Below are 72,089 nucleotides of genomic sequence, written 5' to 3' on the forward strand. Positions count from 1 at the left end.
AATAGTGAAGCAATTTGAGTTGTCGTAGAATGATAAAGCGCTATATAAAAGCCATAATTGTTATTGATATCGAGCTAATTCATCATGAATGAATCTCTTATGATCAAGTATATCCTCAATCATAAAAATTACTTTCTAATGTTTCTCTTACACTTTGCGAGGAATGTAGGCCTATACTCTAATAGAAATATTACATAATTTTTAGGATTGTCATTTGATATTTTTTTAATGAATTACATTCTAAACCAAAACCAATTCCACAATACGTAAGAACCTTGGTTGGAAGTTAGAATTATATTGCTTTCGTGGCACAGTAAATGTAGCACGTGCTCTCAAATGAGATTGCGCTGGACAAAACGTATTTATTTATGTACAACAACTCTACAGCGACAACGGCTGATTTCTGGCTACTACTGGGTGTTAATCGGCAACAATGTTGAGTGATTTTCTATTTTCGAGTGCTTTCATGGATTTCTTTTGCTGGGTAATTTTGTCTGAAGCAGTAATGCACATCTCTATTTTGATCGATGACCAGACTTGTCCTACAATGTCGTTGGAGTAAATTAAACTAAATTTACAAATGAAAATTTTCAGGTCAGAATATCATCAATATCAGCTTGCTCTTCGCTCTGGCTGTATTTGTTTGGCGTGATATGTTTCCTCCAGACTTTGACAGGTCCCAATTCATGTCTGATACAAATTTAGGCTCTCTGGCTAGTTGCTCAGTTCTCTCTCTCCATTATTTATGTACATGTACTCTGATATTTCTTTTTCTTTTCTGGCTCGTATGAAAAAGTTAAGATGTGACAATATAACACGCGTGCACGTACTTCATAGGCCTACTTTCTTCACCCAGCGATATCCAAGGATATCCCCTTACTCTGCAAAGGAGAGAGAGAGAGAAAGAAAAAAAAAGGTTTATAAAAAAATAAAATTATCAAGTAACCATTTTGCGTAATAATCTATAATACACAGGGACTCGTCGGGGCGAATTCGCCCTCGAAAACAACAGTCCTGGACTTTTTTTAAAGGGGGCCCTGAAAAGCTTTTAATGTTAATTTCAGATAGGGTGTGAAAATTAAAGCTCTTGAACTGAAGGAAAAAAATCATTACTAATACTTTTTTGTGTGATTGATTGTTCCATTCATTCATTTATTTTTTTATTTATTTATTTATTCATTTATTTATTTAATGACAAAAACAAGCTGCTGAAAACTGCTTATCTAAAAAAAAGAGAGCCAATGGTGTAAATTAGAGAGTCAAAAGGGGCCTAAGCTTTCGATCCTAGCAGAATCTTCGTCGGAGGCAAAATGACAAACATATAAAGTGGAACAACCATAATATAGACCACAGACATTCAACAGCAATACTAACAAGGAGACAACAGGGGCTTTAGTGAGTAGAGAAGACCAATCAGGTTAATGAAGGGGATGAAAGAAGAGGAGTAGGCAGACACAAAGGGAAGTTAGTGTGGCAAATGAAAGACCTCAAGCCAATTATGAGGCATGCAACATCAAACAGGATCTGGAACAAGACAGTGAAAGACCTCAAGCCAAGAGGGATTAAGATATGAGGCATGCAACATCAAACAGGATCTGGAACAAGACAGTGCAGGGGAAGAGAATAACAATAAAATTAGTGAGAGGTGGGTCAAACAGGTAACAAAGAAAGGTATAATAAACTGGTGCATTAGAGCGGGGAAAAGGGAAAGAATGGGGAACAACTGATAATGTGCATAAGATAATAGGCCTATAAGCATAAGTATATGCATGATAAAGCTAAGAGAAGAAAGTAAGTGTAAATATATTATTTATTTGGGGTGGGGCTGCCCCCAACATAAGGTATGTTAAGACCATGGAAATAAATATTTCATACAGACCACTGATCAAGAAAGAAAAACTACAGAAGTTGATAAAAATATGATTTTATTTCGCGATGCCCCTGCACTAGCTGCATTGATACCGACCTGTATGTGAACGATAGAGGGCGTATTCCCCGAGTTCTTCCTTTTCGTCAACGTTGAAAAGTGGTTTGTGCAACTCTTCGGTAGTTTCCAAAATCGGATTCATCCGACACTGCCACTTCGAATTTTCAACTTAATTTCCACCTCAAATCGAAGAATCATGCCTGCTAAATTCGATCCCAATGAGATTAAAATCGGTAATTGCCATTAAAACAGTTTTCTAGACTCCTGAAAAATTCTTGTAATGGCCCACTGTTGGGATTGTATCTTCGGTCCCATTCATAGAGAATGATGTGATTGTTGTATTCCAACGTATCCACATGACACATGCGGTTCTGAAGTATGGGGGGGGGGTGTTGTAGGCGATCGATGGTGACGAAATTGAGCACACGTTACCCATCATCCATGCCATGGCATAATCTGAAAAATTGTTAGGTGAAATTCTGCCAATAACCGCATCACCAATTAGACTGCTAATTCATGTGTAAAATTAAAATAAAAGTTTGCGGAGAAAAGGGTGAAATTTTTTGTCAGTGACTGCAGTCTGCACACAGACGGAGCAAAAAACTTCGCCCTTTTCACCACATTTTCATAGCCATAAAGGCATAATTTGGGGGCAAACGGGTACGGGTTCCTGATTTAAAAGAGGAGGGTATTTGTGTCGGCCCCCTCCTATTAAATAAAAAGGCAGTGTATACAGCCACACGTATGTGTCTTTACCATCCAGCCACACGCGTATGGTTATATCCAGAACACCTATCTGTGGATACCGCCACACGCCACCAGTAATAACAGTAAAACACGTACTGGTATGTAGGTCTGACCGTCTATATCACGATCAAAATAACCTCATTTCTTCATTAAATTCTTACATTCTAAACCCCTTTGATATCCTTAGATCGTTTCAATTTCATTCTCACCGTCTTCTCTCCTTGTCTTGTTACAAACGGTCGTCTGTTTAACAGCAAATTCTCTTTTTCTACTTGTGTCGATTCTGGCTTCCTTCGCGGCGGCGGCAGACCCATACAGCGTTAGCGCAGCGCAGTAGTAGACATACGGTACACAGTTTGGGTTTACGTAAATGAAATTGAAACGATCTAAGGACATCAAATGGGTTTAGAATAGAATTTAATGAAGAAATGAGGTTATTTTGATCGTGATATAGACGGTCAGACCTATATACCAGTACGTGTTTTATTACTGGCGGCGTGTGGCGGTATCCACAGATAGGTGTTCTGGATATAACCACACGCGTGTGGCTGGATGGTAAAGACACACGCGTGTGGCTGTATACACTGCCAAATAAAAACGTACAAATTTACTATCAACATGATCAAATTCTATTTTTGTTATTTCCCTGCACATCTGTGCCCTCATTCAGTCTGAAATTTTGAATGACACTGGGCCTAAACTAAGGTTAAGTCCACCTCAGAAAAATGTTGAATAGAGGAAAATCACACCAGGGATGTGTTAGGAAGGATATAGGAAAGTTGAGCACAATACATTCAAAAATATATAGGAATTGAGCATCCCAGTCACTGACAAAGCATTCCACGAGGGTTTGATATTCCATGTGGCATGCCGATGTTACCCTTCGATCCGAATGGATTCTGCCAAAGCGAAATATCAGTATTAACGCCTTTTGTCTCTTAAAAGCATTGTTTTTCAGCAATCTCTTGGAAATGTCAAATTAGTTATGCCTTATGGACAGCAAAAGAGAAGCTCTTGCGATGTTTTCATGCCAACATGATACAAAAGAATCGTGAAAAAAGACATATAATTTTATAACTACTTCCAAAATTGACAAATTTCAGCATTTGCCGATAATTTGTGCTAATTAAGAGCTCACCTATTTTGAAAAATATATTATAACCATTCATGGTCATGCGTGATTCTGAGATAATTAGCTTTTGATAATACTCGAATTATGGTGATTTCTGTTCGCTGATACCAATTATACGTACTAATGCATTATCAAAATCTGCACCAGCCAAATTAAAATCCGATTTTGTTGCTTAGGGAATCTGTCGACAAATGAAAATGCCTTTATTGTTGAAACACCCGAAAAGACATTGTTAAAACCCATGTTTAAAGACGATATCGTATCGTCGGCTCGCAGATGGGGTTAAAGCAGGCTGGTACTAAAGCGAAGAGATTCCTATCCTTCGTAACACATCCCTGATCAGACAATCACGATGCTGAAAATTTCATCAAAATCGGATGTAAAATAAGAAAGTTATGACATTTCAAAGTTTCGCTTATTTTTAACTAAATACATGCAGTTTATATGAATGAGCCAGTTACATCCAAATGAGAGAGTCGTTGACGTCACTATTTCTTATGTTTTTTATTGTTTGAATTATACAATATTTCAATTTTTACGAATTTAACGATTAGGAAAATGTTAAAATAATGGAATTCCATGTGTTCAGGGAGGAATGAAACTTCATTTCACATGATGAGAGAAAATAAAAATATTTCATGTAATAAAATACAAAAGAAATAGTGAGTGATGTCATCAGTGTCTCATTTGCATACCGACCGAGATGTGCATATAACTGTTTTGAGAAATGAAGAGAAACTTTTAAATGCCATAACTTTCACATTTTACATCCGATTTTGATGAAATGCAGTGTTATGCTTGTTGCATTTTTCTCTTTATTCAAATCAAGTTTTTGTTGGGGTGGACTTGTCCTTTAAGTCTTCATAGGCCTAATTCAAAATGAAACGGTTCAGGATAAGTCAAAGAAATTAGGCATCCTTATTTTTATTGAATTTCAATAAGTCACATAAGTTTCATCTTTGATTTTGCACACTATTTTCCTTGTAATGAAGTTCAATAATCTTAGAAAATCAATTGAAGTAGAGCCCCGGGGGGCCACTTCCATTCACGAGTGGATACCATGCGCGACCATGGGGTCTCGAAAAGCACCCTAAACACGTAATTTCCATATTCTGAAAATGCACCCCTTATCAAGTATTGGCGTGTGAAACCCTACCCTTAACAAGTATTGGAAACAAAACGATACTCTTGGCAAATATTCCCTGAAATGAACCCCTAAACAAGTACAGGAATGTTTTATTGTTACGGGTCCTTCGGTCGTCGGCTTTACCTCATTTGGTTTAGTACGACCCCATATTCTACATCTCGCGCAAATCGGACTCTAAACACGAAGTGTTGGGGCAAAAAGGACATCCTTTATAAAACATTTTGATTTTGTTTTATCATCCCCGCAAATTCGATCCTAAACACGTAATTTTCCAAGGGAAATAGATACCCTTTTTTCATTATTTTTGTGTTTTTGACACCCTTATCACGTTACGTACGTAACGTGCCCTATCGTGAAAAAGACATCCTTTTTACGTGTTTTTTTGGTCGCGCATGGTATCCACTCGTCAATGTAAGTGGCCCCCCCGGGAGTAGAGCCTATTGGGTGTACGAGATTTGCATTTGATGAAACATCCGCCCTTTGAAATTTCAGAGTTTCATTGCTCTGCGCGGGGAGGAATATCTCCCGGTATATACACTTCTCCGTTTTGCGAGTTGAAGATATGTGCACTGTCGCTAAATTGTTTGAAATCAAATCTGATCTTTCCAAGGAAAGTATTCGATATATCTTTGAAAATACCCTTGGAACCCTTTTCATGGAAGAAAAATTTGATAAAACGCTTTAGCGCCATTGTATTCCTTTTTTGTGCGTTAACAATCACTTGAAAACAAGAGTCATGAAGGTTCAAAATCACAGAGAGACGGCTCCTTTTCATTATAATTTATGAAACACCAAAAGCTTCGCATGGGAGGGGGAAACTCCTCTTCCCTGCACCCACCCCCTAGGGAGCACGCTCTGTAAGTGTTGGCACACTTGGCAATTATTTACCGCCCCTTCCAAAATGAAGTCCTGGTTTTATACCAAGGTTGTTGTTTTTTTACCACTGCTAAGAAAGCACGAATGCCTGTGAGCAAGCAACCAGGGGACCTATGGCTTAAGGTAATGAGTATAAATTGTCCTTACCAAAGGACACTAGTGCACTGCACCACTTGGGAATCGAACTCCGGTCACCGGAATCCGAAACCCCCGCTCTACCAACTGAGCTATCGCACCTCCAACAATGTTTCACTTTATTTTTTTCTTTCACACATTTATTTTATGTACCAAGGATGGGTTCTTCTCAATATTGAAAACCAGACTTCATGACAGTCACTTATTTCCCTTTTCCTCCTTTTTTTCAGTGTGTCTGAGGGCTGTGGGTGGTGAAGTCGGAGCAACCTCAACTCTTGCCCCTAAGATCGGTCCCCTAGGTCTGGTGAGTTGTTTTCTTTGCAATATACCGTATTTTATGTGAAATTCAATGATTCTGTGAACATGATAGCAGTGGGGGGGGGGGGTGTTCAGATTTTTATCTGATTTCAGATCGATTTTTTTTGTTTTGATTTTCAGCTGAATTTCAGCTTCTTTTTTTTGGTTTTCCCTCTGTACAAAAAGTATGGGAGCTCTTTACGGTATATTACAGACTTTTTCAACATTCTTCAGCTTTTTTCAGATCTTTTTATTTGTGACCACTCACACCCGTTTCATAAAATTGTTTTATGCTTTCCACACTGCACTTTTTTTTCCTTAACCCCGGGAAATTGGTGGGGCTTAGGGGGGGTCTTAGCCCCACTAATATCCCGGGGTTAGGCTTAGCCCACTTCGTTTTCACACTATTTTAGCAAAAATGGGCTAGCACGGTCGGTACTATCTGGCCCTGCCAACAAGCATGGATAGCTGGCTTATTGTGGTACTAGCACCACAATTGTGGTGCTAAGAGGTGCAGTGTGAAACGAAACAGTGCTAAGCATTAGCCAATCACAGAAGTCGAAATTGCACATTAATTGCGCTCTGGTAAAATCAACATTCATGAGCAGTGTGATAGTCCGGGGTTAAGGCGTGAAACCGGGCTAAGCAAATAGTAAAGGGGTAGGATAGTCGCGGGTTAAGGATATACAGTGTGAAAAGCAGTGAGTTCCGCAGAATGTAGCGCATGAGTGAAGGCTCTTGTGCAAATATTATACCCATAACCCAAAGTTCAGTGACATCCATAGGAGTACAATCACCATAATCGTCTTCCTATGAGGCGAAGAATTACAAGTCTTCATGAAGATTGTTTTCTCTGTAGCCTAATAAACATTGTTTTTGGTTTCAAAGCATACCCCGAAGATGCGTAGTCGACTTTTAAAATATGACTGCAGTCTGCAGTAATTTCGAGAGTGCATCTATCAGTTTAATAAAATGACATTGGATCACCAAACCAAACTTATTTTGTCTGAATAATGCCATGAAGATGGAGGAGGCAGGGAGAAGTCATCATGTGACACTGGCACTGGTCCGATGGTCCCAGACCAGTAAAAATTGCTGTCGGGCCAGTAACTTTTCAGAAATGGCCAGATTTACTGGTCCGACATGACCAGTGAAAAGTACATCTAACTGATAAAAGTGATATTTTCTCGTATTTTGTTAATTATTAAAATGGCTCTGGTATCTTAAACAATGGCTCTCGTGAATTATGTTGTGTTTACTATTTTTTTTAGGGGGGGGGGACGGGCAATATAAGCAGTAAAGACAGCAAAATAAAATCAACATTTTTTATGTTGTCTTTATTTTTTTATTGGGGGGGGGCAATAAATTTTAGGTTAGGACTGTACAAAATACAAAAACTGGGTATCTACTGGTCAAACATAAACAGGTTGGACCAGTAGAAAAAAGGGTTAGTGTGGAGCCCTGGAGAAGTATTATCATGTCAATCTGGTTGTTCAATTGACTATGATGAACCTTCCATTATCTCAGCTTGGCAGCTGGCCCTTTAAAAAAATGTATATTTTGTGATTTGTGGGATCTATCTCTACCTAAACTGCATCATGGTTTTCCCTTTTTATTTGTCTCTTTTCTGCAGTCCCCCAAGAAGGTTGGTGATGACATCGCCAAGGCAACCCAGGAATGGAAGGGTCTGAAGATCACCGTCATGTTGACCATTCAGAACCGTCAGGCCAAGGTCAGTGTGGTCCCAAGTGCTTCATCCCTCATCATCAGAGCTCTGAAGGAACCTCCTCGTGATAGAAAGAAGGTCAAGAACAGTAAGTTAAAATAAGAGAGGGGAAAGGTGGGGGGTCATTCTTTACTTGAGGTCAAGGCCAGTGTGGTCCCAAGTGCTTCGTCCCTTATCATAAGAGCTCTGAAGGAACCTCCTCGTGATAGAAAGAAGGTCAAGAACAGTAAGTTAAAATAAGAGAGGGGGAAGGTGGGGGGTCATTCTTTACTTGAGGTCAAGGCCAGTGTGGTACCAAGCACTTCGTCCCTCATAGTCAGGGGCCTTAGCAAAATTTTGGGGACAGGATTTACAAAAGTGCAATTTTTTGCATGTGGGTCCCTGGTATCAAAAGCATTAATTCTAGATAGGGTGCCCCGAAATCGGCGAAGGGCACCCTATTTTAAAATGCTAATTTATGCAAATTTTATGCAAAAAAAATGATAATTCACCATATCTCACTAAAAATAGTTTCAAAATGCCCAATTTTTGTGAATTTGGGTCTTTTGCTAAATATTCAACTGCAGGTCGATTTTTATAAAATTGGTGAGCATGAATCAATTCTTAAGGTCAATTTATGCAAATTTTATGTAAATTAGATGTAAAAACATATATTTTATCATATATCGACATAAAGAATTGTCAAAATTTCAATTTTTTTTCCACATGTGTCACTGGCACGAAAAGCATTAATTATTGATAGGATGCCTCGATATTAATGACTGGAATCCTATTTCATAGTGATAATTTATGCAAAATTATGCAAAATCACACTATTCATCGTAAATTACTGTATATGTATATGTATAGTACAGACCTAAACTTTTCTATATTAGGAGCCTATTTCTTTTTTTGGGGGGGGGGGTATTTGGGATTTATTTTGATGGGGCATCAAATCTAGATTGATTTCTGTACAGTTCCTGAATAAGAATCAATTTTCAATGTTAATCGATGCAAATTTATGCAAAATTTCTGCAAATATGTATAAAACTCATCAACTATCATATTTTGAGGTTTTAAACTGAGGGAAGAGCACAACGCTATGCATATGAGACACTGTTCCACAATTCATCTATTATGGTGACTTTCCATGCGACCAAAGGAGGGTATCATGTTTAAAATGCAAATTTATGCAAATTATAAATCCTGTGCATATCCCTTTCACAATTAAAAAAACCCCAAATCATATGGAAAAGATAAACCAGTATTTCATCTTTCTTTTCAAAGCAAATCAAGAGGTCAGATTTCTTCCCCAAGTAGAGTTTTCCCCTGTCAGAAAGAGGAGGGTATATGGATGGTTCTCATGTCAGAAAAAGCTGTCCATGTCTGCCCCTCTAACAACTATGTACATTTTTTAGAACAGGGACACATCAGAATTGAGCGAAGAGACCTGATCCTTCTTCTTTTTCTGTCGTCCCTTCATTGACGGTGACCTGAATAATTTCAGTGATTTTTCTTTATTGGCTTATGAATTGATCTCTATCTCTAAAACTAAGGTAACACCAAAACCAAATTCTCCCAATCAATTTTAGACTGAATCAGAGTCGAATCGGTCTGGAATAGGTCCCGAATCAGAGCTATTGACTTCCCAAAATAATTGTCCAAATGCCTCCCCAAAATTAATTCAACCGAATTCCATCCGAATACATCCCGAATGTGGCTTGAATAAAATGTGTCTTGGCCACATTCGGGAACATTTTGGAGGATATTCGGCTGGCTTTAAACATTTCAAGACAAGCAGAATCCCTCCATGAATGTTCCCGATGGGGAGGGAGAACAGAATAGTCCCGAATCCTTCCGAATCGATTCCGGGAGCTCCCCGAATCGGAGATAAATAAGTACCGAATCCAGGCCGTTTTGGGCAGAATTGGTCCGAATTTGTTCGGGAGAATTTGGTTTTGGTGTAACCCTTCCTTAAAGCTAGGGTAAGAACGGAACCGAATCAGCTGCGAATCCATTCATATACACGTATTCCGGTGGTTTCAGGAATATTATGTTTTGCCTTCGTAAATGCGAGAAAATTCGGGAACATTCACTGAGAAATTCAGCTCATTTTGAAATGTTCAAAACCAGCCGAATGCCCTCCAGAATATTCCCGAAAGTGACCACAACGAATTTCTTTCGGGCCACATAAGTATTCGGGTGAAATTCAGTTGGATTAGGGGAGGCATTTGAAGTTTTCTGGGCGTATTCGGACATATTTGTATCATTCTGGGCATAACTGTCCCGAACCGTCCGAGCTCGGCACATTTGTTCTGATTCTGGTCCACATTCAGGCCATCGTTCGGCTGTAAATCAGAGATATCGGGTCACATTCAGCTTGTTCTGGACTTGCTTGTGTTGATTCTTCCACTATTCGAGTTGGCATTCTGCTTTTTGGGGGATGGCCAAAATTGATTTGGTCAATTCTTGGCGATTCTGCACTGAATCGCAACATATTCCACACCCATTCTTCTCTCTTTGGGGAACTTCCCTATCCATCTGAATCAGGTCATAATCGGGCAGATTATGTCCGAATTTGGTGTAAACCTAGCTTAAACCAGGACTGACGTGATGTATTCTTGCGACTGTACTTTGGTTTATCATCTGAATGTTTTGCAGAGACTGTTTACCACAGTTGCATCCTATTCTTGTTTGTCATCTAGAAACGGATTGCTTACTTAAAACAGGGTAACACCGGAACCGAATCAGCTGCAAATATATCCGAATACACATAAAGATGGACTTTGGAGCACTCTGTTCTCCCTTCCCGAATGCAGGAAAATTCAGAAGGGATTAGAAAACATTTTTGGAGAAATTCGGCTCGTTTTGAAAATGTTCAAAACCAGCCGAATACCTGCAAAATACTCCCGAATGTGGCTACAACAAATTTCATTTGGGCCACATTCGGGATGTATTCCGATGATAATCGGTTGTATTTTGGGAGTCATTTGGTGGTATTCTGGGAAGATTACGACCTCTTCGTATCAGTCGTAGAGTAAAGGTCTGACTCTTGCCTCTCCATATCGTACGAATCATTACTTGAATACAAAGAATATATACAAGCGAGACGACTTGGCCAGAAAATAGAAAAATGGCATCCGAATAGCTGCCGAATCGGTAAATTATAGCCCATTTCAAAAGAATCTGGCACACTTTCTGGAAATTTGGTGGCGTACTTGGCGAATTCGGCCATAATCGTTCGATTCGGGTCGTTATTCAGGTCGTCATTTGCGATGATCGGAGGATTCGGGCTAAATTCGGCTCGATTCTGGCCGCTCTGGCTCGATTTTTGCCACTGTTTGGGTTGGCGTACGGATTATGTAGTATTTGCTTAGTCATTGGAATACAGCTTCATACATAAATTATTGTTAATTTACATAATATAACACACTTTTGCATGGAAACAGGATTTTCAATAGCTTGTTTTGCTGGTAAAATTGAAACTTTTGAGCTGATATGGGTACTTTATAAGTTTGGCCCCTTTTCTACTGTTAATATCCATTGAAATGGACTAATTTATTCATATAAAATAATTGCTAATTTACATAAATTAGCATATTTTGCATGAAGACAGGATTTTCAATAGCACGTTTGATAGGGAAAATTAAAGCTATCTATCTGATTGAGATTTTCTTTAAGTTTGGTTTCTTTTTATTCCTTTTTACTAATTTTCACTATTCATGCATAAATTAACTGCTAATTTACATAAATTAACATTTTTTGCATGAAGACACAATTTTCAATATCATGTTTGATAAGGAAATTTAAAGCTATTGACCTAAAAGAGACTTTCTTAAAGTTTGGTATCTCTTTATTTACTTTTATTAATTAATTCCTATTGGCATATGGCTTCATGCATAAATTACTGCTAATTTACATAAATTAGCATATTTTTGCATGAAGATGCAATATTCAACACCATGTTCTGTGGGAAAAATTAAAGCTATTGACCTGATAGAGACTTTCCTAAAGTTTGGTATCTTTTTGATTAACTTTTATTAATTAATTCCTATTGGCATATGGTTTCATGCATAAATTACTGCTAATTTACATAAATTAGCATATTTTTGCATGAAGATGCAATTTTCAACACCTTGTTCTGTGGGAAAAAATGAAGCTATTGACCTAATAGTGACATAGGGAAAGTTTGGTGCTTTTGTAAACTCTGTCCCAAAACTTCAAATTTTGGGCCTAAGGCCCCTGACTATCATCATTAGAGCTCTGAAGGAGCCTCCTCGTGATAGAAAGAAGGTCAAGAACAGTAAGTGCAACTAAGCGATGGGGGGGTGGTGGTTATTCTTTAACTGACCATTCAGAACCTATCAGACTAAAGTCAGTGGTACATAGGTCAGATACAGAAAGTGAAACTACTGTAGGTGGTGGAGGCACTATGCAGTAGGGGGTTGAAGGTCCCTTCCCACTGACTGTCCAGAATGCACATTATAACCAGTTTGTTCATTTTCAGCATCTTGAAGCACCCCCCCCCCCCCCGGAGAAGTACGTTTGCTCTCTTCTTCACCTTGTCGAATAATGCCAAAGCAGACCTGAATATGGAAAATGTGTTATTCACATTTTCAACCTTGAATTTCATGCAATTCAGATAAATATGAGATTTGAATGAAAGATTTAGTCTTTGTTCTGATTTCGTACAGTCTCACACAGTGGGAACATCCCCATCGACGCCATCATTGACATCGCCAGGACGATGAGGGAGCGTTCCATGGCTCGTGAACTCAAGGGAACAGTCAAGGAAGTCTTGGGAACGGCTCAGTCTGTAGGATGCACCGTGGAAGGACAGAACCCTCATGATATCATTGAACAGATCAACGATGGAGACATTGAGATCCCAGCGGTGAGTTGATACAATGGCGTTTGGGTCATTCTGAACTGTCAAAATCCTTTATCTTCATAACCTATTACCCCTAAATATACTGGGCTATTTCAATACCTAATAAGAGGTGGAGGTCTTAATCAGCCCCCCTCCCCCCATGATTCCAGATGACAATCTCACGTAAAATGGCGCTCGCGATACCCATGGCATAATCTCCAAAACTATTAGCTCAATTTCTGCACAAAATCTTATTTCTAATTAATTATGCTAATTCATGAGTAAAATAAAAAAAAATGCTCTAATTAACTAAATAATGCCCCTAAATTGCTAAATCTTTGGTTTGCAGACTCTTTAAAGAAATCTGATCAAATGTCCTTTTAAAAAATGTCAAAGTCCCATTTATTTTCTTACGTATTTTATTGTTTTCTAAATTTCTTATGCATTTCCATGTTTTTTTTTAACATCTTTTTCTTCTTTTTTTTTTTAAAGGAAATTGTCAGGGACTTTTTTTAGATTTGACTAAGATAAAATTAATTGATTTTAATCAGTAAAAGGAAATAAATGATACATTTCTGAATTTTGGCTAAAGCAACAATTGAATTTGTACACAAATTCATGTTTTGAGCAATTTTGGGTCTGCATGCACTTACGAAATGTTGCTTTATTTCAGAACTTCGTACCCGGGGGTTACAATTTTGGTCTCAGAAGTTGCATGAGACTTGAAAGTACAAATTTCATCTTGTTTTAATGGCCAAGAATGAAGTATCCAGAAATTTCCATTGGAAAACACAATAAATGAAACATAATGTTGAAAAACAGAAATTCATGTAAATTTGAAAACAATAAAAATGCATAAGGAAATAAATGTGATATTGAATTTTTTTAAGGTACATTTGACCAGAATGCTATAAAGAGACTGAACCCAAAATCTGCGGTAAAGGGGCATTTTTATTAATGCATAGATTAGTATAATTAATTAGCAATGAGATTTGCTAAATTTAATCTTGCCGTTTTGTAGATATTCTCATGGGTAACGTGCCTGCCAATTTTTCTTCGTGATCACATGATCAACAGCCCCCCAGTCTTTTTCAGGGTCAAAATACCAATTTTACCAAAACAGTATGGTTCATTTTAAAACAAGAGAAAAAAGTTCACTGAATAATTGGTTGTGTGAAATGTTTGTATTTTCTCTAAATAGTTGTTTGTACATTAATGAAAGAGCTGATAAGGTCTCATGATTCTCATCACCTAATTTTTTTAATATTGATATTGAATCATTGACATTTCTTAATGTTGGCTCCGCTGACGATGCCACACAGTTTTGTTTTGATATTGAATCAAAGTAGTAGTAGGTTATTCTTTATTTAAAAAATCCCAACCGTCAGCAGACGGCCGGCCCAAAAAGGCCTATTATGAGTGATGACATCAAAGAGTTACATATCAAAATCACATACAATTACAACAAATGCTCAAAATGTTCGCTCCCCTAATTATCTTTTCATATTCTCCCTTTAATCTTTTCTGCAGGAATGATCGTTGGGTCAAAGGTCATGAGGAGGAGACAGACAAGGAGACATGATTCTTTCATTTCTATCCAACATTTGACATCTATTGTTGTGAAGGTGTGATTAAAAATCAGTCACAAAAACTAATACTTTTGTCTATTGAATTTTGTGATATGAGATGGTTGTTGATTAGTTTCTATTGCTTGTTCCATGTTGTCTTATGGGGCCTGTAATTGATCGAGTCATGCTGAAATACCTAAGATAAGAAGAAAATTTAGATGGCTGAATGAGAGTTAAAATTAGTGCAAGAGCAGGGTCCTGTGTCATAAAACTTGTCATATTAAAGGCAGAGTCCACCTTAGAAAAATATTGATTTGAATTAATAGAGAAAAAACAAAAAAGCGTGATGCTGATAATTTCAAAATTGAAAGTAAAATAAGAAAGGACATTAAAGTTTCGCTTATTTTTCATATGCACAACTCAATGACATGCAAATGACACAGTCAATGATGTCCCTCACTATTTCTTTTGTTTTTTATTGTTTGAATTATACAATATTTCATTTTTTCACGGATTTGACAACAAGGGCCAACTTGACTAAACCATACAGCATTAAAATAATGCTAATTCTACTGTTAAGGAAGGAATTCATCTTTGTTTCACTTGAGGAGAAAATTAGAATATTTCATATAATAGATTACAAAAGAAATAGTGGATGACGTTATCAGTCCTCTCATTTGCATACCGACCAGGGACCCTTTGCATAAAACTTTTGCAATAAAAAAGTCTTGCATTTTTCTTTTGCCAGACTTTTTTAATGTGTAATTTGCAACGGCATCATTTTTTTTGCCAGAGTTTTTTATGGCAAGTTTTATGCAATGGGTCCCAGGATGTACTTACAACTGTTTTTAAGCGAAACTTCAAGATGTCAACTTCCTTATTTTACATCCGATTTTGATGACATTTTCGGTGTAATGCTCACTGGATTTTTCTTTTTAAATTCATATCAACTTTTCCTTTGGATGAACTTTTCTTTTAACCTATTTCCGATAACGGTTTAGATCACAGATTTTTTAAAGGGATGGTCCGGGCTGAAAGTATTCAAAGCTTAATAAATGGAGTAGAATTCACTGAGCAAAATGCTGAAAATTTCATCAAAATTGGAAAACAAAGTTATTGAATTTTAAAGTTAAGCAATACTTTGTGAAAACTGAGAAGAGTCATGATTATTCACTAGGAGGGCTGATGATGTTACATCCATTGGCGGCGGAAGCCAAAAATTTTACGGGGTACACAGGCAAAAAATATTGAGACAAGCAAAAAAAAAGGTCATCAGCAAAAATATTGCTAAACTTTAAACTTCACTAACTTTATTATTTGTTTTTGGCATTTTGCTCAATGAATTCTACTCTATAAAGATATAAATATTTTCAGCCCTGACCATCCCTTTAATTTGATTGGCTGCTATTAACATTTTGATAGGAATTGTGCATTTGTTATTAGGATGAGATTTTATGAAGCAGGAGTAAGGATGTCAGAGAGAATAGAAGAGAAAAGGACCACCCCCCCCCCCTCATTTAAAAATACTTGAAAGCAGAGGCGGATCCAGGATTCTCAATTCAATTCTTTTATTTCATTTCCATTCAAAACATAATACGAAGTAATATAAAACAATACAAATCAAGTACAATTTTACATAAGGGCATTCTTACTTCGTAAAACAGACAAAAAAAAACCAGTATGATATAGAGCATAAATGGAAATGAGGGGGATCCACTAAAAAGCAAAGCTTGTAAATTGTGGATTCCCCCAAAAGAGGAGGGCAATTTTTTGGAGGAAAATTTTGACTAAGCCCCCCCCCCCAAAAAAAAGAAAGTTTTTCAACCCCACAAATGAAGGATATTTCATACCCCGAAAAAAATTGAATGCAACATTTCCAATGGGGGGGGTACACCTTGCTTTTCTTCTCAAGGGGTCTGCGCCTGCTTGAAAGTGCGCCTGATTTTCTATAGGGTCCACTGTGAAAGTAATACTTTATAGCCCATTTTGGCTTGTGAGCTTTCAACAAGGAGCCCCCAGAAAGGCCCTTGTATATATACATATTTTTTTTGCCCTGGATGAAAAGAAGAATGACGTATTGAGAGAGTGATGAGAGGGAGACCCGGCTAAGAACATTTATATGGTGTTAATTGGTGATTTTTTTAAAACCTGGTTGCTATATAAGAAAGCATGGATGCTTATAAGCAAGCAAGCAACCAGGGGACTGAGAGCTTAAGTCCCTATCCAAGGGACCTTGTAATGAGGATTGGTGCCTTTCCAAGGGCTCTAGCTTACCAGCTCGGTCACCGGAATCTGAAACCCCTGTTGTACGGACTGAGTTATCGTGCCTCCTCGCATCTAAATAAATAGCTTAAAATTCACCAAGCACAATGATGAAAAATTTGTCAAAATCTAATAAATTACGAAGATAATGCATGTTTAAATAGAGCAAAATGCCGCTGTGATTTGTTTAACTAATAAGCTATGATATTTATTCAGATAGAGGGCGCAATCATGTTTTCTCCAGAGTTATCAATAGACAGAGCACTGATCTCGGGAGAGATCAGTGAGACAACTCGAATAAGTACTCTTCCTATTTCAGTATCATAATTTAAGAAAAAAAAGAGAAGGTATTAAATGCATTTTTCAATATAGTGACGTCATCCCACTTTAATCTGTGATGGCGAATCATTCGTTCTGTTTTTTTACTTAATGTATTTATTAGATTTATTTCTTTTCATCATTTTTCAATTCATTAATTTTTTCTATCAACGATTCGTTCATTATCCAAAATGGTCTAATTGCCATTTCGTCTAATAACCAGTTCGTCCGATAACAATTTAATCCTTAAAGCACTTGGTCAAAATAGTATTTAGCAAATTGGAAAATAGAGATTTGTTTGTTTTGGTACTAAGTTCGTTTGCCTTCTTTTACATTCCTTGATGTGTTGATTTCATTTGCTTGTTTTTCTAGGCCAGGCTAGCGCTTAGAATGTGGAAATGAAAGAATGCAAACTAGCTGGATTGCTAGGCAATGTATATAAAGACTGTCTGTGATATAGAATTAGTATTGTCTCGGGTAAATTGAATGCCGAATTAAAATTTATGGGTATAGTCCAGCTGAACTTAAATATTTTTCTATTCTGCTTCCGATTCTGATTCCGGTTTTTCTGTTCGCTTGCATTCTTTAGAGATTTGGGGATTTTGAGTTTTTGTCAGACGTGTATCAATCAGATATGATTATTTACGTTTGGGACCGACCTTTAACGTCACCATCCAAAACGTGACCAGAGTTCCAACCTCTGCATCCATTTGTAACTTCCCCCACAGCTTGGATTACAGACGCACGCCAATCCCTTTCCTACACAACTTCAGTCCTTTTTTTTCGGGGGGGGGGGGATAGTGATAGAAATTTCAAACTCTTTTTGTTTCCCATGTTCATGTTCACAAACTAGATATATCGCAACAATATTATCGAAATAAAACATAAAAAGGACGCTTTAGCACAATATAAATGCAATATCAATTGTGATGGATCAAACACTTGAGCATTTCACCCCCCCCCCCCCCAGACCCCACCGAGTGGCAACGTAGCAATAAAGATATGGAAGAAGTAAACACCATGGAGGTGCCGTGGCCGAAAGGTCTCGACGTCTCGACAACGACGTTATTGAATTTTAAAGCTTTGCATTATTCTGGTGAAACAGTTCTAGTCATGTTTTTTATGAATAGGGCCTATTCATAAGGTGAGCTAATGATGTCATTTCCTCCACTTGTTCTTTTGTATTTCATTATATAAATTTAGGTTTAGTCAAAAAATTTCTACCAGAACTAAAACAATTGGATTGACAACTGATTAAGTACATTAGTTATTCGGTTACACTTCGTAATTCCGAAGGTTCTTTATTCCGAAGGCTCCTAATTCCGAAACACGTAAATTGCCTATTCCTCGATGTTCGTTAATCCGAAAACGTAAGAGGGTTCGTTAATCAGAACATTTGTGGCGATATTCCGAAGGTTCGTTATTCCGAAGGTCCGATAATCCGAAAACGAAATAAGGATCGATGTTCCGAAGGTTCGTTAGTCCGAAAACGAAATAAGGTTCGTTGTTCCGAAGGTTCGTTAATCCGAAAACAAAATGAGGTTCGTAGCGGTAATTCCGAAGGTTCGTTTGTCCGAAAACGAAATAACTTTCGTTAATCATTACAATTTTGGACTAACGAACCTCATTTCGTTTTCGGATTAACAAACCTTCGGAATTACGAACCTCATTTTGCTTTCGGACTAACGAACCTTTGGAATTACGAACCTCATTTCGTTTTCGGACTTACGAACCTTCGGAATTACGAACCTTCGAAATAACGAACCTTCGGAATAACGAAGCTCCGGAATTACGAATGTATGCGAGTTATTCATTGTCGCTACTTATTTTTATCACAATGGAGACACATCATGCGCACATGTATGAAAAATGAAACAATTATGATTTCATGTAATAACATAAAAAAAGGGAAGTGGGGATGTGACATCATCAGCCCACCTGATAAATATTCATGACGATGTGTATAACTGTTTTCACAACATATTGATAAACTTTGGAATTTAATAACTTTATTTGTTGTCCGATTTTGATGGAAATTTTCAGCATTTTGCTCCGTGAATTTTACTTTATTTATTTAGATATAAATATTTCCAGCCCGGATCTTATGCTCAGCAGTCACAGTTCCCCTCCCCCACTTCCTTACCGAGAGATTTCTTATCACTGAAATCATAATATTGAGGAATCCAACATCGACGATCATGTTGGACCCCCGCATCAAAAACTAGGTTATTTTATAAGAATTTCAATGCTCACGCAAGAGAATCACCGCTATTATATTCTTATCTAACCCTTGCCGAATACTGGTTAGTAAATATATTGTATTGATCTTGTAATTTTCGATATGATATTATACTAATGATGTCATTTATTGATCATTTTTATCAAAAAAAAGTTTGTGAGTGATAGTCTTGTATATAAGCGCAGTAGGCTACATAGGATTCGGGATCCATCAATATGAATTCAGGCAATGAAAATATTGTAGGGCTTGATTTGTAATCGATTACAAAATATAAAGTGTGGAGGTGCCGTGGTCGAGTGGTCTAAGGCGCCTGGCTATACATGGAAAGTCCGGGGTTCGATCCCCGGCCGCGGCACTTTTTAATTTACAATGCTCTTTTATCTTGCTTTCAAATAAATGGAAATGCGATATGCACTATTGGTGATTGGTAACTAGATTTTAAGAATCGATTATTTACCGATCACACGAGATCGATTACGCATGACTATAAATTTTGCAGCTCAATTGTTTAGTTAGAAATTTTGTTAATATTTTCACTTCAATATTCGTATGTATAATATTAAAAAAATCACAATACCTTATTGTTGGTAAGAACTTGTAAATCACTCTAGTTAGATATAATGCAGTGTATCTTATTGAAATATTAACTCATTTAATTGATTGAATGTATGATATTTAAGTCGGCAATCGACCTTCTAGAACTGCACCCTTTGGCCGCTACCTACTTTAGCCCAATGAACGCTGAAGAAGTGTTCATTGATTAATAACTCTTTTTGTGACGCACCTTCGGTAATTTAGTACTGCTCGGTGCCAATGCTAGCGTTTTCACGACAAAGGAAGTTTCCCGAAATTCGGATTTTTTCCAATTCCTTAAACCGTTCAGGCATTAAACGTCAGGATTCTCATCATGAAATCATCATTATTTGCAAAAGCTGTTGTTATTATCAGAGTACTATCAGACACGGTTTATCGTTTCTATAATAAAGATAAACCGGCCATCATACATTGTTATAGCAGTAGTAAAACAGATAACTGAAATCACTCTATTTTCCCCGGGCTATTTTCACTAAGATAATACCAAGTATATTTAGTCAAAAAAAAAAAAAATCTGGTCTTTGTTTCAAATAAATTGAATACCATATGGTGCTTTATCAGGAAAGCTTATCAACTAAACCCACACCACCCAACCAGCTCAAATTCAATGAAATACATTTCTCAAAAAGAAAATCTGCAGTATATTATTCATTGTTTATTTCTTCTCATTATACAGCACATCAATATAATAATTTCCCCAAATTATCACACAATCAGATACTTTACATCATACATTCAAGTATAACCATTCACATCACTGTGGTCGTACGCAGTGGGGGGGGGGGCAGTTACCCCCAGAAATTTTCACAAATTTACATTTTTAATGAAAATTTGCACAAAAGTCATCACAAGTGTGAACAATACAATTCAATTCCACTGTAGAACATGCATTAAGTGCCCTCAAATGACAAGAGTGGTCGTTTCACTCCATCATCAAATTTCTTCTAAATTTTCATGCCTCGCCCCCCGGAAAAAAAATTGTGCTTATGGTCAAGCATATCATTGGTGAAAAATGGACAAAATGCAACATTCACAATTAAAATTCTTTTCAGAAAGAACCATGTGTACCACATTTAAGAAAAATCAGTAACCAGTAAAATTAAAGAATCAACAAAAGCTTGAATAAAACTGAACAACAAATAAGTTATAAGCATATGAATGTCGCGAACGCTAACATGCGTTATGCAGATCCTCCATTTGGCAATGCGAACAAGATCTGTTATTAAAATATACAGTAATCACATCTTACAATGAAACGAAATGCAATACATTATATTGGCCCTCAGTTATAATAATAATAATTATATTGCTTATGAAAACATTTGTTGAAATGAATAAATATAGCAAGGCAAAATTTGAATAACTAGAAATATTTCTTATTTTCTTTTAAGAATATTATGCTTAAATCTTAATTCAGCTCAAGTCTCTTAAACATAGTAGGATTTCCCTACCAAAATGGTAATTTAATCAGAAAATAAATGAGAATTAATTTCCATTTCTTGCAAATATAAATAAGTGCTGAACAGCATGAATACATGTACCCTATAAATGATAAAATAGAGAATTGCATACAAATATCCTACAAAATAAATGCTTCTTACAAACAATTACCAATTCAGGAAAAAGTAAAAATTGTCATTTGGCAAAAATAAAAAAAAATATTCAGATCCTCAAAGTTACAAGAAAATATATATACTGCACCCAGTTTTATTGCATTACAGAAAGCCTAAATCTTCCATGTCAAAAACAATGAACATGGGAAAAATCCCTAAAAATTGTCGAATTGGCAATTCAATGCAGAATTAATATAATTATTTTTTTCAAATTGAAAATAATTAAAAACATGATAGCAAAACACAACCTTTTCTTTTCTGTAATCATACCCACAAGTAATATTAATAGCAAGAATATGAGGAACTTAAAAAAAAAATAAAATGAAAAAGGAAATGTTAAAAAGGGTTATGCTCTGTACAAATCTCTTTTAAATAGCCTTAATATTACACACTTGGAATAAATTGAAGCCAGCTAACATGGGAGTGTTAGAAGTACGACATGGAGAAACATTTTGAATGTACAAGGTCCCGTTTCATGACTCAACAAACGCACAATATCTAGAACATATTTACTACAAAGCAAAAACTGTGGTGTTAACTGGTGTACATTAAGGACCACACTAGTTATTTTACACCAGTGTTAAATTGGTGGTGTTAGTTTTACACCTATAGGTGTTATTACAACACCTTTTGTTACATTTACACTCTTTGGTGTTATGTTCAATCTCTAGGGTGTAATTTTAACACCTCAGGGTGTGGTCCTCTATTAACACCAATTGGTGTCAGTTTTAACACCGCAGTTTTTAGTGTATCAGCCAATGAGATTTAAGGATTTCAGTAGCTTTTCACTGTTATTGTAAATTTGTTATAATGAAAAGTCTTCAGGAAATTAGCCCAAGATCCCAGCTAGGGGCAGATCTAGGATTTTCCAGGGGGGGGGGGGGCATTTTTCCGATGAAAAGTTTGACAAGTCAAATAAAAAGGTAATCACCCTTTTTAAAGTGGATGAAAAATTTGACAAGCCAAACAAATAAAGGGGGGGTCACACTTCACACTTTTTACATTACAAATGTGAATTTTGCTTCTTTCAGTGCTAGATTCCCTTAATTGCATCATGAAAAATACTCAAATTGCCAAAATGTTGATGGACAGGGGTGATGTCACCACTGTTTCCCTATTCAAATTGGCATCAGGCGCTTATTCAATTTTTTGTGGTTGAAAACCTCCTTTTTTTGCTTGTCAATTTTTTTCGGGTATGAAAACCTTTTTTTTTTTGCTTGTCAAAATTTTCCTCCAAAAAATTTGCCCCCTCTTTTGGAAAATAATCCTGGATCCGCCCCTGGTTGGCATATTATGAACTTTGAACCAATTCTTATTATTATTTCAGGAAAATAAACATATGCAGTAATAAAATTTTAAAAAGTACAGCCAGTGTTCATTGAAAGCGCAATAAGTGGTCAGATGATCCTTCAAACCAAATATATCATGTGAATACGACCGCCTCGAGTGTGTTAATGACACAAACGATAATCCACAATACTAATTTCAAGCAATTACTTGGTGGGTGATTCATTAAGGTGTTAGTTACAATCAACTTTACGAACGACCGGTGACCTTTTTCTTAAGAGCTTAATCAATGGGTGATTTCAAGTTCGGTGTTGACCTTTTGGTGTTGGTGTTAGGTCAATATTTACACCAGTATAACACCAAATATAAAATGAAGATGGTCCTGAAAAGTCACTCACTAGTTGTTGAGATGTCAATAATGTGATATAGATCAGTTTTACAAACTCAAAATACGTTTTGGATGTAGGGAAAGCTATCCAAACTCCAATGCCAACACCAGACTTGAAATCACCTAATATCCAGTAAAATGTTGGTATACATCAATAGTGGCAAGATATGTTCACCAGTGGTTTGTAACATCACTCTTAACCTACAGACAGCTCTGTATCTTCTGTGCCCTAGTGAACACATTAAAACCAATTCAATCTTGTTTTCAATATAATGCTTGATTTTGCAGTTACTCCTTCTTATCATTTGTTTTTGTTATTATTACTATTATTTAAAATTTCTTGGCAAGAGGAAAAAGAGGTTTAGTAAAAAATCTCAAAACCCTAAAGTCAAAAAGCCCACAACATACAATAACACTGAGAAAAAAAAAAGAATTTACAAAATATATTATTTGCAATGGGTATGAATATGTGATATCGAACACAATGGAATAAGCTTCAGCAATGTGTTTTCCAAGATCCATATCTTCAAGTAATAAAGTTTTCTCCCAACAAAGCTTGCCACTACTAAGAGGATTCACAGAGCAGCTGCCGGGAAATTTTCTTTTCTTAGACACCATAGCAAGGTCTTCATGGGTTTTCACTGTGTTGGGGATTCATAAAGCCGGGGGGGGGGGGGGGGGTTCACAAAAAGTGAAGTACAATTTAGAGTCGCACTTAAATACCAAGTTGTGTTCAGTATAAAAGGCATGACCGCATTGGTCAGGTAATGCTAAGAGGCACAATTTTCTTTCTTTGATTTTCTCTGCTCCTTCTCTTACCACAGCAAACACAATCATATAATAATTTTTATATACACAAGTAGCAATAAAATGGCACTGATTTCATGAAGGTTGTCAGCATTGACAATTTCACTGGAATGCTCCAGGTACGTTTATGTACGTATCTTGTAAAAAAAAATTGATGTTGAATTTCCTTTCATCCAGTCACATGAGAGAAATTCAGCAGCTTATTAAGAACAAAAACAAACCTAGTAATATAGGATTTGTACAGTGCACATATCAAGGCGCTCCTATATTATCCCCCTAAGCTAGTCTACTGATTCTGGTGCGCACATCTTTTTGAGGAATTACTTCCTGCCGGTACCCATTACCTCACCTGGGTAAAGTGCAGCACAGTGTGGATAAATTTCTTGCTAAAGGAAAACACACCGTGGCAAGGATTCGAACCCACGACCCTCTGTTTGAAAGCCGAGAGTCAGAACCACTAGACCAGGACACGCCCACTTGTGTACATTGCTTCATATAATGGTCCCTTCGGTGGTGGTTCAATGCTTAATGCTTCTGGCAAGATACAAGGTAGTAGACTTACGCACAGAATTTTGAACATTACACCATGGCCCGTCTTAAAAAAAGTTAAGATTGATCCAAACGGATCATTCTCTGACAATGTCCTTTGTAAACAAAAAGAAGCACTTTTAATTTTCAAGAAAACAATAATTGTATGAATGAATATACATCATATTTGGAAAATATATTACATATGTCTATTTTGATGTTGATGATACTGGCTTTCCATAGTTGAAGTTGATCGCATCAATCATAACTCTTTGTAAGACAGGGCCATATCTATCCCCCACATCCCCTATTTTTTTGAAAAACAAGTTAAACAATAGACACCACTCGCATACATCCATGACATCATACTATTCAAATGGGGGGAGGACGCATATTACTGCATACTGATCAATAAGATTACACGTTGCATATCATGTACTCAACTGCATTTTTTTTGGGGGGGGGGCTTTGTGCCAACATTTACATATTAGCAATGTGCCATAATGATGATTGGATAGCTTGCCCTGAAATGGACTTAGCACTTTATTGCACCAAAGTACCACCCTGTAATAACATCACTTATTGAGAAGATTGACCAATTGCCAAAAGGTTACAATGCCAGATCACCAGATTTGGTACATTCAACCTCTGCATTTACATGATTGAAGACTTCCAAGGTATGTACACTTAATGTAATTTCTACACGATCTCATCTTTGGAACAAGGAAAGGAATATATACACCAAAGAGCACAATTTCATCCACCCCATGATTTGGAAAATATGTTGAAGAAACCGAAACTCGGTCCTTTTGAATTCTTACATACCTACCAGGGATGCAATCAATGCCGGCCCCAAGGCCACATTTTGCCAGCCTTGACCTTATCAAGGCCACATCTTGCCAGCCTTGACCTTAGCATCAAAGCCACATTTAGCCAGCATGGCCCTAGTGTTGATTCGTGTGTACAAAGTCTATGGGGGAAGGTTATCTCCAGCAGCCTTGACTGGGCAGTACCGACCTTGACTACGATTCCTGTCCCTTCTGAGGTAATAATTTGGACTTGATACAATACAAAATGTCACTGCAATGGTTAGATATAAAGCGAATTTGGCTGAAACATGGCGATTGAAATACTAATGCTTGCCCTTCAAAGAGGGATTGGTGGTGTTATTACAGCGCATACTGCCAAAAACAAAAGCATTTGAATTACCGAAGAAAGAATGTGGTCTCTGGTTGTCCCAGCTCCTCCAGCAAGACCTCAACACAGCAAGGCAATTTGATTTTTTTTAATCGCCACAACCACTGTCAGTAATTGGGGAGTTTGAAGCCAGCAAGGCCACTAAAGGCAATCAAATTCATTGCCTTTGGGTAACACACGTCTTTGGTGGTGATGTCAGATGAAACTGCCATTTACGAGTGTGTTGATATTACTGACTGTCGATACTGGTAGAGAGTCTTTGGTGGTGGTGGTGGTGGTGGTCACGTCACAGCCGTAGTCGCCTCCATCCCGTTAATGAATCGCTGCCATACCATTGTGCAGTACACCATTGCCGTTGACGAACTCAGACGTTGCCACTTTTGCTTTCTTGTTGATCGGTTCGGGTTCTATGATATGGCTGCCATTCTGCAGGGCGTGGCCGTTTGTAAGGCCATTGGTGTACAGTTCTGAGGAAAGGTCATTGGTGCACAGTTCTGGGATGGCCTTTGGATTGCTAAGTTTGTGTTCCAGTAGCATGTTATTTTGTGGAGGAAGTCCAATACAAGCCCTGTATGAATGAGGCGAAGATAAATACAATATAAGTAAATGGAGACAAGGTCTTTAAACAAACAGATAATGGCCATAATCAAATAAGTCATACATAAAAAAAAAATTATTTCCAGAAATTTTTTTCTTACCGGCTTCTAGTTAATGTGGTTAAGAATGTGCATGCCAAATTTCGGCGAGATCGCGCAAAAGGTAGCCAAGATCAGAAGGGGGGCCCTCCTGGCCTCTCCCCCTCAGTCCTCAACACATCTCACATAGCCCAGTCCTTTTACTGCTTTGCTTACCTAAATATGTTTCCAATGCAAGCACGCTGTTTGAAGAAAGCATTGATGAGCGGTGTACCCTTAGGAACCAAGGGTGCTTTGCTTACCTAAATATGTTTTAAATGCAAGCTATCTGTTTGTATACAAAGCATTGACGAGCGGTGTACTCTTAGGAACCAAGGGTGCTTTGCTTACCTAAATATGTTTTCAATGCCAGCCCGCTGTTTGAATAAAGCATTGACGGGCGGGGTACCATTAGGAACCAAGGGTGATTTGCTTACCTAAATATGTTTTCAATGCAAGCCCTCTGTTTGAATAAAGCATTGACGAGCGGTGTACCATTAGGAACCAAGGGTGCTTTACATAGATAGCTCAAGATTGAAAGTACACTGTGGAATTGTTGGTATTCACTTTGGCAAGCTGTGAGGGGAAAGAGAAGAAAGTTTACCATAAATCAATGCATTGAAAATATAATTGAAAATTATACATAGACACACTCACTTGAAAAAATTGAAGAGGAAAAGAACAAAACAAGACTAAAAACACCAGCAAGCCAAATAAAACTGTGGACCGTTTCATAAAGGACTTGTTGGACGTTTTGTTTGGCATGTCCTGTTTTATCTGACAGTTACCATAGTAACAGTGCTTCTCAGCCAATCAAAATCAAGGAAAACTGTCAGATCTGACAACTTGTCAGATGAGCATGTTGATGAAACGCCCCAAGGTGTTAATTTTTCTAATGAAGCAACCATTGGTGAAATGTAGAGACCACAAAGAAATATGAATTTTTACTTTGCAATTTTCATAAAATTTTCCCTCAACAAGATTCAAAACTGACTTCCTACATACTGAATTGACAACCCTGAAGACGGAAAGTCAACCTACGTGAAACATCGAGTCTACTATCTTGCTCTTCCTACCACTCTATTCGCCGACTAAAACCAGCCTTCTCTCACCTACTCAAGCCTCTACTCACGCCTGCCTACTACTCAGCTTTCCATTCCTTCTGGTTTTGAGGACTATATTCATTTTGAAAAAAATACTACTTTCAAACCTCCAATTATTGAAGGTTTTTACTGTAACACCATGTAATGTAGTCCTGAAAAGGACTGTTTGTTATTCTTTCTTGATTGTATGTTAGCTCTGAAGAGAAGTGTTATCGACGTTTCGACCAGTACGTTCTGGTCGTCATTCCTTCAATATTCCCTCCACCATGGAACCCTTCAAAGATCATCAAACCTCCACTTTCTCGCCTTTCCAATTCACCCCCATTTCTATCCATTTTTCTTATTTCAGCCCCTCCAGGGTCCCGTAACACAAAGCTTAGCAATGATTGTAAAACATTTTTTCTATGATTGATTGCATTGACTAAAATGTACAATCAATCATGAAAATCTAGCTTACGATTAATCGCTAACCTTTGTGTTACGGGACCCTGGACTTCACACATGGTGTACTGTAAACCTCTTCCTCAATCGAACTTACCTGATTTGAACTCTATTCTCTGGCACAGCTCAGTGAGAATGACAAGGTCCAAAATGATGGGGGTGGCAAGGAGCGAATCTTCACAGGTATTATGGAGTGATATAGTGTTCCTACCGCCCATCATGATCTCGGAGGTGTATTCGTCTAGCGCCCTCTTGCTGTCTGCGACGTAAGGGACGTACTTGATGACGACACAGTGGTCGGGTTTCTTGCCGTCCGGGTAGAGGATAGGGTTGGATGCCACCATGTCATCAACGACATTGGATTTAGAAATCTGAAAGAGAAAAAAATGAAATGTTCTGATTCATGCAATCAAGGACTCTAGCCATCTGTTGCTATTCCAAGACTGAACAAAAAGTAGAGTTTCCATGTTGATTTCTCAGGGGACATTATGGTCTAGTAGTTCTGTATTTTGTCTTTCAATGGGAGGGTTATCGCCTATGGGTTTACTGTACTAGACCCATGTGAGGTAAATCGGTACCAGGCTGGATTAATTCCTTTATTTTGCACTGAGCGCTGGAAAGTAGCTCAAGTTTAAGGCATGGAAATAATAAAAGATAATTTCTAGATAGATGGTGCTGTACAAATGCCTGCTATTCTTATTATACAACTCCCACGAATGTTCTGTAATCTAATTGGTCCAAATCGGATCAAATGATATTCAGCAAATTGCACTATTGCATTCAAAATGCACTATCCTGCACTCTGACGTCAGAGTGCAGGATAGTGAGAGGTCTGGAATTATCTAGAATTTTAATAAAATATAGCATTTGGGGCAACTCAGTAACAAGGGGGATTGTATAAAACAAACAATGCACACATTCTTGTGCATAGAGGACCTAAATAATGAACTCTGTGCTCAACTCACCAAATGGATATGCTGCACTCGGTCCTGCGGACCTCGGTGCAGTATATCCATTGGCTCTTCTTGCACATCATTTGGCCCTGCATGCACGCCCCTACGTAAATTATTTGGATAATATTTACTTGCCTCTTTTGACCTGAACTGTTTAGGAGCTGATAGGTTCTTGCCATCATTGTTCCCAAGATGGTTGTAACTGACGATCGACACCGGCTTGATTCCAGCACCAACAAGAAAGTCCACTAGGACAGATTTGATCTTGGTCTGTCCCGACTTGAAGTCGTCTCCAGCAATCATCACCCCTCGTCTCTCTGCCATCTCAATGACACCAGGTACGAAAGTGTTCTGTGGAGAGCCGTTGATGTATGCAACCTGCAGCGTGAAGGATACAAAAGCGATTTCAACAAGAATCCAAATTTTATGATTCATCCCTTTTAATAAGCATGATAAATGGCATCAGTTTTTTTTTTCAAAAAACAAAAATGAAAATGAAACTAATGCCAAGGACAACATGTGAGCAATTATCGGCACGAATATAAGTTTGACAGCCAAGATCATAAGGCTGGTCTGGGAGACCCCTCCCATGTTTTATTAACTACCAAATGAGCCTGGCTTAGTTAAGGTTAAATCAGGGTCATTGAAGGCCTTTGTCATTGATATCCCATTGATCGACTTGATGCCTCTCTTATTGGCCTCCAGGTGGGCGTTTCATAAAGCTGTTCGTAAGTTAAGAGCAACTTTAAGAACAACTGGTGATCCTTTCTAGTGGTAAATGGTATTATCGTTGGTGTATTAAGGTTCACCAGCCTTGATTAAAATTGCTCTTAACTTACGAACAGCTTTATGAAACGGCCCCCTGGATTTGTCGTGCCCTTTTATTTCTAATCCATTTGTGCTGTACAAGTATAGAAATGAGGCAAAGCAGTGTCGCCTTAAAAATATAAAAAATTGAAGGCCTGTTTACCCCTTCTAATATTGAAGCCACTGCAAAGAGTGTCGATGGCGACACCTCCCCAGCATTGGTCTCTATTGACCTCATGAGGGCGTGCTCTGTGTCGTTCAGTCCTTCACCAACATCACAGAACCTCTCTGTGTTCGCGGTCCATAGCACTATCACTTTGTCAACCTTTTGTTTAAAGTCACGGATGTCAGAACGGATCTTCTCAACGAGCTCCGACTTCGTTCCGGAGAGGACATTGTCGGCGCGGTCTTCTTGGTTGGCTGCGATGAAGTCGGGGATATAGACGGATGGGCGGGGCTTGAGGGTTGCCATGTGCGGGCGGAGTTGTTCCTGCAGACTCCAGTCCAGGACCTGGGCCCGTTCCATGGCTTCGGCAAGATTGAGGCGAGAAATGTCCCAACCTAAACAGGGAGAGAAAGAGAAAGTGAAACTAAAGAGAATGATTTCTATTAAAGCAAAATACATGGAGGAAGATTAACAGCTTTCAGAGTGAATACTCCGTTACAATGAGGCTGATTCTTCTCATTCTCCTTATTTACAGAGTCGCTAAAATTTTGTTGATCTGACAGAGAAGTTGGTGAGTAAGACATCTCAAAGATGTCAGCTGATGTCTGTTCTGTTACAATTGAATAACATTTTCACGACTCAAATCTCTCTTGGAAACAGGCAAAAAGTAATGTTTATTTTTCTTTTTAGGGGGCTACTTTTCCCAACTTACTAAATATAAGACTTACAACCTTGATTTTGATTGGCTGCTGAGCCCTGTTACCATGGTAGTTGCCATAATGACAAAGTTATAACAGTTGTAACTCTTTATGAACTGGGCCCCAGGGCTCTTTTCAGCAGTTTGGGGGCAAAATCGCCACGAGCACCCAGCTTGGAAATGAATTGAATTGAATCTATTGTGACTACCCAAGGTAAATACAAAATGTGGCCTTCATCTGCTATAGGCAGGTTCCTGTACACACAATCTGCCTCCATGGAAACAATTTTATTGTTCACTATAAGCAGGTGGCTGCTATAGAAAGGCGGCCGCTAATTTGGGTTTGACTGTACTATACAAACAACAATCCATTCGTCACAGCGCCATGAAGATCACCTTCACACCAGAAGACAACAAAGCAAGATATCATACTTGCCTTTATCATGCCTCATTATATTTACTTTACACTTGTCGTGTTTACACACCAAACTATCTACACATCACAATTCATTAAATCGTGTAGATTTGTTGATGGCAGATGTGTAAACACAGCCAGATCCTATTTCTTTTGTGAATAATGTTTTTCTAATATGAGTGACCAGAGTCTAAGTATACTTTCAAAAAGTTTTTTTTTTACTGCATTGTTTACAATTTAAATATTATCTTTAATTATCTTTAATTAGGGGGTAGTTTGGTTATAAGTTTTCTCAAGATCACATTCAAAGATGACACAGTATCAAGCTGACTTTGTTTTGGTTTCCATTTTGTTCGGTCAAAAGTAAATTTAGAAAAAAGCCATCGTCATTCTTCCAACGAGTCCTAAAGCATTACAATCTGTTAACACAAGATTTACTAAGCATCCCTTGTGAATGAACATTTTATTTCTTACACTGTAACATAGATCTAGTGCATTTTATTTGAGAAAATTTGCAAAAGCAAGCAACAGGTGGGAAATAATTATCATTTTTAGGGGCTATCTTTTATCTGCTTGGGTGGGGGGGGGGGGTGGAGCTATTTCGTTAATTACAAGGGTGACTTTTAGGGGCAATAAGCAATTATAAAGTAGACTGTAAATGCAAATATCATTATTCTGCCAATGTGCCAGAATTTGACCTTCTAAAAAATCTATACCGTTTTTGAGAGAATGCAAGTTTTGGGGCGAACATTCTGTCTAGACTCGCCCAACAACATGCATTTTTTTTTAATCTTAGGGGCAATTAGGGCAAAATGGCTGGTCGCCCTCGTCAGACCAGCCAACCTTCTACAACCAAAATAAGAATTCTTATAAGGAGAAAATAATCGTTTAAAAAAAAAAACTATTTAAAAAAATTTCTCAATGTAACAATCGCCAGCCTGATGCAGTGAGATCGATTAAAAAACATGTGAAATGACTCTACTTGAAAACTTGATAATTCACCATTTTTAATAAACAAGTGCTCGTAGGCAAGAATTTACTTGTTCTTTTCATGCAACAAGTCACTGGCCCGACAGTGATTTTTACCGGTCAGGGACTGTAGGACCGGCACTAGTGTCACGTGCTGTGTATAGGTAAATTGCCAATTCGTCTACTGCCATCCCGTCCACTCACCACATGGTCTACATTCATTTCGTCCATCAACATTTCGTCTACCACCCATTTCGTCCAATCACCATTTCGTCTAATAGCCATTTAGTATAATAGCCAGTTAGTCTATAGCCAATTCGTCTACAACCATTTCGTCTACCAACCATTTCGTCTAAATCCATTTGGTCTAATGCCAAATCGTCCATTAACCAGTTCGTCCACCGTTCATTTGGTCCAATAGCCATGTCGGCTAATTTCAGTTGGTCCAATATCCACATCGTCTACTTATCAACTCGTCCAATTGCCATTTCGTCTAATAGTCATTTCGTCCATCAACCATTAGGTCCAATAATCAGTTCGTCTACCAACCAAATCGTCTACTAACCATTTCGTCCAATTCCCAAATCGTCCAATAGCCATTTAGTCTAATAGCCATTCGGTCCAATAGCCATTTCGTCTAATACAAATAATTTGCGTTATCCGAGGAGGGGAGCGAAATGACTTTAATACCTTGAAATTATTGATGATATTAGTTTTAAAAAAACCCTAAAAACTATGATGATAACTACTATCGCAAGGGTCGATTCAGTGGGTACAGCAATTCAGGCACCCCCACCCCCCCTAAAACGCACACACACACATATAAAAGGGGGAACTAAGATGGGGAAAATGGAAAAGGGTCCTTTTATTTTAATTTGTCGCTCAATTTTTATTTAAAAAAAAGAAAGGAGAATATTGTATTCCGATATCAAAATACGATAAACAGATGAAAGACAATATAGCCTTTTAAAGAAATATTATTGATCAATATACCCCCCACCCCCCAAAAAAAGAGCTCTTCCCGATCTGTCCTATCTTCTTTCCCTGTACTATCCTCTCCCTTTTTGTTCGTTTCCCGTCGCTAGAAGCCCGCCTGCGCCTAAAATAAATGTAGGCCTAGTAGTATTGACAATAACGATGAGTATAATGTTTGTGATATACTCATGCTGTAGCAATTAATGGATATAATAATAAGAATGATAATCATCATAATGATACTAATAAATAATAATAATAATAATAAAATTCACAATAATACTACTAATAATAATAATTATGATGATCATATTACTAATATTAACAAAAATGATAATAATAAGGATAATCATAATAGAAATAATATACAAAATTAAAATAATTACTACTACGTAGGCGCGGATCCAGGAGTTTACAGGAAGGGGGGGGTATTGAAATCACTAGAGTAGATTTTTGGTTGTGAGTATATAGGCCTGCCGGGTATAATTATTATAACACGTCCCTTTTGCGGATCTAGCTTTTGCTAATGGGGGCAGGGGGGGGGGGGGCTGTTGCTCGAAAAATGTTCATTCATTTATATATTCCTGTCTGCGGATTGAAGAGAGTTTTTTCCGTTTTTTTTTTTTTTTTTGCTTGCGCGAGCTGATCTTTTTTTTTATAAACATTTTATTTCATGTAGGCCCACTATTATTTTACACATAAAATCGTAAGCCTTGACACTGTTTGAAATCCTGAACATTTCTCAAGATTAATAACTAATGCGAGGATTGCAAGCGCGCAGCTATATATAACCTCGATAAGACACACATTGCTTCCCCCTTTGGGTGGAAAACACTTCCATAATGCAAAGTAATCAATGACGAACAACACTAGTCAACAGTGATAAAATAAATCAAGAAGTTGAAGAGAATTGGTAATTAATTAGGCCCACAATCGCGAATAGAGTCGACTCGGGTCGTAGAGGGCGCTAGTGCAGCATAGTAGACCAGTATGCGTATTAGACGAAATGGTGATTAGCCAAAATGGCAATTGGACATATTGGTTATTAGACCAAATGGCAATTAGACCAAATGATTGTTAGCCGAAATGAGTTTAGACCAAGTGATAGTAGACCAAATGCAGTTAGACCAAATGGAACATGGACGAAATGAAAGTAGACCAAGTGGTTATTAGACCATTTGCCTTTAGACCATTTGGCTATTAGACCAAATGGGAATAGACGTAATGATAGTGGACAAAGTGGCTATTGGACCAATTGGCAAAAAAATACCATTAGACCAAATGGCTATTAGACCAAATGATAATAGACGAAATGGCTATTAGACGAAATGGTGATTGGACGAAATGGTAATTGGACCATGTGGATAGTGGACCAACTGATGGTAGACGAAATGATATTAGACCATGTGGGTAGTGGACAAAATGGCAGTGGAAGAAATGGCAATAAACCCTGTGTATAATACATACTCCATGATCAGAAATTACAAAAAAAGTAATAAATCATACAAAAAAATTATTGGTGTATTTATAGCAAACAGGAGGATCAAATACTCTAAAAAAGGTTGGAATGTCTGCCTTGTGATTCCTACATTGCTCCAAAGTAATGATTACCATTAAGACTTACCATCAAAGACAATATCATTGGGGTCCACCATGGGTAATATGTCTTTGAATGGAATATTGAGATCCCCATCCGGTCCAGATCCAAGGTTTAGTGTCGATGCCTGTGTCAAGGACCCGAAGTAGTCTGCATGCTGCAAAGAAATACAAACAAAAAATAAACTCTTTCAAAATCTGGAATTTTTTTATGGGGGGAGGGCCAACGTATCGCAACTTACTGCCTAATCTGCAACATTGGATAATCTTTAACACCATGAAGAATGGAGATTTCCAGCTACTTTCTTTTAGTAACTTAATATTGCCCATATGCAACTAAATGGCTTGAGTAGACCTTTCCGCCTCCCCTTTCTTTTTCTTTCTTTCCTTCTTTCTTTCTTTCTTTCCTTCCTTTCTGTTTCTCTCTCTTCCTTTCCCTTTTGATTTCTATCTCTCTCTTTCCTCTTCTGCCTCCCTCTTCCGATTTGATTATGATCCACGTTTATACTTGAATCCATTACCAGACTACATAAGTAGTACTCACCTGAAATGTAAAGTACTTCTAACCAAGTTTTTCACCCTTTTTTACAATTTAATCAATCCAATAATATTGTCTTTTCATGATATTTCCCGAATTGCAAATTTCAGTGAACTCATATAATGCCTTTCATGTTACTTAATTACTCTGTTATGAATTATTATGTAAGATATATTGTCTATTATCATGTTCCAAATATTGCATTGTTCATGTTAAATTTTTACAATTTGTTGTATATCATTTTGCACGGCACGTAAACTAGAAGAATTTCCAATACTTATTGAAGGATTATTATTTTCTTACCCTAATTCCTTCTTTAGTTCTCCAGGACATCTTCATCTTGTTGGCGATGACTGCTGCCGTCACGGTGCTTCCATTGTTCCCACCCCACCCCACCAGCATCACACCCAGATGTGGAACCTTTCTCCCCGTTCTGAACTTCATTCGGACGTCGATAGGTTTCACCTGAAAATATGAAATAAAAAAGATGTCCGAGTTTGATACTATGGCCCAGCTACGGCCACATATTGTCAAAACTTTGATAGCGTTGTGGCACCCCCTCCTTCTCCGTCACTCAACCACAAAAGTGGTGACGTGCGCAAGAAAAAAAAGGGGGGCTTTGGAACAGGCTTATTGTAGAGTGCCTTCAAAACAGGCTTCGGAACTACACAAGTTTGTAAAAACAGGGGTCCTTAACGGTCCGCCTGTGTGTGATTGCGTATATGCATCCCTATGTAACTGGCATACGTGCATGTAGAGTAGACCGAAAGCTTCGGTCTCTGTTATGTTAGTTATTCAGCTGAACTCCGTTGACATCACTTCCCAAATACAGAGACCGAAGTTCTAGCGCGATCTGTACAGGGGACTCCATGGCCACATGTTTATGTACTTAAGATCGGATAAAACGGAGAAGTTAATTTGCGCGACAGCCGAGGTAAGTCACTGTTTTTGTTCCTTTTAACTTGATTTTTCTCTGTTTTTTGGCAATTAATGTCAAGAGGGAATATTAATTTGCATTTTGGTCGTGTTTATTTTCAAAATTTTTATTCATCAAAAACAAAAATTGAAGAGCCCGCACGGGGGATTTTGCATTGCAAGTCCCCTACAAATGGTGGCTGCACGATAGCAAGCCGTCTGTGTAACGAGGAGAAAAAAAAATGTTAAAAACTCCTCGAAACAGACGGCTGCCAGCTGTCTAACGTGCATATACAGAGACTGAATGAAGCTTTTATGGGTCTATTCATATGGTTTTGCTGCCTTTTTAATGTTGATTTCTTTGTTGAAAAAATTGTTCATACAACCATCTAGCCCAGCAGCACGGGTGTGCTTGCACAGAGGCAGTGCCGATGGTGGGACAGTGTGCTCTGAGTCTGACTGAGGGCCCCTTTTCACCAAAAATGCAACCATCTTTCTCGCCTGGCCCTGGGATGACTTGTCTCAACTCAAGCTTGAGCTCACTTGCAGTTGCAAGTTGGGAATTGCAAGAAAATATTTGCAATCAAACAGAAATTTTCTGTTGCAATTTTACTATCAATAGTAATAGGTCAAATAAATTTTAGCTGTAGAGTCTAGCAAATCCTTTTTTTAAAAGATCAATCATGAAATGATGAAATCATGAATTTACAATGAACAGATGATCATGAATTACAAGTTGTAACGGCACAAGCAAGTCAAGATCAATCATAAATTTACACATTACAACTTTTTAGGGGCTGAAAATAGACTTGCAATTGATCGCAAGTTTCTTGCAACGCCCCATTGCATCATTTTAGGCTCATTCTTCGTTTGAACTCGAACTTGAAAAATATTGAACATGCCATAATAATGGAGGCAGATGTCTGAACCGCGGCCGCGCCCACACATTCGCAAGGCCAAGGCTCGACTAGCGGTGACACGGCTCAACGACCGGGCCAGCGACGGCCAACACTTAAATTGAGCGCTGCAGGGTGCTGGGCTCATCAAAGTCGACTCGGGTAATGCGCGTCTGGTTTTAATTTGATATAACTGTGAAATATGCACAGTTAGCTCACTTATTCATACCAATGCAGTTTCGAAAGATTCATAATGGATTCATAGATTTGAACATGAGACATAGATAACTGGAAGATGGATTTTTTGAGAAATTACCTTAATATTCTGGCTATTTCTTTCCACTTTTGTCGTCTGGTAAACATATTCAGATTCGATGTGGTCAGGAAAATACCGAACATTCGGGCTTTCTACGGTAAAAGAAGTCATGATTCCGCTGGACACACTCTGCAAAATCTTCGATATTAATCTAAAGCTGATATTAACCTCAATTTAGCAAGTTTCCGTACCAATTTGACGTTTTTTCTGAAATTACAGTCAGCTGATTTAGAACGGGTAGATGCAACGTGTGAGCAGCTACGATATGATGCGATCATGGTCGCGTCGATTCGAAATAGGGGACGCGAATATAATCAAAATTGAGACAGTATAATAAGTCGATTAATGAAAAGGAATTGCGGTATAAAATTACTATAATATAATTTAACAAATCCTATTTAAGTTAACTGCGTTTAAAAAATCTGTCCAAAATTTTGAAATACCACCAACATAAATACATCAATAATTATCTCCCCTATATATATAGTGTGATGTCGGATACCAACATTATTACTGTAGGGGTGTTTTTGCTTTTGAATTGGAGGGATCAATGCAGGCCCTTCTGAAATTCAAGTGTTCAGCTTTGCATTTTCGTGAGAACGATCGAGAACCACACAATAAAGTTGAAATGCGACCCCAAAAGTGTATTTTGTGTTCACTCATGCATTAAAGTTTAATTTAATGACTTATGAAATTTTCTCAAACAACCCAAAACTTATAATTTATCACAACGTCTAAGTTCCAAAGGATTTGTCTCTCAAAAACTGAAAAACATTATTCCGGCCCAGCCTAATTTCATACCCTTTGTTTCAGTGGACAATAGTTTTCCAACTTTTTGGTGTCATTTAAAAGTTGACTATTGGCTTCCATATATATGCAAGTGTTTCCACCCAAAGTGATATACAACTATTTGGCAGCCATTTCAAAGGTGTATAGTTGGGGAGACGTACTGTATAGCGGATCCGATCAAGGCACAATAAAAATTAAATTTTGTAAATGTATAAAATACCGTTAAAACAGAAGTGTGCCCCCTTTTGAAAGTGAAGACCTTTTTTCTATTTTTTTAAATCTATTTTACTTCAAATTTTTACGTGGACGGAATGTCCTTATTATTTGTTGAAAAAACTTTATTTTTGCCTGTCGAATTTTTCATCTGGAAAATGTGCCTCCCCCCCCCCCCCCGCATGGGAAAATCCTGGACCTGCCCTTGGGTAGACCGATTTATCCTACAACATGTATTAACTGTATGTATAATGATAAAGCCACATCAAACCATCTCTAACCCCGACCCGACAGAATGTCATTGGCAGTGCATGCATAGTGGATCCAGGTGGGGGCACATCCGGCACGTGCCCGCCCCCCCCCCCTTGAGAACTATGAAAAATGTAGACAATATAGGCTCAAATCTTAACGGTTTGTCAAATTGTTCCTGACATAAATCAACATCATTCAGGCGGGGCGTGAAAAACTGACCACTGACCCGGAAGTTTGCCTCTTTTCTTTCCATTTCCCGCCATAAACTCCCATTCCATCTTGCCACCTTTTTATTTCGCCTTTCTCACTTATCTATATTAGTCCGGGATGATTTGTACTTTCTCACATGCTCTTCTTCTTCCGTAATTGCTCTTTCCTTCATTTTCCTTTTAACTTTCTTCTTTGTGATCTCTTTCAATTTTTCTTTTCCCTTTCCCATTTCTTCCCTTCCTTTTTATCTATACCTTTTCCTTTTATTCTTTTATTTTCTCCCATTTCCGATTTTTCCGTTTTTGTTTTTGTTTTCTTTTAAAATCCGCCAGGGGGGTCAGACTGCTCTCCTGCTCCACCCCCCCCCCCCCACTGAATTCTTTGGGTTGTTGCCGATGACCAATCATTATGTTGGCAAGTTAAATTGATGCAAGGGATTAATCCGGCCGAACGGGCCTTGCCCAATTACCCGTCTCTCTCTCTCTCTCTCTCTCTCCTTCTCTCTCACCTCCCCTCTCCAAACCCCTTTTTTGATCCGTCCCTGAATGTTATTTTTGTTCATTTTTTTCCCAAATGAGACGCCAGGCGCTTAATTTTGATTAAACATTAATGACTTCAAATAAATCTTATTCATTAGAAATGTTAGATGTATCTATTTTGTTTTATTATAATGAACGGAAGACAAAATCTTCCTATGATTACAATATAGTGCATTTTCTATTTAGATTAACCTTATACGGGAATCTTATACTGCAGTCACATTCTCCTACGTAGAACGTAGAAAAATGTGACTGCAGTAATACGTTTTTTTAATTTTATTTATTTATTGATATATTCATATTCCACAATCATCAAAGTACATTTCGTAATAAATCATGTTTACAATGAAAAAAAAAAATGCATAACACATGCAGGACTGAAACGTAGCAATGAAAATTAAAAAGTGGAGGGGCCTACTATAAAAAGCAGTGCTTGTAAAATGTAGACCCCCTATTAAAACTTTATACAAGGGTAATATGATACAAATAGAGTAAAATAATCAGCAAAATTCTATACAATTATATAGATATAAACATTGTAACACAAATGTATATACACTATCTACAAAATTAAATATTGACTTTAGAATAATCAATACTACCGTGGATAAGTATGAAGTTCACAAATATTTGATTGAATCAATAAGAATTCAGAAGAAATTTTTTGATGAGTAATTTAAATCGGTTAAGATTAGCTGCCTCTTTCATTTCTCTGTCCAGAGAATTTCAGAGTTTTGGTCCTGTGAAAAATAAAGTTTTGATAGAAAATACTGTTCTACTTTTAGGCAGTTGATAGTCATTTGATTGTCTCGTATTATATGAATGTAAAGTATTGTTTCTCATAAATTTCGTTTGTAAGGTACACTATTTCTATCTAGCATGTCTAGCTGATACATGAATTGGAATAGTTGCAAGCGGTACAGGTCATTGACTTTAAGGATACGTTTCTGACGAAACAATTCATCCGTATGAGCTCTAAAGGACATATTGCATATTATTCTCAGTACTTTTTTCTGAAGTAGCAAGACTTTATTTAGTCTCGTTTGAGAGGCATTAGCCCATGCCAGAATTCCATAATTAAGATACGGTAGAATTAATGCACAATACAACATGGATAGCGCCTGTGCTGGAAGAACGTAATTTTAGCTTATTGATGACTCCAATATTTCTTGACACAGTTTCGTGACACGTACATGACGTAGGTCGTACGGCGAGTCAAAAACAGCCGTTTCATTTTTTTTTTATCAAAACCAAAAACTGAATTTGGTACAAAAATGTTAAACCACCAATTATTGTTTATTAAGGTAGTCATTCAGTTCCTGGTTAAATAAAATGCCTAGAATGTCCAGTTTTCTGGTAATAATAGTTTTCTGTTTATCACAGTTTTTCAGCTCGCGGGTCGTGCTCGATGTATGACTTTAAAAGGTTCCTTTTCTGGTCAGTTTATTAAAAATTTAAATTCAGCCCGCTTTAATAAAATCTTAAGTTAGATTCACTTTTTTATGACTACAAAAACTGCTTGGAATGTTTACCTTTCAATGTGACGTTTGGAATTTCTGGGTAATAAGACAGTCTTATTACCCAGAAATTCCAAACGTTTGAGCTCGTGCTCGCAATATCCTCTTGACATGCGTTTTGTGATTTTCTTTTTGAAATTCAGATACCCCCCGCCAAGTGAGTTTTTGGCGTCCTCTCTTCGAATTGTTTTTACTCACTCATGCGGGAATGAGGAATAATCTAAGTAATACCAGATGAAAGAGGAGATTCTAAGCTTTACATTGATAGGTCATTTGTCTATTTTATTTATGATTAAGTTATGATAAATCATCGCTAAATCTCGGTTTCGTTTTTTCTGGGACGCACTGTATTAGTATTTAGAATTTAATTTGAATCAATTGGTTCATTTCTATATCATTTTCAACATGCAAATAAAATAAGTACACACTAAAAAATGTTCTGCATGCAACATATTCGGCCTTTTTGCTCAACCGTTTTAAAATGAGTGTACATGGGGGGGGGGTAGAAAAATTATAATCATGATGAAAAAATGAAAAGTTTGATCATGATGATTATAGTGATGATTATAGTATGCCATCAATCAGTTTGTTTCCCTTGTAATTATTTAATGCACTTCCTTCAAATTTACAAGCCTGTACCTCCTTGTTAGTTTTTAAAAAATATGCAAAGCCTTTCATACGAATTGATAAAGAGCGAAATAATATTCCATTGATTTACAATGCTATTTACTTGTATGTTTAAATTGTAACTTCCCACTCTATATTTTTGGTGTTAATTGTTTCTGATGTTAAATAGTTTGTATTTTTGACGTTGATGGTTTTTTAATGATATATTTTATAGTTATCTTGACATGTATTTTAAACTGCAGGGCGCCTTTGTAAAGCAGTTTTAAGAACTGAACAGGCCTACCCTGCAGTATAAAATAAATAAAACAAAATAAATAAATAATGAATAGTAATTGGTGTATATTGTTATGAAATAAAACATTCTTTTCCAGGACTTTTAAACAGATGGGTGGAGATTCAAGATGAAAAAGAATGAAATGTGTATATGATGTGTTTTAACACATGACATAAAAGGACCCCGACGAAAAACAACTTTGTTGATACGGTGGCAAGATAAATTGGTAAAATCCCATGGACGTAGATCCCCAGGGCTCGGTGTAAAGATGGCAGAGGTAATAATGGCAGAGGTAAAGTGGCAGAGGTCATAATGGGAGAGGTAAAAATGACAGCTCTAGGTAAAATATGGCCAGCCTCAAACCCCGATGCAATGAATTGTCAAAAAGCCCCCGCATGTACATAGATTAAATTAGAAGTGCATGTCACGGTTAGGCATTTCATCATATCATTATGTCTTTATCGGCCCAACAATGCTATTTACGAATTCGTTGGAGGTGTGCCGTGACCATGACCCCACTCTCCAGCCCTAAATAACGGATTCCTGGCGAGACCTGGACCGTGAAGGCTTTTTAAAAAGAAATCAAACGACAAATATTTTCCATTCAATTCATCAGGAGCAAAATGAAACTGCACTATAATTTTCATTCATCATTTTATAACATTACTTTTTGTCTAGCTGTTTTTTTATATCTAAAGTTTTGCCAGGTTTACCGTTACAAAAAGGAGGAAGAGTAGACATAAGAGAGGTGGAGAGACAGAGAGGGTTAGGGGGTCACATCATCAGCCCCTCACTTGCATACTGGCCAGGATGTGCATATAACTGTTGTGTGAAATTAAGCGATATCACAACTTCTTATTTTACAAGCGCCGTGGTGTAGCGGTTCTGACTCTCGCCTTGTAATCAGAGGGTCGTGTGTTCGAATCCCACCATGGCCTAGCGCCCTTTGGCAAGGCGTCAATCCACACTTTGCCACTATCACCCAGGTGCTAAATGGGTACCGGTAAGAAACAACCGTCATTGTGGTTGGTTTAGCAAGTTTGCGCCTAACAGGCTGCTTGGAATGCTATGAATCCAGCCCGGGGGCCACTTCCATTGACGAGTGGATACCATGCATGCGCGACCATGCTGGGTCTCGAAAAGCACCCTAAACACGTAATTTCCATATTATGAAAATGCACCCTTAACAAATATTGCTAAACTTTCAAATTCAATAACTTTGTAATTTGTTATCCGATTTTGATGAATTTCTTTTGGCATTTGCTCAGTGAATTCTACTTTATTTATCAATCTATAAATATTTTCAGCCCGGACCAACCCTTTAAGTTTTATTTTCTTTTACCAATGTAGGTAATTTCTTTCTGGGAGATGGTATCCTGTGAATGATGAGCCTACTGGGCTTGCCCCTTAAAGTGTAGGAGAACGGAACGCCCTGACAGATTATTATTATTTATTTTAAGTTTTAGTATTTTTCCAGTGTAGTTGATTTCTTTCTGGGAGATGGTATCCTGTGAATGATGAGCCTACTGGGCTTGCCCCTTAATGCGTAGGAGAACGGAGCGCCCAGACAGATTTTTTTTTTAAGTTTTAGTGTGTTTTTTTCCAATGTATAGTTAATTTTTGTCTGGGAGCTTTTGTGCGAGAGAGAGATTTAAAGGCCAAGTCCACCCAAGAGAAATGTTGATTTGAATAAATAAAAAAAAAAATCGAACAAGCATAACGCTGAAAACTTCACCAAAATCGGATGTAAAATAAGAACGTTATGACATTTTAAATTTTGCTTATATTTTCTCAAAACAGTTATATGCACAAGAGAGTGATATGCAAATGCGAGAGTCTATAATATGTCCATCACTATTTCTATTGTTTTTTATTGTTTGAATTATACCATATTTCAATTTATACAAAATTGACAATAATGTAAAACTTGACTGAACTACATAATGTGAAACAATGTTAATTCCACATGTTCAGGGAGGAATAAAACTCAATTTCAAATGACATGGGTGAGAAAGTCAGAATAAGCATATTTCACATAATAAAATACAAAAGAAATAGTGAGTGGGTGACATCATCATCCCCCTCACTTGCATACTGGCCAGGATGTGCATATAACTGTTGTGTGAAATTAAACGATTTTTTTAATATCACAACTTCTTACTTTACATTCGAGTCAGTTGATAAGTGTTATGCTTGTTGGATTTTTTCTCTTTTTATCATCATTTTTTCTTCACATTCCAGTTTTTTTTTCATAGTAATGAATCAGTGAAAATTCTGTATATGAGACTGTAGATATTTAAATTATTGTTCTGATTGTAAATGTAAACTTGATTGGTTTTCTCCAATCAGGGGCGGTCCAGGATTTTCCAGAGGGGGAGCACATTTTCCGAGGAAAAATTTGACAAGCAAAATAAGAAAAAGAAAGGTCTCAATTTCAGGGGGGGGGGGGGTGACACTTGTGGGACACGATCAGGGAAAATGTGGCTGAAAAATCCACCCCCCCCCCTTTGGTGAAGGCTGGATCCTGATTTTTTTTATCTTGTTATTATTATTTTTTCGTATTCCAGTTTTTTTTCATAGTAATGAATCAGTGAAAATTCTGTATATGAGACTGTAGATATCTAAATTATTGTTCTGATTGTAAATGTAAACTTGATTGGTTTTCTCCAATCAGGGGCGGGTCCAGGATTTTCCAGAGGGGGGGAGCACATTTTCCAGAGGAAAAATTTGACAAGCAAAACGAGAAAAAAGTCTCAATTTCAAGGGGAGGGGGGGGGACACTTGTGGGACACGATCAGGAAAAATGTGGCTGAAAAATCCACCCCCCCCCCCTTTGGTGAAGGCTGGATCCGCCCCTGCATATTGGCAGTGCTTTGGCTGTACCTTCGGAACCTCTTCAAGCTCAGTAATTTCATTTTTTTTTGTCATGGTTGCGACTGGTATTATATGACATTTAAAAAAGCTTTTAGACTTCATATAGAGCTTATACACCAATATTTCTTCTAATTCCTTATTTCAATCCTCGGCACACTGGCCGAGTTCTTAAATTTGTCTTGTTTACCTTGTCTTTATTTCCCCATTTTTCAATCAGTTTCGCATTTTATTTTCCCTAAGCCGCATTTTAGCTCTTGATTCCATTCAACCTCATTCTGTTTCAAATTTGCCTCTTTTCTTTCCATTTCCCGCCATAAACTCCCATTCCATCTTGCCATCTTTTTATTTCGCCTTTCTCACTTATCTATATTAATAAAGGATGATTTGTTCTTTCTCACATGCTCTTCTTCTTCCGTAATTGCTCTTTTCTTCATTTTCCTTTTAACTTTCTTCTTTGTGATCTCGTTCAATTTTTCTTTTCACTTTCCCATTTCTTCCTTTCCTTTTTGTCTATACCTTTACCTTTTATTCATTTATTTCTTTCTCCCATTTCCGATTTTTCCGTTTTTGTTTTTATTTTCTTTTTCGGTAAAATCTGCCAGGGGGGTCAGACTGCTCCCCTGCTCCACCCCCCCACTGAATTCTTTGGGGTTGTTGCCGATGACCAATCATGTTGGCAAGTAAATTGATGCAAGGGATTAATCCGGCCGAACGGGCCTTGCCCAATTCCCCGTCTCTCTCTCTCTCACCTCCCCTCTCCCAACCCCTTTTTGATCCGTCCCTGAATGTTATTTTTATTCATTTTTTTCCCAAATGAGACGCCAGGCGCTTAATTTTGATTAAACATTAATGACTTCAAATAAATCTTATTCATTAGAAATGTTAGATGTATCTATTTTGTTTTATTATAATGAACGGAAGACAAAATCTTCCTATGATTACAATATAGTGCATTTTCTATTTAGATTAACCTTATACGGGAATCTTATACTGCAGTCACATTCTCCTACGTAGAATGTAGAAAAATGTGACTGCAGTAATACGTAGGTCGTACGGTGAGTCAAAAACAGCCGTTTCATTTTTTTTTATCAAAACCAAAAACCGAATTTGGTCCAAAAAAGTTAAACCACCAATTATTGTTTATTAAGGTAGTCATTCTGTTCCTGGTTAAATAAAATGCCTAGAATGTCCAGTTTTCTGGTAATAATAGTTTTCTGTTTATCACAGTTTTTCAGCTCGCGGGTCGTACTCGATGTAGCCCGTATCCTATTCATGACTTTAAAAGGTTCCTTTTCTGGTCAGTTTATTAAAAATTTCAGCTCGCTTTAATAAACTCTTAAGTTAGATTCACTTTTTTATGACTACAAAAACTGCTTGGAATGTTTACCTTTCAATGTGACGTTTGGAATTTCTGGGTAATAAGACTTATTACCCAGAAATTCCAAACGTTTGAGCTCGTGCTCGCAATATCTCCGAAGGATGCCCTTTAGTTAGGTCCATAATTGACCAAAAAGCGATCGAGTTTTACAACTTCAGATTTGACCTTTTTTCCAAATCGCTCGCTACGCTCACTTGCGAAAAATAAAACGTTATAAACCAGATATTACTTCAAAAAAGACTTTGCTCAACTTCAACTTCACAGGTAATAAACTCTGATATAGTGAAAATATTCGTTTGCATCAAAATGCCCTTTTTAACATATAGGCTAAGTTCCCTTTTTGGCTTTGCCCCCCCCCCCCGCCTCATTCCTTGCCCTTGGTACGAGGCCTCTGTGGTTTCTTCAACCTATCGATCAACGTCTTTTACTGGTCTCTTTTGCTCCTCCCATTTCAGCGAAATTTCCAGTCCACTTCCCTGCCTCCCAAGCTCCTCCCACCTCCTCCTATACCCCTCCCCCTCCTGAGCTCGATCCATGATTCAGTGGACTGGGTCTGCGACCCCGCTGTCTTTTCCTTCTCTGATTGCTCCTACCCCTCATCTTCCCCGTCATCGTCCTCCTCTTAGCCCCGCCCTTCCGCCTCCCCTTTCCCTGTCTTCTCGTGACTCCTCCCCTCTCTCCCGTATTGACTTCTAATCGCGGGGCTCCTCCATTCGCTTGCGTGTCTAATCCCGTTTCTTGTTTTCTTAATCTTTTCCTCTTGACATGCGTTCTTCCAGCATTACTTCTCCCATGTCTCCTTTCCGAATTTCCCCTACTCCTCATCATCGGAGTGTTCTCCCGCTGGATCCCGTCCTGGGCTCCGGGCTTCAATGGCCTGGTCAGAAGCTGGTTCCCAGCCCTTCGCTTCTTTCGACTCCTTTTCTCTTCACCGGAAGTGGGTATCGATCTTAGTCTCGTGATGACGTCACTGGACACTTCTTGCGCAAACTCTATCATATAAAATAGAAACAACAACAAAATAATCTATTTGTAGATCTTAAAAATTGAGAAATGCCCCAACGTAGCATGCAACGGTAGATTAGTAGTTACTAGTTAAAACTAGTAACTACTAGTTATGTAGAAGTAGTAGTAGTAGTAGTAGTAGTAGTAGTAGTAGTAGTAGTAGTAGTAGTAGTATATAGTAGTAGGAGTAATTTTGTTATAGTTGGGTTTTTTTCTCCGTCTGAAAAATAGATACTTTACCAGATTGGAACTTTTATTTGAAAATCAATGGTATCTTTTTTATATTTTCTATTCATGATAAGTCATAAATAAATTAACATTATGTCAATGATGTACATTCTAAGAAATTTTTATGATATGAATATGAATTGGTATACTAGTACTGCTTCAGATAAGTCCAGTTAAAGGTCAAGTCCACCTCAGGAAAATGTTGATTTGAATCAATAGAGAAAAATGAGACAAGCACAATGCTGAAAATTTCATCAAAATCGGATGTAAAATAAGAAAGTTACGACATTTCAAAGTTTCGCTGATTTTTAACAAAATATATAGTTATATGAACGAGCCAGTTACATTCAAATGAGAGAGTCGATGATGTCACTCACTCACGATTTATTTTGTTTTTTATTGTTTGAATTGTACAATATTTCAATTTTTACGAATTTGACGATTAGGACCTCCTTGCCTGAAGCACAAAATGTTAAAATAATGGAATTCCACTTGCTCAGGGACGAATGAAACTTCATTTCACATGACAATGACGAGAAAATAAAAATATTTCATATTTTATATAACAAAATACAAAAGAAATAGTGAGTGAGTGATGTCATCAGTTCCTCATTTGCATACCGACCGAGTTGTGCATAATTTATAACTGCTTTGTGAAATGAAGCGAAACTTTAAAATGCCATAACTTTCTTATTTTACATCCGATTTTTTAATGTAATTTTTAGTGTTGTGCTTGTTGATTTTTCTCTTTTTATTCAAATCAAGTTTATGTTGGGGTGGACTTGTCCTTTAAGTAGTATCATTTGATCCTTTTAGTAACTTATAGGGACTTTATCTATTAGTTTCCCAAGAATCATCATTGCTTAATTCAGTGAAGTTTCAGACTTATTACCGAAAGAAAGAGCAGGAAAACATATCATCATATTCTAACAAAATGAAGGATATTTGATGATCTCTTAATGACAAAGCTATGATTTTTTTTCCCGTTATCAACACTTTTATGTGTTACCCTCAGATAAGGCATCTAAACTCCTCAAAAAAAGTTTGGAAAACTGATTTTTGATCGAAAATCCCTCCTCGATTTAGTAAATATCAATTTGTAATTAATACCTATGAATATATCATATATTTCTCTTTAATATGATACCCTACATGACATGATTATGGTTCACATGGAGGTGCAGTGCCTTAAAATGTAGGGCAAGGTCAAAATTCAAAAGTTGCAAAATTACACAATATTGAAAGTCACTGGAGAAATTAATGGCAAAACTCAGATTTTCAAACTGTTTTTGAGGGGTTTATAATTGGACGTGGAAAGCGTCAACACTGTCTGGCGGCAAAACGCATGCTGTAGCTTGTGATATTGAAAAAAAAGACTTACTTTGGGCCAACTCTGGTCGTTCTATCTCTTGAAGACCAAGAAACAGATAGGACCAAGACCCGGTGTCTCCCTTGGTCCAATTTTCCAGTCTCTGAAGACATGATGGATCGTCTTGGTCCATGGACTGGTCTTTAATAGGCTTGGTCCAGTCAAAAGAGTGGGACTTCAATGCATCAATCAGCTCATTGCATTCTGCATCGTAAAATACAAGGGAGGTCATCGCTTTACATCAAATATTTTAATTTTATTGATATCATACGCCTACGGATCTGAACTACTTGAGAGCAATTCATTAACAGTCCCACAAATTGTCAGATCTTACAAGTTTCCTTTATTTTGATAGGCTGAGAACCACTGTTGCTATGGTAACCGTCAGATAAAAACAGGACTTGTCGGATAAAACGTCCAACAATTCCTTTCATGAAATTCTCCCCAGAATGTCTATAACGTTTGAAAACATTAATGGATCAATGCATTACAAACAAGAATCGGATATTTAAAAAAATTACTTTATGAGCAGGAAGGGGTAAACTATAGTATTTAGAATTTAATTTGAATCAATTGGTTCATTTCTATATCATTTTCAACATGCAAATAAAATAAGTACACACTAAAAAATGTTCTGAATGCAACATATTCGGCCTTTTTGCTCAACCGTTTTAAACTGAGTGTATATGGGGGGGGGGGGGTAGAAAAATTATAATCATGATGAAAAAATGAAAAGTTTGATCATGATGATTATAGTGATGATTATAGTATGCCATCAATCAGTTTGTTTCCCTTGTAATTATTTAATGCACTTCCTTCAAATTTACAAGCCTGTACCTCCTTGTTAGTTTTTAAAAAATATGCAAAGCCTTTCATACGAATTGATAAAGAGCGAAATAATATTCCATTGATTTACAATGCTATGTACTTGTATGTTTAAATTGTCACTTCCCACTCTATATTTTTGGTGTTAATTGTTTCTGATGTTAAATAGTTTGTATTTTGTATTTTTGACGTTGATGGTTTTTTAATGATATATTTTATAGTTATCTTGACATGTATTTTAAACTGCAGGGCGCCTTTGTAAAGCAGTTTTAAGAACTGAACAGGCCTACCCTGCAGTATAAAATAAATAAAACAAAATAAATAAATAATGAATAGTAATTGGTGTATATTGTTATGAAATAAAACATTCTTTTCCAGGACTTTTAAACAGATGGGTGGAGATTCAAGATGAAAAAGAATGAAATGTGTATATGATGTGTTTTAACACATGACATAAAAGGACCCCGACGAAAAACAACTTTTGTTGATACGGTGGCAAGATAAATTGGGAAAACCCTATGGACCTAGATCCCCAGGGCTCGGTGTAAAAATTGCAGAGGTAATAATGGCAGAGGTAAAAATTGCAGAGGTAATAATGGCAGAGGTAAAAATGGCAGAGGTAATAATGGCAGAGGTAATAATGGCAGAGGTAAAAATTGCAGAGGTAATAATGGCAGAGGTAAAAATGGCAGAGGTAATAATGGCAGAGGTAAAAATGGCAGAGGTAATAATGGCAGAGGTAAAAATGGCAGAGGTATAATGGCAGAGGTAAAAATGGCAGAGGTAATAATGGCAGAGGTAAAAGTGGCAGAGGTAATAATGGCAGAGGTAAAAATGGCAGAGGTAAAAATGGCAGAGGTAATAATGGCAGAGGTAAAATGGCAGAGGTCATAATGGGAGAGGTAAAAATGGCAGAGGTAATAATGGCAGAGGTAAAAATGGCAGAGGTAATAATGGCAGAGGTAAAAATGGCCGAGGTAAAAATTGCAGAGGTAACAGAGGTAAAATGGCAGAGGTCAAAATGGGAGAGGTAAAAATGACAGCTCTAGGTAAAATATGGCCAGCCTCAAACCCCGATGCAATGAATTGTCAAAAAGCCCCCGCATGTACATAGATTAAATTAGAAGTGCGTGCCACGGTTAGGCATTTCATCATATCATTATGTCTTTATCGGCCTAACAATGCTATTTACGAATTCGGCCTAACAATGCTATTTACGAATTCGTTGGAGGTGTGCCGTGACCATGACCCCACTCTCCAGCCCTAAATAACGGATTCCTGGCGAGACCTGGACCGTGAAAGCTTTTTAAAAAGAAATCAAACGACAAATATTTTCCATTCAATTCATCAGGAGCAAAATGAAACTGCACTATCTCTTTTTAGATATTTGAATGACAATAAGCATGCGTTCCCAGGCTTGGCACGGAATATGTAGCTGAATCAGCTACATATTCCGTGCCAAGCCTGGGAACGCATGCTTATTGTCATTCAAAATGAATAAATATGAAAATCAATGATAATCTTGACTGGTAAACCAATTTGGGGTCGATCGAGGGGGACCGTCTGGTTCAGATTCTTTGCATAAAAGAAGACCCTGAACCTTCTTTACCATTGCATCCAATATGATATAGACCATGTAGACGGCTTGATGGTCATAACCCTTGGAAGCGGAAGTGCTGTTGAGTATTTTGTACACCATAAGCAGCACCCTCTTGGTAATTAGCTTGGTATGCTAAAAAAACATTGTTTATTATCTGATTGTTATTATTTTTGTTGTAATTCTTTTTCTGAGTCAAAAGAACTTCACTTAGTTGAAATAATTTTTTAAGTCATTTTCCCCCTTAACCAAATCCCCTTTGATTTTAGAGTGAAAACTTTTTTCTTCTCGGCTTTTTAACAAACCAGCATTTTTGCTTATGCCATCTTTACCTTTACCATTTTCAACTCCGCCATTTTTTACACTGTTCGAAAATTTATAATTAAAAATAAAAAAAAATCCTGCAACAAAGTGTGGAGAACACCTGTAATCTTACTGCACTGTGTAATCCTACATGCATGCATTTGTATAAACTTACAGAAAATTGGTATTTTGTGCATGTACCCTTACAAATTTATTGTAATAAAACTGTTTTCCCCTTTTTTAAAACATATCTGTTCTGTAAAATTGAAGAAAAATTGTGGAAAACCCTCCTGTTATTATAATCTTCAAAATTATTTGTTTTTTTCTGTAAAACCTGTTTTTTATTTTTCTTCTGTAGAATCTACTGTTTTATTCTAATAGTGTACCTCGGCCACTTTTACCTCTGCCATTAGCACATCTTCCATTTTTACCTCTTGTCATTTATGCCTCTGCTCTATTTATATCTGCTGTTCTTACCTCTGCCATTTTTACCTCTGCCATTATTACCTCTGCCATTTTTACCTCTGCCATTATTACCTCTGCCATTTTTACCTCTGCCATTTTTTTACCTCTGCCATTATTACCTCTGCCATTTTTACTTCTGCCATTTTTACCTCATGCAGTATCTGCCATTTTTACCTCTACCATTTTTACCTGGCACCGATCGTAAAAATGGCAGAGGTAATAATGGCAGAGGTAAAATGGCAGAGGTCATAATGGGAGAGGTAAAAATGACAGCTCTAGGTAAAATATGGCCAGCCTCAAACCCCGATGCAATGAATTGTCAAAAAGCCCCCGCATGTACATAGATTAAATTAGAAGTGCATGTCACGGTTAGGCATTTCATCATATCATTATGTCTTTATCGGCCTAACAATGCTATTTACGATTTCGTTGGAGGTGTGCCGTGACCATGACCCCACTCTCCAGCCCTAAATAACGGATTCCTGGCGAGACCTGGACCGTGAAGGCTTTTTAAAAAGAAATCAAACGACAAATATTTTCCATTCAATTCATCAGGAGCAAAATGAAACTGCACTATCTCTTTTTAGATATTTGAATGACAATAAGCATGCGTTCCCAGGCTTGGCACTGAATATGTAACTGATAATGAACATCAATAATAATCTTGACTGGTAAACCAATTTGGGGTCGATCGAGGGGGACCGTCTGGTTCAGATTCTTTGCATAAAAGAAGACCCTGAACCTTCTTTACCATTGCATCCAATATGATATAGACGGCTTGATCGTCATAACCCTTGGAAGCAGAAGTGCTGTTGGGTATTTTGTACACCATACATGCCATAAGCAGCACCCTCTTGGTAATTAGCTTGGTATGCTAAAAAAAAACATTGTTTATTATCTGATTGTTATTATTTTTGTTGTAATTCTTTTTCTGAGTCAAAAGAGCTTCACTTAGTTGAAATAATTTTCCCCCTTAACCAAATCCCCTTTGATTTTAGAGTGAAAACTTTTTTCTTCTCGGCTTTTTAACAAACCAGCACCCCATATCTCTTTCATTTTTGCTTATGCCATCTTTACCTTTACCATTTTCAACTCCGCCATTTTTTACACTGTTCGAAAATTTATACTTAAAAATAAAAAAAAATCCTGCAACAAAGTGTGGAGAACACCTGTAATCTTACTGCACTGTGTAATCCTACATGCATGCATTTGTATAAACTTACAGAAAATTGGTATTTTGTGCATGTACCCTTACAAATTTATTGTAATAAAACTGTTTTCCCCTTTTTTAAAACATATCTGTTCTGTAAAATTGAAGAAATATTGTGGAAAACCCTCCTGTTATTAAAATCTTCAAAATTATTTGTTTTTTTTTCTGTAAAAACTGTTTTTTATTTTTCTTCTGTAGAATCTACTGTTTTTTCTAATAGTGTACCTCGGCCACTTTTACCTCTGCCATTAGCACATCTTCCATTTTTACCTCTTGTCATTTATGCCTCTGCTCTATTTATATCTGCTGTTCTTACCTCTGCCATTTTTACCTCTGCCATTATTACCTGGCACCTATCATAAAAATGGCAGAGGTAATAATGGCAGAGGTAAAAATGACAGAGGTAATAATGGCAGAGGTAAAATGGCAGAGGTCATAATGGGAGAGGTAGAAATGACAGCTCTAGGTAAAATATGGCCCGTCTCAAACCCTCGATGCAATGAACTGTCAAAAAGCCCCCGCATGTACAAAGATTAAATTAGAAGTGCGTGTCACGGTTAGGCATTTCATCATAACATTATGTCTTTATCGGCCCAACAATGCTATTTACGATTTCGTTGGAGGTGTGCCGTGAACATGACCCCACTCTCCAGCCCTAAATAACGGATTCCTGGCGAGACCTGGACCGTAAAGGCTTTTTAAAAAGAAATCAAACGACAAATATTTTCCATTCAATTCATCAGGAGCAAAATGAAACCGTTGACTGCACTTTATTCTTTTTAAATATTTGAATGACAATAAGCATGCGTTCCCAGGCTTGGCACTGAATATGTAACTGATAATGAACATCAATAATAATCTTGACTGGTAAACCAATTTGGGGTCGATCGAGGGGGACCGTCTGGTTCAGATTCTTTGCATAAAAGAAGACCCTGAACCTTCTTTACCATTGCATCCAATATGATATAGACCATGTAGACGGCTTGATGGTCATAACCCTTGGAAGCGGAAGTGCTGTTGAGTATTTTGTACACCATAAGCAGCACCCTCTTGGTAATTAGCTTGGTATGCTAAAAAAACATTGTTTATTATCTGATTGTTATTATTTTTGCTGTAATTCTTTTTCTGAGTCAAAAGAACTTCACTTAGTTGAAATAATTTTTTAAGTCATTTTCCCCCTTAACCAAATCCCCTTTGATTTTAGAGTGAAAACTTTTTTCTTCTCGGCTTTTTAACAAACCAGCACCCCATATCTCTTTCATTTTTGCTTATGCCATCTTTACCTTTACCATTTTCAACTCCGCCATTTTTTACACTGTTCGAAAATTTATAATTAAAAATAAAAAAAAATCCTGCAACAAAGTGTGGAGAACACCTGTAATCTTACTGCACTGTGTAATCCTACATGCATGCATTTGTATAAACTTACAGAAAATTGGTATTTTGTGCATGTACCCTTACAAATTTATTGTAATAAAACTGTTTTCCCCTTTTTTAAAACATATCTGTTCTGTAAAATTGAAGAAAAATTGTGGAAAACCCTCCTGTTATTATAATCTTCAAAATTATTTGGTTTTTTTTTCTGTAAAACCTGTTTTTATTTTTCTTCTGTAGAATCTACTGTTTTTTCTAATAGTGTACCTCGGCCACTTTTACCTCTGCTATTATCACATCTTCCATTTTTACCTCTTGTCATTTATGCCTCTGCTCTTTTTATCTCTGCTGTTCTTACCTCTGCCATTTTTACCTCTGCCATTTTTACCTCTGCCATTATTACCTCTGCCATTTTTACCTCTGCCATTTTCACCTCTGCCATTTTTTACCTCTGCCATTATTACCTGTGCCATTTTTACTTCTGCCATTTTTACCTCAGTTTCTGCCATTTTTACCTCTGCCATTACCTCTACCATTTTTACCAGGCACCGATCGTAAAAATGGCAGAGGTAATAATGGCAGAGGTAAAAATGGCAGAGGTAAAAATGGCAGAGGTAAAAATGGCAGAGGTAATATGGCAGAGGTAATAATGGCAGAGGTAAAAATGGCAGAGGTAATAATGGCAGAGGTAAAATGGCAGAGGTAATAATGGCAGAGGTAAAAATGACAGCTATATGGCCAGCCTTAAACCCCCATGCATAAATTGTCAAAAAGCGCCCGCATGTACATAGATTAAATTAGAAGTGCATGTCACGGTTAGGCATTTCATCATGTCTTTATCGGCCTAACAATGCTATTTACGAATTCGTTGGAGGTGTACCGTGAAGGCTTTTTAAAAAGAAATCAAACGACAGATATTTTTCATTCAATTTATCAGGAGCAAAATGAAACTGCACTATTCTCATTCATCATTTTATAACATTCCTTTTTGTCTGGCTGTTTTTTATATCTAAAGTTTAGTAAAAGAGTAGACATAAGAGAGGTGGAGAGACAGAGAGGGTTAGGGGTGGGCAAAAAACATAGTCTCAGGGTTCCCACAGAAATTTGGAAACAGAATTCCATGACATTTCCATGACTAAATTGCTGCTTTCCATGACTTGCTCTCAGGCACCGTTTCCAAAATCAGACACATTATGATGGCCTCCATAACCTCCCCTAACAGCCATCCATTCCCCCCACTATACTTTACTCATGACATGTACATTTACATGTATTGTCATTGGTATATGGTCTGTTTCTCACCAGGGTACAGTAGGGGAGACTGGGGTTAGTTGGAACATGGGGTAAGTTGAAACATTGTAATTTTCTTTAACGCCTGTAAAATAAATTTATGCAATACTGCCCTCAATTTATTACTATTAATAATACAACAGAGTTGAATTATTATTGCAATAAATTGAGGGCAGTATTGACTAAGTTTATTTTACAGGCGTTAAAGAAAATTACAATGTTTCACCCATGTTCCAACTAACTCCGGTCTCCCCTACCATTTTCGTTTCAAAAAACATCAAGATTCAAAATTGTCTTGAACACAAACTCATGTAATTTCTTGAACTGACATATTTCCATAAACTATTTCAAAGTTTTCAGAGCATAGCATGCAGATCTTGTCGCAAAAGTGAACAATACAATACAAGTAGATGTAAATGTCAAATTTTCCAGGCATATTGAAATTAGGATCCTGAATTCACCTTTACTACAAAACTTCCACATAAAAGTCATGGAATTCTGTTTTCAAACTTCAGAGGGAACCCTGAATTATATGAAGATGAAACACTTACATATGTCACATATGAGCAAATTATTACAAAACAGTGACATTTAAGTTTCACAATAAGGTGACATGAAAAAAAGGCTATTAACAAAGACATCCTCATCCTAAAATTCTCAACATAGTGCTGCATTTCACTCTACATTACAAAAAAAAAAATGAGGCCATTTGTAATACAACTTGAGGACACCAGCTAAATTAACAAGTGTATTTCTCTATATGCTCAAAAAATAATGAGGATATCTGGAAAATTAGACATTTGATGCCTGTTTTGGTATTTCATTAAACTTTATTTTCAAGTATAACTTTTCCAGAGAGGACACATTACTTGACGCTAAAATAGCAATTGAAACATCTTGTGTAACTATATAAGAGATTCAGAACCTTTTGAATGTATTGTGTTCTGATAGCCATGCCGGTAGTGCTTGATCAGTTGTGACTTGATATGTCAACTAATTGCCATGAATGTTGAGTAAAATTGTACAAAACTTGAAATTCAAATTCTCTAAAAACAACTAAGAACGCAAAACTGGTTACAAAATGTGACATATTAAAAATACAATGAATGATTGGCATCTAGTATCATTGCAGATAAGATGAAATTTTCTGTAGTCTGTTGTCCGAATTTAATGTCAGGAGCAATCAATTTATTCATGGCCATGAGTATTTTGAGTGAGGAATGTGGATTGTGGCTTTGTTATACATGTATTAACAAAAACCTTTTTTATTAAATGTTATTTCAACCTTGCTATACTTTTTGAACATACAGACAACTGACTGGTCTTGTAACTAACCCTAGTTTATTACTTGACCCTTTAAACCATGGTTTAGACACCAAACTCACATTCCCCAGACACATATTGAACAAACTATGTCCTTTAAAAAAAAAGTAACATCAGACATTTTGTACTCCATTTTTTTAAGGCATCTTGGAATTTTGAACATACTAGACCAATGAGGGTCATATTTGTCCTTATACATGTATATAATTTGACCCTTGAAACCATAGTTTAGACACCAAAATCATATATCATCGGTGGATATAATTAAGTATGAGAGAACTTTGCGAGACACGACAAAACGGAAAGCTGCCATAGCCATGAGGCAAATGCAATTCCATGACTTTTCACAAATTTTCAAAATTCCCTGACTTTACCCTGACTTTCCAGGACAACACATTTTTCCAGGATCCAGACGGTCCCCCTCGATCGACCCAAAATTGGTTTACCAGTCAAAACAAGATTATTATTGATTTTCATAATCAGTTACATATTCAGTGCCCAACCTGGGAACGCATGCTTATTGTCATTCAAATATTTGAAAAGAATAGTACAGACGACATTAGAGGAGAGACCTGCGGGTCACAGTGAATCAGTTCGCTTTTCGCCTCCCAGGCACAGGTGACGCCAAACAAATAATAATAATAATAATTACAAATAAGGACATAATATTTAACCACAATCATTCGTGACAATTTCAACGTCTATAAGCTTTCCGCGCTATGTTCTCTAAATAGAGAACTAGCGCGGAAAGCTTAAACGTTGAAATTGTACCCTTACAAATTTATTGTAAAAAAACTGTTTCCCCTTTTTTTAAAAACATAGGTATCTGTTCTGTAAAATTGTAGAAAAATGGTGGAAAATCCTCCTGTAATTATAATCTACAAAATTATTTGTGTTTTTTTCTGTAACTTGAACCTGTTTTTTAATTTTTCTTCTGTAGAATCTACTGGGTTTTTTTTCTAATGGTGTACCTCGGCTACTTTCACCTCTGCCATCATCTCATCTTCCATTTTTACCTCTTGTCATTTATGCCTCTGCTCTTTTTATCTCTGCCGTTTTTACCTCTGCCATTTTTACCTCTGCCATTTTACCTCCGCCATTTTTACCTCTGCCATTATTACCTCTGTCATTTTTACTTCTGCCATTTTTACCTTTGCAATTTTTACCTGGCACCAAACACCCAACCCCCTATCCTACCTCTTAATTTTGTTTCGCTTTTCCAATATGGGTTGTTTCACCTTCAAAATAAAACAAGTAGAATAGCTTACCTTCGGCTGTCAACTCGGCTGTAATTTCGATTAATTCATGCCGATTTATCACTTCTCCAACAGAACAAGAAATGAAGCAAAAAATGGACAAGGAAAAAAGATAAAGAATCTGCTTCAAGAAAGCCATAATCTAACACACACGTTTTTAGAAATTGACAAGAAGCGCACCAAACCTTTAACAAATTTCAAAACTTGCGTTATTTTGTTTGACAACACCGAATGCGCGCATGCTCTCATGGGGGGGGTCTCATCTCTGCGCGCATTATGCATCGGTTTGGGTTTGGCTCATGCCCACCTGCCCCCCCCCCCCGCAGTTGCCGCGGAACCGGGGGCTGGGGGCTTCAGCCCCTCCCCCACTTTTTTTTCCAAAACCGTGTACACAAACGCAAAAATGACCATACGGTTGTGATTTTTTTGCATGGTCAGCCCCCCCTTTAAAACCCGTTCCGCGGCCCCTGCCCCGGTCCCCTTTCTAACTATTACACCCTGCAGAGCATTTTATCAACATTTTGTCCGGCAAGTTGGCAGACCTAAAAACTTTTCTTGATTATGATTACCTAAGAAAAACTGTTAGGCTTATAATGGTAACCGTTGGATAAAATTATTAAGCTTCCGACAAGTATACTTTCATGAAACACTCACCCGTTGAGACTACACAGATATTCAGACAATGACCCTTGTTGTTGTCATTGTAAACTTACAAGAAATATTTGAATTTTTGCCGCTCTATGTCACCCCAATCTGATATGAAATAGTGAGATACTAAAATGCTCCAGGCGATGAAACCCCGTCATATTAAAAGTTTTATCCTAAGCGATGTAGATTGAAAAAAGAAGAGATTTGCTGGTCTCTGTTTTTTGAGTGAGAGAGAAGTTATTTCTAATGTCCTTTTATTGCGCCTCCCTCATAAAACGAGAGGACTAGATTTCTACTATGAATTATTTCTTAAAGCCATCTTAGATTCGTGACAAATGAAGTCAGAGAACAGCTAAGGGCAGATGTAGCTTTTTTCCAAGGGGGGGGGGGGGGTCGACCGATAAATGTGACATGCAAGAAAAAAATTTACTACCAAAATGAAGGTCATTTTGGCTCCAAAATGTAAATAGTTACTTATTGTTTTCCTTGGCATTCTTAGGGGGAAGGGGATAAACCCTTTAAACCTTCCCACCTAGATCCGCCATTTTGAAATTAAAATAATCCATCAAAACGTTAATTCGCCCCCTATGTTGTGGAATTAGGCCCCCTGTAACCAACTTCATTTATTAAAAAATAATAATTTTCAAAGTCGTGACTTTGAATGGCGATATTTTGTTGTTTCAAGCAAGCATGCTACAAGCCCTTTCTCCCAGTAGCGTATCTAGGATTTACCAAGGGGAGGGGGGCAATTCGTCCGCCAAGAAAATCAGAAGCAAAAAAAAGGTCATGTTAATGACTTTTCGCACCCGCAGAAAAAAAAATTGATAGGCCAAAAAAAAATCAATACATGCTTTTGGAAAAAAGTGGGGGGCTGAAGCCCCCCCCCTTTCACCTAAAAACAACTTTTGCCCGACTTTTTATTTGCACAATCTGAAAAACGACTCTTGTGACTTAAATAAATTTCTTGGGCAACTAATTAAGTTCCCATAAAACCCAGCATTGACAAATTACTGCTCTCCCATGGGACTGAACAGATCCAGTAGTAATCCCTCTCTATGCCCATATGAAAAAAATTGTTCAGACATGCACTGTTGATTTTATATATTTTTCCAACCATTACGGGTCTAAAGGAGATTCCCGAAATTGCCGGATCCTATTAGTGGTGTGCGTCCATGATGTTCCCTGGAATTTGAGGCGCCCTACTGTGATTAAAGGAGAATGAAACTTTTGGAACAAGACTGAAAACACAAAAATCAAAGAAACAGATCAACAAAAGTTTTAGAAAAATCGGACAAATAATGAGATAGTTATGAGCATTTGAATATTGTGATCACTAATGCTATGGAGATCCTCATATTGGCAATGCGACAAAGATGTGTGATGTCACTTGTGAACAACTCTCCCCATTACTTTAGTATGTATTTCACTTAAACTGCCTCTTTTATCACATCTATCAGTAGATCATGTGTTCTTTCTATAGGAGGGCATGTAATACGGATTTTTAAAGAATACATCACGGATAAAGAGTTTTATCACCCTAAGAAAAAGCAAAAAGAGACAATTGGGGGGTATTTTATAGTCCATCAAAGGAAAGTTGTTCACATGTGACATCACACATCCTTGTTCCATTGCCAATAGGAGGATCTCAATGGCATTAGTGATTGCGATATTCAAATGCTCATAACTTTCTCATTATTTGTCCAATTTTTTTTTCAAACTTTCTTTGTTCTTATTCTCTGATTTTTCTGTTTTGACACAAGCCTTCTTGTTCCAAAGGCTTCATTCCCCTTTAAAGGGTATTTATCTTTGTTATAAAATATTCTGGTGATTAAAATGCAAAAGTTTCAAGAAATTTTCTACAAATACTAAACTCAGAATTCTGCTATGTTACAAGCCTTGTGGTTAGAGTAAAGCAAAACTCGGCTTCAAGTCACGGCGGATGATGATATGATTTTGAATTAATTTCACTTTTATTCCTACAGGGGAGGCTCAAAATAAACTGGAATTTTGATTCCAGTATTCAGCCCATTACCAAAAACTTTGATCCGTAATATCTTATAGGTTTGAATGGCCATATAAAATATTATGGTCTTTGAAAATTGGATATCAACATTGTTTAGTGTGCACTTGACTTAATCCTTATAAACTGAGGGGGGGGGGGGGGATTTGATTTGACCCCCCCAGTATATGTTGGTCTGAAATAGCACACTTAAGATAGGGCTAATGGAGAAGTTCTTGTCTGAAGAAAACTTCGCTGTAAAAATAGCGAAAAAATATTGAAGGTTTGTTGAAAATCCATTATCTATTTTAAGAAAGTTTTAGAATTTCAAGTTTTGGATTTGAGACGTCATAAATGAGCAGCTGCCCTCCATGTTACGAAATATACAATGCATACATTTAATTTTTCAATAGTTTGTGATTACCTAATTTTGTTTGATTTCTTTTTAGGAAAGGGTGTGAAATGATTTGTGTATTGATAAACTGAAGGTAGGCCCCGCTACAGTAGAAACCATTTTCATTTTTTCTGAGAAAAGGATTTTCTGAGAAAAGGAAATTGATTCATTTTTTTTACCACACACTATGTAGGAAAGTTGCACGCATATGAAGTCACAAATCAAACTATTTACTCTTCGACAGATTTTTCTCAAACCCTCGCCAATGTTTTTTTTATCATTTTTTTCTGTTCTTACAATGAATATTTTGTCATCGTGAACTCCCCCTTTAATAGACCAGTCATTTTAACTTTTCACTTGGAACAAATTGCAACAGAATTTATTCCAATGCAGAACATTTCTTTGAGGTCCATAGAAGACCATACTAAAAGTCCCAGAAAATTCGAATAGGGGAAAGTGTTCTAATTTGCATAAACGTAATGGTTAATTTTGGTCATATTCGCTCATTAAGTTTACGTAGCAGACGACGCTAGTGTATACTATGTACTCAGACCCGATTACAAATCATATCAATTCCGGCCTCGATATACTATAAACATTGACTTCCTCAAACTATCGCTGTATCATAAATATCAGTAAGCAAAGATTTATACCACAAGAACATTGTTACTATTAACATTAAATACATAAATTCGATTCTGTTTGGACTGTATTAATTGTTTAACATAAAAGGGTCTAGGCACGGAAACTATCATATGCAAGTCACGTGACATTGTACATCAAAATAATGACATTTTCTGCTTGCTCGATCTCAGAGTTCAAGAGAAAAATAAGATGTAGCTATTAGACCTGTAACATCCTGTTATACTACTATTTAACTATATACCGAAGTCACACCTTTTCCGTATTTTGCCAATTTATGGGAAAAATCTGTCAATTTGGAGCCCCTGAAGAGGGAAGGGGTCGATGCGCCGTATTTTGCCAATTTATGGGAAAATCTGTCAATTTGGAGTCCCTGAAGAGGGAAGGGTCGATGCGCTGATAGACTAAACCTACTCATCTTTAAGTTTCAAATAATAAAAGTGACTTAACCATATAGCAGAAATGCCTTTTGCCCGAATAGGGGGGGGGGGTCAAAAACTGCGATTTTGTTTTAAGAAAGAGGAAAAATAAGCAAAAAGGGTGGAGAGACTTTGGGAACCCCTAAGGGAGGTAGGCTTTGCTGAGCCAGCACTTCTTTATTGTAGTTGATAGAGGAAAATCTACTTTTTTATCTCCAAGTGGTTACGAAAAAATGAAAGAGGTTTGCTATAGAGCAGAAACAACGTTTTGCCTTAATAGGGGCTCCAAATTGGCAGATTTTCCCCATAAATTATAAATAAAATAAGGAGGGGAAAATAGGCAAAAAGGGTGGGGAGACTTAGGGAACCCATGAGGGGGTAGGCTTTGCTGAGCCAGAACTTCTTTATATGTAGCTGATAAAGGATTTTTTTCATCTCCAAGTGGTTACGAAACAATGAAAGTGGTTTGCTATATAATATATAAAAAAAACATTTTTGCATCAATGAGGGCTCCGAATTGATAGATTTTTCCATAAATAGGCAAAATATGGAAAAGGGATGGTTGACTTCGGCAAACCCCTGAGAGGTAGGGTTTGCTGTGCCAGGACTTCTTTGTATGTAGCTGATGGAGGAAAATCTAATATTGTTATCTCCAACTGGTTCCAAAGAATAAAAGTGGTCTACTGCAAAGGGGAAAACGCCTTTTACCTCATTGGGGCTCCAAAATTTTACAAGAAATGGGCAAAATACGCTAAAGGGGTGGGGTGATTTCAGCAGCCCCCTAAAGGATGTAGGCTTTGATGTGCCAGCACTTCTTTATACGTAGCACATAGAAGAAAGGCTACTCTTTTGTTTCCAAGTGGTTTTAAAACAATAAAAGTGGCTTACAATGTAGCAGAAACATCTTTTTGCCTCAATGAGGGCTCCGGATTTATAGATTTTTCTATAAATTGGCAAAATATGGAAAAGGGGTGATTGACTTTATAGCAAACCCCGTAGGGGATAGACTTTGCTGTGCCAGCACTTCTTTAAATTTAGCTGATAGAAGAAATCTATTTTTTCATCCCCAAGTGCTTACAAAACAATTAAATCGGTTTACTGCAAAGGGGAAACGCCTATTGCCTCAATGGGGCTAAAAATTGTGAGAATTTTCCAAGAAATGAGCAAAATACAAAAAGGGGTTGGTGACTTCGGAAGACCCCTGAAAGGGTAGGATTTGCTGTGCCATCACTTCTTTATATGTAACTCAAAGAGAAAAGCCTGCTCTTTTGCCTCCAAGTGATTTCTAGACAATAAAAGTTTTTTTCTTTGTAGCAAAACACCGCGTTGTCACATTGGGGGCTCCAAAAAGCACGATATTTTTAATAGTTGAGCTACGGGGGTAACTTTGACAAGCTATTGCGGGACTGTGCTGTGATGTTCTTGAACGTAATTGCATACAGCATGCAGAGCAATGCATCCTCTAACTTTTTCATTAACAGAAAAGTTACTTTCATATGAAGAAAAAGCCCTTTGCCCACATATCAATTTAAGTAATATACACCTTTGTATCGCCATACGTCATGGTATTTACGCGTGTTAGTCACACCAACAAAGGCGAGGCAAGACCGATTTAGTATATTGTACTATCTTCAAAGGCATCCAAGCGATCGCGTTGTAGTTGATATAACAGGTTGACTGGGACACGGAGGTTGGTTTTTGGTGTCACTTTATCGCAATATCGCATAATACATTCGGATGTATTTGCCCTTATTCTAAGCAAGTTAAGACATTAATACTGTTATGAAGCATATCAATTTTTTCGTTGATATATCTCCTTTCTTGTCGAATGCTGATATTTTACATTAGTTGTTGATGCTAATGATAAAACAGAAAGATTTCAACGCACATGCAAATTTTTGACCGAAAACACGGAAATTTTGGCATAATTTCTCACATTTTTAGAAAAATATGAACCGGACAGTCCCGGAAATGATTGCAATCGATTTATGATATCTTAATCATAGTGAATTGCGTATTCATTTCAAGATTTTTCCATTATCTGTACAAAGAATATCAAGGATAAGGCATATCAATTAATTTTGGCAGCCATCTTGGATTTATGCAAATTAGATGCCTTTTCCCTATTCGGAAAGTTTGGGACTTTTAGTATGTTGTACTAGGGACCTCATAGAAATGCATTGTGCTAAAAAAAAATTCTGTTGCAATTTGTTCCAAGTTTAGTCAAAATTTGGGCTAAAATAACTGGGCTATAAGTCAAAACTATTGGGGTCCACAGAAGTCTGTTTGAATAATGAGGAATTCAACTAAGATGAAGTGAATAATACGTGTTTGCATTATGAAGGCTCCAAGTTTAGCGATGAATAGCAAATATGAAAGAAAACTTCTGATTGGCTCCTGGTCAGTATATGGAACCAAATACACATGTAACACTGATCTTGATTGGTCAGTCCCTTTAGCTAAATGACTTTGACTTAACTGATTATTTAAAGGACAAGTCCACCCCCACAAAAGTTGTTTTGACTAAAAAGGAGAAAAATCCTACGAGCATTACACTAAAATTTTCATCAAAATCGAATGTAAAATAAGAAACTTATGACATTTTAAAGTTTAGCTTTTAATTTCACAAGAGTTATATGAATATTCTGGTCGGTATGCAAATGAGGAGACTGATGACGTCACCCACTCACTATTTCTTTTGTATTTTATTATATGAAATTCTAATTTTCTTCTCATTGTCCGGTGAAACAAAATTTGATTCCTCCCTGATCATGATGAATTACCATTATTTTAACATTCAATGGTTAAGTCAAGTTGGTCCTTATTGTCAAATCTGAAAAAATTAAAATATTGTATAATTCAAACATTAAAAAAAAGAAATAGTGAGGGACATCATCAACTCTCTCATTTGCATATCACTGAGTTGTGCAAATAACTGTTTTGTGAAAAATATGCGAAATTTCAAAATGTCACAACTGTCTTATTTTACATCCGATTTTGATATAATTTTCAGCTTTATGCTTGTTTGATTTTTCTCTATCTATTCAAATCAACATTTTCATGTGGTGGACTTAATTTAAATAATAGAAGTCTGACTTGTGCAGATAAGTGAAACACATTGTTTGCAGAATGTGCCTTAAAAAAAACCAAACAAAACTGCTTTACATGAGGAAATTCTTCAAATTACAAAACAACGACGGGTACAGACTGTGAGACAAAACAAAAGTGCAATGCCCTTACCGGAATGGTCCGGCCTGAAAATATTTATATCTAAATAAATAGAGTAAAATTCAGAGCAAAATGCTGAAAAATTCATCAAAACTGGATAACAAATAACAAAGTTATTGAATTTTAAAGTTTATAGATATTTTGTGAAAAAGGTTATATGCACATCGCCATGAATATTCTTTAGGTGGGCTAATGTCACATCTCTACTTTCCCTTTTCTTATGTTATTACATAAAATCATAAATGTTGCATTTTTTCCTACATGTGTAAATGATGTGTCCCCATTATGATGAAATAAGTTGCGGCAATAAATAATCCAATTGTTTTAGTTCTTGGTAGAAAAATTTTGAATGAACCTAATTTCCTATAATAAAATACAAAAGAACAACTTACAAGTGGGGATATGACATCATCAGCCCACCTAATGAATATTCATAAAGACATGCCTAGAACTGTTTCACCAGAACAATGCAAATCTTTAAAATTCAATAACTTTGTTATTTGTTATCCGATTTTGATCAAATTTTCAGAATTTTGCTCTGTGAATTTTACTCTATTTATTGAGATATAAATCTTCCCAGCCTGGACCATTCCTTTAAGGGTTAATAAATTATCCAATTTGATTTTCTACACACCAAAACAAGTGCATAGTGTCAATTGCCCTTTTTCTGATGTCGGGATTAAATTATGAGAAGCCAAAAACAAAATTTTTTTTTGTACATGTTTCTTATGTTTATTGAGTTTTTTTATCCATGCCAGAATAAAGAAGAATAAGTGATTATCTTGTAATACACAGTTGGGAATGATTACAGTGCCAAATGGGCTGGTATATTCAACCTCTTTTCCTACAGCCTAGGGACTTGCATCATGATTGGCTTTCCATAGTTGATCAAAATCAAGACAAGGGGAGCTGTTTCATAAAGGACCTGCGACTGTTGTAACTTTGCCATTATGGCAACCACGATGGAAACCTTGATTGATTGGCTGCTGAGCCATGTTAACATGGTAGTTGTCATAATGGCAAAGTTACAACAGTTGCAAGTCATGTATGAAACAGGCCTCAGATTTTGACTAAAATCCTTCAAGAACCTTAATTATGATTGGCTGCTCGAGCCCTGTTAACATGGTAGTTGTCATTATGGCAAAGTTACAACAGTTGCAAGTCCTTTATGAAACAGGCCCCAGATTTTGATTAAAATCCTTCAAGAACAAAGCTTTATACAAGATAATTCTTTCTAGTCTTTAAGAACCTCAAAATAATTTCAAACCACAAGGCATTTTCATCATCCTTTGACAATTTCAAGCATCTTTCCTGATAAAGTCCCTTATCATGTGACCCTTGGTTGACCAATCACAATCTGTGGCAGCAGACTTTCCTTCAGTGTCATTATCATGTGACCACTCATGACCAATCAGACGGTGCAAAAGCACACTTTCCACACGCCTCTATGTGGATGGCTTCTTTAAACAGAAGAGTCTAATACTGCTCATACATAGTCCAAGGTCATGTGATTGATCATGTGACTGATTGCTCTGGTCTCAGGTGACTACCATCCTTTTCCCAGAATTCAATGGCTTCATTGACAAGAACTTCAGCATTGTCTAATGGCATCTGTGTAAAGATAAAGTAAAAAAAAAATCTTCATCTTACAAGCTTTGCTTTTTAGTATTTTCCTCCACTTTGGTTTATGTTCTTAGCAGGGGCCACAGAAATGGGGGGACTGCAGAGCTTCAGCCCCCACACTCTTTTCCAAAACTGTTTACAAAAATGAAAAAAATGATCATTTGATTATGATTTTTGCATGGTCAGCTCCCCCCTACTTTTGCAACCGTTTCACGGCCCCTGCTAAGTATGTGTCAAAATTTGTATATTCCATGCAGATGGATGTATGTTTTTTTTCAATCGAAATTATTTTTATAAAATGGTTATGGAACATGAATATTAATCAGTATAATTATCAATATAATTTTAGTTTACTGTACACTACACGAGTCACTGTTTGCAAGGAATATACTCCCTCCTTCTTTCTATGATTAGAGTGTTTCTGATGTGGAATATAAAGCAAATAATCACTTTCTTATTTCAGTGAATAAAATGACTATCCCCTCCCTTCTCTTAGACGTATTTGTAATTATGTTATGATTATATTGTTTGTTTACTTTACATGTATTAATATGACTTATTCTATACTTTAGGGGCCAATTTATACAAGCAGTTATGCTTTCTTTGACCCCTCCACGTGTAATACATCTTTCAATGTCAATGATTTGTACATACGTATATTTTTAATTGTGGAAATAAATTTGAATTGAATTGAATTGAACTATCGCTTCCTCAGTCATATGAGAGGACACCACAGAAAAAATAAACACGTGTTTCGGAAATGCTCAAAATAGCACAGGAAAATCGTAAAGAACCCCCTAGATATCCATTCACTGCAATGTTAAAGTTCATCCAATGTTGCAGAATTGGGCACTCTATTGTGAAAAGCAGCCCAAAGTAGATCGACACCTCAATTGGGCTTTTAAAGGGGAAGTTCACCCTGAAGAAAACTTTGTTGTGAAAAAAGCAGAAAAAATAGTAAAAAATATTGGTGAAGGTTTGAGGAAAATCCGTTAAAGAGTAAGAAAGTTATTAGAGTTCAAAATTTTGGATTTGTGACGTCATAAACGAGCAGCTGCCCCATGTGTTATGTAATATAAAATGTATGAATTTCAAATTTTGTATGGTTCCTGATGACTTAATTATGTTTTCTTTTCATGATCGGGTATGAAATGATTTGTCTATTGATATACAAAAGTTACAGTGAAAACCATTTTCAATTTTCTGAGAAAATGACATTTCATTGATTTTTTACCATTCGCTATGTAGGAATGCTGCTCGCATATGACGTCACAAATCAAATTGAAATTCTAATAACTTTTTTAATTATTTGATGAATTTTTCTCAAACCTTCTGCAATATTTTTTATTATTTTTTCTGCTATTTTTACAATAAACTTTTTGTCAGGGTGAACTTCCCCTTTAACACCAACACCAGCACCTACACCAAACTTGGAATGAGCCAGTGTCTTAATTCTCACCTGGTGTAGATATTGAGACACAAGATCTGCCGTCCCTATTCCCATCAGTGTCTTACGATGTGTTAAGAGCTGAGTGAGAGCCACGTAGATCAGGACCCGACTAGCTCCTCCTAGTACACGATCCCAAACACTGAGGGCAGCAAACAGAATTATCAAACCATTAGAGTTACAATTCAAACATTTCAATATAGTCATGTAGATAAATGAGTATTCAAGTCCCATAGCATTTGATGCTAACTTAACCCCATCAAGTCGGGGGGGGGGGGGGGGACCCCTCTCAACATTTTTCCTGATAAATCTGTAACACGATAATATCTTGTCGTGTCATTTCAAGAATTTTTCCTTAAAGTCTCATGCTATTAAGGCCAAATTTGTGACATGGGGGTATGTTACGTAACTTTTTGAAAAGTGCATGTTAGATCCAAAATTGCTCAAAAACGTGGTTTCATATACGTATCCAATGTCCAGTAAATTCTGTATGTAGCCAGAATTCATAAATGCATCATTATTTTTATCTCTACTGATTAGAAGCAATAGATTTCATGTCATTTATGACTGAAATAGTGTTGCCGACCATTTCCATAGAAAAAAAAACAATGAAAATAATTAAGTAAAAAACTAGGAAATACATAAGAAATAAAAAACAATATAAAATATGTAAGAAAAAACGTTGATATTGCAATGTTTTAATATAATAATCGTGAAGAAAAGTGTACAAACCAGAAACTAGCAGCTTTGGGGCAATATTTAAAGATATGCCATGAAGCTATGTAATAGCTCTATGGATTTACAGTCAAATTATGATTAATTAGCATAAGTAATTAATCAAAAATAAATTCAAATACTTTGGTACAAGTGACATCTGAATTTGCGATTGCACGATCATCAGCCGAGATCGGGGGGAGGGCTGTTCTTTGCCCCCCCCCCTGCTATGCAATTTCAAGAGAACCTATAGTACATGTATAAAGGGGTCCACCTGGATGATCGTGACTATAGTCATCATTAGTGGAGCAATTAAGTGACCAATTAGCTTTAATAACAAAACTCCTGGGTGATTCATGTTGAACCTAAAGGTTTGCAATTATGATTACAACATTAGCTGCAAGAAAGAAAATGATTTTTACATCCTGAATGAAGTGAAATAATCCCTTTAATAAGGGACGTGAGATCTCCCTCTTACTTCCCTGCTTTACAGGTAAATGCTAGTTTTGGTAACGATATCAAAATGAGTTCGTACAGAATCCAATGCAATGACCACCAAAGTGTCTGTTTGTATAGATAAAACATATATGCCAAAGGATTCTGGAAGAAATTTGTGTAACTGCTGAGAAATCAGCAAATAAGCACTGGATTCGGGTCAAGCGTCGGGCCCGACATTCAATGCAGTAATTATACACTGTCCCACGTGCGCTTTTCTGTGTTGGTGATCTTCAGTGTGAACGTTTTTCAGCGTAGATTTCAAGATTTCACTAAGTTCAGTTTATGTAACTGTACCAGATCTAGATCCTCGATGATATACTTACAATTAAGCCTTATTTTACAGACTTTCTCATGAAAGCAGTGTTTACTGCAATTACTGGCATTTCTCTTTAATGTAATCTGGGCCCAGTTCATAAAGGCCTGTTGTACTAATAAATGCACCATTTCTTTTACAAATTTAACACCAGCCAACCAGATAGAAGGAATTATAGCATTTAACAGCTATTGCAAATTTTATGAAATAGGCCCCGGGCCAGTATTCAATGGAAAGTAGTAATATTGTAAGCATTTATAGCCTTTAATAGACTTGGCTAGCAAAATTGCTTATTGAGTTTAGATATTCAGATCACAGGAAAGTACTTAACAAATGAGCTAACTCGCACTCTATTATCAACATCTTCGAACACTGACCGCTTTAATGCATCCGTGGGAAGTACTCCAGCATACAGTGCGTTGAACCAGGAGGAATATGGAAGCTTCTCCAGACTACTAATAATTAGCAGATGATTGTACAACTCTGGGTCCTCCTTTTTTAGAATAGTCTTGAATGTACTTGGCTACAATAAAGGGAAATAAAAAAATGTAAAGGAAAGTCTATAAAGAATGATTTTACAATTTTTTTCAAAATTTTTCCGCTTTATTGTTAACTATTTCCGATTTTCGAATACTACAATGGCATACAAACTATTAATGTCCCAACACACAATTCACTTTCAGTTAAAATTTCTTTCTAGAATTCCACAACACAATTACTTTCAATACCAAACTTTATCTATATCATTTATTTGAAATTATCTCTGTTATTGTTTGAATACTTTTTGTGTCATTATTTCCTTGTAAATACATCGCAATTCAGCCTTAGCCGCGATGATGTCTGGATTTTTATTAATAAAACATATCTATCTATCTATCAACTATCCATCTATAAATCCATCTACAAAAATGCCATCAACTTTATTTATCAAAATTATTTTACAAAATCATGATCATTATGTTATCATTTTACAACATTGTGGTCATTAGAATCACTGTCATCATCATCGTCATCATCATCACCATCGTCATCATCATCATCACCATCATCACCATCGTCATCATCATCATCACCACCAGGGTGACCAGACGTCCTGTATTTCCGGGATTGTCCCGTATTTTGCTCCTGTGTCCCGGCGTCCCGACAAACCCTTCCCGGGACGCCTATTTGTCCCGTATTTCAGAATATTGAACAAAATGTAGTTATAAAAGTGACAAATTTTCATTAAATAACCAACAGCTGAAGAAGCAGGGACAACAATTAAATCGATAACAGTAAACTTTTACAAGTTCTGTGGTGATTTCTTGCTAACCCAATACATTGCAAATGAACTGGCCTCCTGCCTGTGTGTGGCAGGCTACAAGCTAGGCATGTAGGATCGAAGCAAATTCTCAATGGTGCAAACAATCTCACATGATAAACAGTTTCCACCACTAATCACAAAATCGGCGGGAAATACTTATAACTATAAAATGGATTCTCAGATTAATGATTTGGAGATGTAATCGGAGGAACAAGTTATTGACTTTTCATAGATCTAGTTGTTTCAGCTTTCGTTTTTGGGTCTTGGTTTATACGATGCCGCAATGTTTCACCTAATTTTTAAGTTTGACAATGTGTTCACTTTGAAATTTTATTAATTTCTAAAACATTTTATTTTTTAATTTTTAAAAATACATTTTAAAAAACACCAAATAAAATTATGATTTTTATTAGATGATTGGATTTTTTGTTTACTTGAAGTTTGAACTTTTCCCCTTTTCTTTATATACCCTACCTTTTTTGCTTGCCCTTTTTGTTCCATCTATCTTCATTTCCTCTCTTTCTTTCCTAGACATTTTCTTTTCTCTCTCTCTGTTCATTTTTCTTTCTTTCCTTCTTTTTCTTCCCTTCTTCATCAAATATCCTTTTTTATTTTTCCCTTATAATTACCTTGGCTTCCTTCTCTCTTCGTCTCCTGTTTCTTTTCGTTCTTTCTCTCCTCCCATTATTTTCTCTTTTTTACGTTCTCTCCTCCCTTCATTCTTCCCTTCCGCTCTTTGTTCCTTTTTCCCTTCTTATTTTTCCCTTATTCTTTCTTTCTTTTGTTTCTTTCTTCCTTTCCCTTCCTTTCTTCCTTCCTCCCAGTTTTCTTCTTTCTTTCTTTCT

The 72,089-nt window shown here is 36.9% G+C and overlaps 4 protein-coding genes and 1 long non-coding RNA gene across 7 annotated transcripts in view; 1 reads left to right on the plus strand and 4 right to left on the minus strand.

The window, feature by feature from the left end:
- Window positions 1-1,984: 1,984 nt before the first annotated feature.
- LOC121416918 (60S ribosomal protein L12-like) lies at window positions 1,985-14,491 on the plus strand. The gene is made up of 5 exons (XM_041610446.1): window positions 1,985-2,160; window positions 6,195-6,268; window positions 7,895-8,075; window positions 12,661-12,860; window positions 14,367-14,491. Exons 1-5 carry the CDS (start codon window positions 2,124-2,126, stop codon window positions 14,370-14,372), a joined length of 498 nt encoding a protein of 165 aa, XP_041466380.1. The 5' UTR covers window positions 1,985-2,123; the 3' UTR covers window positions 14,373-14,491.
- Window positions 14,492-24,667: 10,176 nt separating this feature from the next.
- Window positions 24,668-37,359, minus strand: LOC121416919 (inositol-3-phosphate synthase 1-A-like). The gene is made up of 8 exons (XM_041610447.1): window positions 37,099-37,359; window positions 35,275-35,436; window positions 34,462-34,591; window positions 29,779-30,176; window positions 28,944-29,186; window positions 27,953-28,226; window positions 26,749-26,887; window positions 24,668-26,205 (listed from the first exon to the last, which is right to left on the minus strand). The coding sequence occupies exons 1-8, from the start codon at window positions 37,207-37,209 to the stop codon at window positions 25,950-25,952; spliced, it is 1,713 nt and encodes a 570-aa protein (XP_041466381.1). The 5' UTR covers window positions 37,210-37,359; the 3' UTR covers window positions 24,668-25,949.
- An 8,790-nt stretch (window positions 37,360-46,149) lies between these two features.
- On the minus strand, window positions 46,150-48,511 carry LOC121416474. The gene is made up of 2 exons (XM_041609970.1): window positions 48,386-48,511; window positions 46,150-46,763 (listed from the first exon to the last, which is right to left on the minus strand). The coding sequence occupies exons 1-2, from the start codon at window positions 48,504-48,506 to the stop codon at window positions 46,276-46,278; spliced, it is 609 nt and encodes a 202-aa protein (XP_041465904.1). The 5' UTR covers window positions 48,507-48,511; the 3' UTR covers window positions 46,150-46,275.
- A 4,515-nt stretch (window positions 48,512-53,026) lies between these two features.
- Window positions 53,027-54,577, minus strand: LOC121416503. The gene is made up of 2 exons (XR_005970189.1): window positions 54,536-54,577; window positions 53,027-53,104 (listed from the first exon to the last, which is right to left on the minus strand). It is a non-coding gene; the product is annotated as an uncharacterized LOC121416503 (long non-coding RNA).
- Window positions 54,578-66,545: 11,968 nt separating this feature from the next.
- Window positions 66,546-72,089, minus strand: part of LOC121416920 (TBC1 domain family member 7-like) — a 14,386-nt gene continuing 8,842 nt past the window's right edge. For all 3 annotated transcript variants that reach the window (XM_041610450.1, XM_041610449.1, XM_041610448.1), the window contains 3 exons: window positions 70,319-70,464; window positions 68,429-68,558; window positions 66,546-66,957 (listed from right to left, as the gene is read on the minus strand). In XM_041610450.1, coding sequence (XP_041466384.1) covers window positions 66,862-66,957; window positions 68,429-68,558; window positions 70,319-70,464 — 372 coding nt within the window. In that variant the 3' untranslated portion in view covers window positions 66,546-66,861. The remainder of the gene's footprint in view (window positions 66,958-68,428; window positions 68,559-70,318; window positions 70,465-72,089) is intronic.

This window comes from Lytechinus variegatus, chromosome 6 (genome assembly GCF_018143015.1).
Source record: "Lytechinus variegatus isolate NC3 chromosome 6, Lvar_3.0, whole genome shotgun sequence".
In the NCBI taxonomy this organism is placed as follows: domain Eukaryota; kingdom Metazoa; phylum Echinodermata; class Echinoidea; order Temnopleuroida; family Toxopneustidae; genus Lytechinus; species Lytechinus variegatus.

Bases quoted from the DNA above. Each gene is read 5' to 3' on its own strand.
- LOC121416474 (XM_041609970.1), bottom strand. From the start codon at position 48,506: ATGGACCAAGACGATCCATCATGTCTTCAGAGACTGGAAAATTGGACC. The intron at 46,764-48,385 runs GTAAGTCTTTTT...TTTATATGATAG, and splicing joins ACGACCAGAGTTGGCCCAAA to AGTTTGCGCAAGAAGTGTCC.
- LOC121416919 (XM_041610447.1), bottom strand. From the start codon at position 37,209: ATGACTTCTTTTACCGTAGAAAGCCCGAATGTTCGGTATTTTCCTGAC. The intron at 30,177-34,461 runs GTAAGTCTTAAT...CTCCCTGTTTAG, and splicing joins CAATGATATTGTCTTTGATG to GTTGGGACATTTCTCGCCTC. The intron at 29,187-29,778 runs GTAAACAGGCCT...TTCACGCTGCAG, and splicing joins TGGCTTCAATATTAGAAGGG to GTTGCATACATCAACGGCTC.
- LOC121416918 (XM_041610446.1), top strand. From the start codon at position 2,124: ATGCCTGCTAAATTCGATCCCAATGAGATTAAAATCG. The intron at 2,161-6,194 runs GTAATTGCCATT...CCTTTTTTTCAG, and splicing joins TCCCAATGAGATTAAAATCG to TGTGTCTGAGGGCTGTGGGT. The intron at 8,076-12,660 runs GTAAGTTAAAAT...GATTTCGTACAG, and splicing joins TAGAAAGAAGGTCAAGAACA to TCTCACACAGTGGGAACATC.